The sequence below is a fragment of the Podarcis bocagei genome, assembly GCF_964188305.1.
Source record: "Podarcis bocagei genome assembly, chromosome: W".
Taxonomy (NCBI): Eukaryota; Metazoa; Chordata; class Lepidosauria; order Squamata; family Lacertidae; genus Podarcis; species Podarcis bocagei.
The window spans coordinates 87,486,628-87,558,716 of NC_138131.1; the positions used below are offsets into that span (position 1 = coordinate 87,486,628).

At 45.0% G+C, this 72,089-nt stretch overlaps 1 pseudogene across 1 annotated transcript; it reads left to right on the plus strand.

Annotated features, from left to right (window-relative positions):
• Positions 1–6,855: 6,855 nt before the first annotated feature.
• LOC308578222 (protein CIMAP1C-like) lies at positions 6,856–32,496 on the plus strand (annotated as a pseudogene). The gene is made up of 5 exons: positions 6,856–6,967; positions 7,884–8,053; positions 9,392–9,502; positions 10,123–10,226; positions 32,020–32,496. The product of its transcript is annotated as a protein CIMAP1C-like (transcript).
• Positions 32,497–72,089: the final 39,593 nt, after the last annotated feature.

Consider the following 72,089-nt stretch of genomic DNA (forward strand, 5'->3'; position numbering starts at 1 on the left):
CATGTGACTAGGCTCCACAGAAAAGTGTTAATTAACAAAAGATTAGGCCAAGAATTTATTTCATCAGACCGAGTCAAAAAGAGAGGAGTGGTGATTTATGCAAAGGAGAGCCTATCACCAAAATTCCTTTTTAAAGATGAACAAGGAAGAATTTTGGCAATCGAAATTCAAACCCAGGGTGAAAAGTTCTTGATACTGGGAATCTATGCACCGAACGAAGGGAAATCAGAATTTTATAAGAAGCTGCATGAGACAATGCTGGACTATCTGGACTATAATAACATCATTATGATGGGAGATATGAATGGGGTGGTGTCTACAAATATGGATAAGTCACATGGCCAAAGCTTGACAAAAGATGGCAGACTACCTAAAACTTTTTTTGAACTGACTGACAATATGGACTTGATTGATATCTGGAGGACAAAAAAACCCCTAGGAAGAGAACGAACATTCTTTTCTGAAGCCCAACTGACATGGACAAGAATCGACCAAATCTGGATAACTAGAGGTCTGGCACCCAAGATCAGAAAAGTGGAAATCTGCCCAAAGACTTGCTCCGACCATAACGCAGTAAAGATGGATATGAGACTAACTACAACCGGCTCCTTTAGATGGAAGATGAATGACACCCTGCTCAGAGATCAGGAGATTATCAAAAAGGCCCAAAAAGCTTTGAAGGACTATTTTGAAATAAATTTGAACACCACGGTGGAAAAAAGAGTAATCTGGGACGCAAGTAAAGCTGTAATGAGGGGGTTTCTGATACAACAGAACACCATAAAGAAAAGAGCACAGAACGAGAAAAAGGAAAAGATTTTGGAGAAAATTAGGGAATGCGAGAAAAAGTTAAGATCGAAACCGAAGTCAAAGGAGATTCTGAGAGAAACTAAACTCTACCAAGTACAATACTCTAAATTGATAAATCAGGAAGTGGAGTGGAAAATCAAGTTAATGAAACAAAGATCATTTGAATCGGCAAATAAATGTGGAAAGCTGTTAGCATGGCAGCTGAAAAAGAGACAAAAACTAAATACGGTTACCAACTTAGAGATTGAAGGGAAAAACATTCAGAATCCTGTGGAGATTAGAAAGTGCTTCCAGAGATACTTTAAGCAACTTTACACTCAAGCTTTTTGTTCAGAATATATCGCACCCATACCATTCTCAAATCCTTGGCCTACCCCCATCCCATGAAGATTCTTTTTCATAAAACTCCAAGAGATATTGTCAAAGGCTTTCTCCGCGTCCACAAAAATCAGAACTGCTTTAGTGTTTATATTCACCTCTAGTAGTTCCAAAATGTCTATTATGTTCCTCACATTGTCTGATAAATGCCTTTTAGGGAGAAAGCCTGCTTGGTCCTTATGAATTTTCTCCATCAACACTCTTTTCAATCTTTTTGCCAAAATGTCTGCAAAAATTTTGTAATCCACATTAAGTAATGATATTGGGCGGTAGTTCTTAAGTTGAGTCTTTTCAGTCTCTGTCTTTGGTATGAGTGTAATATACGCTTCTTTCCACGATTCTGGCGCCCTTTTCCCCTCTAAAATCTCATTACAGACTTCCTTTAGTGGTTGCACCAACCACTCCTTCAAAGCTTTGTAGTATCTGGAAGTCAGTCCATCTGGTCCTGGAGATTTGCCCAATTGCATGTTCTGAATGGCACCCTCTATCTCTTGTTCTGTTATTCTCTGATTTAGATCCACCTTACTTTGATGAGAGATTTTTTGTAATCCATATTTTTTAAGGAATTCATCTATGTCCTCTTCATTCTGTGATCCTTGTGAATATAACTTTTTAAAATAACTCAGGAAACAATTTCTAATCTCGTTGGGTTTGGATATATTCTTTCCATCCACTTCTAGATTTGTAACTGTATTTAGTTTCTGTCTCTTCTTCAATTGCCAGGCGAGAAGTTTACCACATTTATCTGCCGATTCAAATGTCTTTTGTCTCATTTGCTTTATCTTCCACTCAATCTCTTGATTCATCAATTCCATATATTGTGTTTGATATAGCTTGATCTCTCTCAAAATCTCCTGGGACTTTGGTTTTGATCTTAATCTTTTCTCTCCTTCTTTTATCTTTTCCAAAATCTTTTCCTTCTTCTCATTTTGCTTTCTCTTTTTTATTGAATTTTGTTGAATCAAAAATCCTCGCATCACAGCTTTGCTTGCGTCCCAGATCACTCTTTTTTCTACATCGGCCTTTAAATTTATTTCAAAATAGTCCTTTAAGGTTTTTTGGGCCTTTCTGTGGATCTCCTCGTCTCGAAACAGGGTGTCATTCATCCTCCATCTGAATTGACCAGTTGTTGTAAGTTTCATCTCCATCTTCACGGCGTTATGGTCGGAGCAAGTCTTTGGGCAGATTTCTATTTTTTTAATCTTTGGAGCCATCCCACTAGTAATCCAAATTTGGTCGATTCTGGTCCAGGTCATCATTGCTTGAGAGAAAAAAGTTCCCTCTCTCTCTCGAGAGGGTTCCTTGTTCTCCAAATATCTATTAACTCCATATTTTCAGTCATTTCAAAGAAGGTCTTCGGAAGTCTCCCTTCCTTGGAGATTGTCAGTCTTTGTGCCTTGTCCATATTTGTAGAAACCACACCATTCATATCTCCCATAATTACTACGTTATAGTCCAAATAATCCATCAGAGTTTCATGCAACTTCTTGAAGAATTCCGCCTTCCCTTCATTTGGTGCATAGATTCCAACTATTAACAATTTTTCTCCTTGTACTTGTATTTCCACTGCCAGGTATCTTCCTTGTTCATCTTTAAACATCATTTTTGGGGCCAATTTCTCTTTTGCATAAATCACCACTCCTCTTTTCTTAACTTTGTCCGATGAGATGAATTCTTGTCCTAATCTTTTATTTATAAGTAGTTTTCTGTGTACCCTGGTCACATGGGTTTCTTGTAAACAGATCAAATCCAATTGTTCTCTTTTCAAAATATGAAAAACTTGGCGTCTTTTCGTGGGCATGTTCAGCCCATTACAATTCCAACTAAGGAATTGCAGGGCCATCTTGTTATTTGTCACTTACTCCTCCTACCGCTCCAAGTTGTTGCTCTTCCTCTGATGGTGGTGGTTTAAGCCCAAATGATAGATTCAGAATGTCCACTACTCTTTTTTGCTCTGAGATTGGGTCTACCGTTCCCTTCTGCAGATCCTCGTGGTTTCTCTCCAAGAATTTCTCTTTGTCTTGAATTGTTTTTATTTTCACCTTCTTTCCCTTGTAGTTAAAGGACAGTCCTTGTGGAAACTCCCACCTGAAGAGTATGTTGTTCTTTTTCAGCAGGTAGACCAGATCTTTATAGAAGGTTCTCACCTCCAAAATATATTTAGGGATGTCCTTAAAAATCTGTATATGAGAATTTCCAATTTCCAAGGCCTTTTGGTAATGTAGTTTCAGTATTTTGTCTCTTTCTTCCTTGGATCTGAAAGTAATCAGGCAATCCCTCGGAGTCTTTCTGTTTTGTCTCCTGCCCAGTCTAAATGCTGTTATTATCTTAAATTCTTCTTCCTCCAATTCTTCCTGCCAAAAGTCAGAAAACTCTTGTGTAAGGAACTCCACAAGGCTGTCTCCTTCACTTTCAGGAATTAGTCTTAATTTCAAATTTCTCTCCTTTCTCTGTAATTCCATCAAAGACAAGGCCGCATCATGTTCATACACTTTTTTAGAAAACGGTTCTAATTTTTCCTGTGTCTCCTCAGCAATCTTTCTGGCATCCTCTGCGATTTTACGTGTTGCCGAGTTTTCTTCAATCAGTTTATTTATAGATTCTGTGTTGGATATCACACTTTTCGTATTCAAATCCAGCCTTGCTGTTAATTCTGTTAGTTTTTGTGAATTTTCTGTACTCTGCTGTGTCAAAGCTTCCAGGGATTGATTTATCTTGAGTAACGCCTGTGTCATTGACTCCATGGAGACAGCCGTCACTTTTTCCTGCCCAGCTGCACCTGTCGGTGTTAAACTTGATATTGAGCCTCTTTTCTTCTGTTGCTGTTGCTGCTGTTTTGCTTTAGCTCTCGTAGTTATCTCCTCTGCTGGGCCACTCATGTCCCAAGGACGTTCTCACAGGAACAATTTCCAAATGGAAAATCCCACTGTCTTAATCTGTTATTCTGCAACTGTTACTTCTCAGCCCTCTAGAGGGGGCAAAACATAATGTCCAAGTGAAGGAAACAAAGAATATAGAACAAAGAAACCAGGAAACTTCAATATAAATGCTGCAACACTTTTTCTATGTAGTTTCTCTGTCAACACAGTCCAGTCTGGTATATTGTAGCAGCAAAACCCCAAAACTTTGTATCAGTTAAGTCCTCAACTATGTAGCCTTGTAACAAGTTTCTAAAATCTTTTCACTGTCCTGGTATCTTATTTTGACAGTCCGTCTCAGGGGATTGAGGCAGCGGAAAGTTTTTCTCTTTCAAAAATCATGCAGGTTAATGAGGTTACTTTCCCTCCCCTCTGCCCCTGCCTGCTAGAGAGGAGATTTATATCCAAATGCCAGACTTAAATAGTCCTATTGTTATTTCCCTTCAGATGCAGCTCTTTGTTTTTCGTTGCTTCATCTGTCATGCAGTCGGGGGAAGGCAGACTTCCTTGATTTTAACCTCCCCCGTTTCCGGCCAAATTTCCAATTTAAATTTAAAAGTTCCCGATAGTCATTCAATCCGAATTCAATTTGCAGGAAGGAATCGGCGCTCTCCGTCAATGGCGACGCGGCTTCACTCTGCGGGCTGGGTAGCGACTCTCAGCACCGCGCTCTCCCGATGCCGTTCCGGAGCCTTTAAAAAGGCAGTAAAGGGGGGCGCTTCTGGTGCCCACCGAGTCTCCTTGTTCACAGGCATCCGCGCCTGTGATTTTAGGGGTCCCCCACTTGCCGTAGCGGGTCAGACCCGAACTCGTGGAGCAGTCCTCCTCCGGAGCTCGGAAAGAGGACCGCCATTAACGCTGGCGCCGACCGGAAGTAAAGGCTTTCTGGGAAATGATCTATAATGAGTTAAAAAAGGTATTTAAGTATACCTTCCTTAAGAAACCAGAGGCCTTCCTTTTGGGCATTGTCGGCCAAGGGGTGTTAAAGAAAGATAGAACCTTTTTTATGTATGCAACAACAGCAGCAAGAATACTCATTGCAAAGCACCGGAAGACCCAAGATTTACCCACACTGGAAGAATGGCAGACGCAACTGATAGACTACATGGAACTGGCTGAAATGACTGGCAGAATCCGAGACCTGGGAGAAGAGACGGTGGAAGAGGATTGGAAAAAATTTAAAGACTATTTACAAAAACACTACAAACTGTATGAATGTTAGGAGAATGCACGATTGAAAGTAACACGGCAGTAGAAACTTTGTTGTAAAATATATGAGAATAAGTGAGGTTTAAGGAAATGATGAAATTTGAAGCAATATTATGTTTAAATCAAGCAGTTTAATTTACGATAAAGTTATTTAAAAGTTGGGACATAATATCCGAGATTTACAAAATAAGAATTGAAATAAGGTAATAAATTGCTGTCTATAACTATGTGACTGAGAACGCAGGGAAGGGTGATGCGAGGAAGTCCAAAGATTATGAAAATATGACTTATGAACAACTGTGTTTTATATGTATTCTTCTTTTATTCTTTGTTTATTTCTTAACTTTGCTTTGACTTTTTCTGTCTGTATGGTGATGGTATTTTATATGTTTGGTGGTTTGTTCGTTATTTTAAAAATTGCAATAAATATTTTATTTTTTTTTTAAAAAAAGAATTCCTTAACAGACAACCTTCGCCTCGCCTCTCTGCGCGGAAGCCTTCTGCGCAGAGTGGGCGTGCCGAGTGGTGGTCCTCCACCCTCCTCACTGACTTCACTGGAAGAGTCTCGGAGCCTCACGTCCGAGCTGCTCTCTGCCTCTCCCTTCTTCCTGGTGTCACCTGGACTTCCTTCCCCAGATGACGTTCTCTCTCTTCCCTTACTTGTCCCCTCTCCTGCAGAGTCCGGGAGCCTCGCCTCTCCCCTCTGCTCCGATGTCAGTTCCCTGACAGTATGTCCACATTGTTTTTTGTTGGAGAACCATGTGGCAAAATTCCAAGAAGTGCAAATTTCAAAAGAAAGCTGCGTTTCAGTGTGCCTCTTGTTTAAGGAAGGGTGAATTGGGTCAGTTTCATGTTAAGGGAACTGAATTTCCTCTCCATCCCTCTGTTCATATTGAGAAACATTCTCTTTTGCTTTGAGGTTCATTTTTTTATGCTTTCTGGACTTTTTGTTTCATTTTAACTGGGATGTGGTCATTGTTGCCCAGGCAGCCTGTGCAAACACCCCTCTCTGAGCTCCTGGGAATGGGGAAAGGTTAGAATACAAATGCTGCAAATAAAACGAAAAAATGGAACCAAAAAAATCAATGAATACTATATCATATGAAGGCAAAGGAATGGGGAACATGGTCTTAGCATGGGCATAGCGAGGACTTTTGTTAGCGGGGCAGAAATGACATGATTGGTCAGTTAAGTATTTCTATTGTTTTATTTGATAGGGAGCAGCTGCCCTCTGTCCCCCCCCCCCTTAGCTATGCCCATGGGTCTTATGAAACAAAATGTGGTATTTTGGGCTTGTGGCTCTCCCCCCCCCCCCCGGGCTGGTAACTTGCAAGGAAGGAGGACTTGTATTAGCAGCACACAAAGAGAGAGAGAGAGAGAGAGAGAGAGAGAGAGAGAGAGAGAGAGAGGGAGGGAGGGAGGGAGAGGGAGAGTATTCTGCCAGAACCATGGTAATATGGAAATAAACAAGTCTGGTTCCACACTTGCATCAGCATCGCCTGGGCAACCTGGGAGCGAATTGCGACATGAGGCATTGTTTATGTTCCAAAAAGGAGGGGGTAGAGGAGGAATTGGAAAGCTGAGTAACATCCCCACTCCTTATTGAAATCTACATCCAGATTTCCATTCCATCCAGAGAAGCAGCATCAGCGGTATGGGTGACTGACACAACCAATTGCTACTTTGATTGGTAACTGAAATCCTAAGACCTTTGTTTACTGTGTATTAGCATGATTAGGGTTAGGGAGCATAGCAATGCAAAGGCCAGTTGCCACCTCTCTTAGAAACTCCAGAGAATTAGAAAGACACAGAAGAAATTGTTTGTATTCTCCAAATGCTGCCCCACAGACCATGCCACTACAAGGAGATGACAAAAGGCATTGTTTTTGTGCCCTGTATTTAAGTTTTATTCCCCACCCCCTCCAAAGTGCTCAGGGTGAGGGATCAGGCCTGGTCTCATGCTCTGGAGGTGGTGCTCCCTTCATTCTGCTCCCATTCCTGGTTTAAATAAACAAAGGCACACAGACCTCTGGATTCACCCTCATTCCCTTAGCCCTTACAGTGCAGGGGCTGCAAAGGGGCTCTTCTCTGTCTGTTGTTGGACTAAAACTCCCATCATCCCATGGTGACTGGGGCTGATGGGAGTTGGAGTCCAACAAGCTCTTGGGATGTTGGCTACCCTGGCCTAGGTACACGCCGTTAAATCACATAAACAAGCAGCAATCTCCATTCTTTTAGCACTTATGGTCCTTATGTGGCCAAAACAGCACCATCTGTGCAAGACGGAGGGCTCAGCAAGCCTGGAGAAAACGGCAAGGTTTGAAGATAGGATAGGATAGGATAGGATAGGATAGGATAGGATAGGATAGGATAGGATAAGATCCCTCAGAGGAGAACACTCCCCCCTCCCCAAATAGCCCAATGTGAACTTAGCATACTTAGTGGAAATTGAATACTGTTTGGGGTGGGGTAGAACGGAGTAGCTGGAACCCTGAGCTGCAACACTCCATGGTGCAACATTTTATTGCAGGTTGGACTTGCATTCATTCATTTACTTTCATTCCCCAGAGCACTGGTGACACATACGACTCCCCACTGCAGTGGGCACACTCCAATGCCGACTTCCAGAGCCAAAGGTGCAGCTCAGCCTGTTAGTTGTCTTTCTGGTATCTCTAAGCATCCAGCCAGAGTGCCGGCCATCAAGAAGCAGTATGCGTCCATCAGTGCCAAGTATAAAGGTGAGCTGTGGGAATAGATGGGGCAAGAGAGAGAAGGAGATCAGGAATACAGAGGTACCCATATCTTTGCCAGTCTGGATGTGTTCAACAGCATTGTTGAAAGACCCTCTGGCATCTGGTTAGCCCCTGTGAGAACAGGATGCTGGACTCGGTGGCTGGCTGGCTTGATCCATCAGGGTTCCTTTTTTGTTCTTGTGGAAACCAAAGAAGGAAACTGATCTACATTTCTCAGTCACCATCAGAACTTTCTTCCAAGAGTACTGCTAGCATGCGAGACAGTGCATATTTCCTTGTTAATAAATAATAATAAATAATAAATTTTATTTATATCCCGCCCTCCCCAGCCGAAGCTGGGCTCAGGGCAGCTAACAACAATAAAATAATACAACATTCTAAAATCATTTCATTATAAAATTTATTCAAATCAAATTGATGGCAACCATTGGGCTAGAGTTCTGTGAAGATTGCCAAAGGAGGGAGTCAGGCTAATAATATTTTTTTTTCTTTTGTTTTCCTTTTCCTGTGGCTGGTATGTCACCACTGCTGTTGTCCTACCAGGGTAACGCTTGTTTAAAGGGGATGAAGGAACGGGGTTGGGAAAGTACAGGCAGAGCATAGGTGGTTGAGTAAAATGGGAAATCTTCTCTGGCTTGAATTATAGTCCGAGCCACAGAAGAATTCAGGTGCCTTGTAATGCTCACTTCCTATTGCAATGCAAATATCCTGGCCCAAGGCTAGCGAGATTTTACCAGAGGGAGAAGAAAAGTATGTTGTGGGACTTCCATCAGCCCCAGCCAGTCTGGTTCAATGGTCAGAGATGATGGGAGTTGCAGTGCAGCAACACCTGGAGATCAAACACATCCATTCTTAAGGAAATTAGCCCTGAGTGCTCACTGGAAGGACAGATTGTGAAGCTGAGGCTCCAATACTTTGGCCACCTCATGAGAAGACTCCCTGGAAAAGACCCTGATGTTGGGAAAGATGGAGGGCACAAGGAGAAGGGGACGACGGAGGATGAGATGGTTGGACAGTGTTCTCGAAGCTACAAACATGAGTCTGATCAAACTGCGGGAGGCAGTGGAAGACAGGAGTGCCCAGCATGCTCTGGTCCATGGGGTCACGAAGAGTCGGACACGACTAAACTACTAAACAACAACAACAACACCTAGAGAGCTGTAGCTCCAAAACCCAATATATTATTCAATATATTATTCAACACAATATATTATTCCATTTTGCCCTTTTACCCAGTGTGGCAGCTCATAATCTGCAAATGCTAATGGTTCCGGGTTGTCTTCCCATTATTTTATTCCTCCCCCCCTTGTGGTTCTCTTGCAGGGCCAGGACCTGGGAAGTATGGTAGGTAGCCTCTCACTGGCATTAAGGACCATGACTTCACCAAGTATGCTGAGCCAGCCTACACAATGCGTGTGAAATCCAGTGAAAGATGTAAGATGCTGACAAGTTAGGTTCTGTGTTATTTGGGTTTTCCCAACAGCATTAACTGACCCACAGGGTGAAGCTGGCTAAACAACTGTTAAATTTGCTGGCAAAACATTTGAACAGAGATTGACAACCTGTGTTTTTGGGACTCTCTAATTATCGGGGCCACAGTTGATGGGACCTGGGTGATCCATGATCAAGAGCTGGGTGGCTTTCCAAAGTTTCCATTCCAACTGGATCAATGGCACTGCATGTAGGGGGCTAATGTAGTTGTTTCTTGACTACAACTCCCATCAGCCCCAGTCAGCATGGTCAAGAATGATAGGAGTTGTAGTCCAGCAAGGGCTGGAGGGTCTTATACTGCTGATTATTATGGTTGCACAAAAATCAGGGTTCTCAGTTGTACAGCTGTGGACCTTAGTGGGAAGAGGATGATCTACACTTAAGCCATGTTGAAGGATAACAGGAATGGAGGTGCAGGGGGGCGGAGCTTAACATATTCACTGCTATCTAGCTAGTGGGTGCCTTTAATTGATATCGGATAGGAAGTCAGTCATTGCAACCAAGCTAAATAGCTCAGAATCCACACCATGCCTCATGCAGACAATTCTTCTTTCCTTTGCAAGTGATCTCGATCACGGAGAGTCCTGGGCCCTGCTACTATGTGGACCCAAGCATTTCCCGTCTAGGGATATGGAGACCAGTTTCATTCCGCATGGTGCAAGACAGAAAGCGGGCATGTAAGTTGAAAGATGAGAGATACTATGATGGTCAAGATGGGGCTGGAGTGGCATCTGTGCAATTTTGTGATGAAAATGTTTCTTTCTCACCTTGTGCAAAGAAGGCTTGTTGGTCAATCCCTGAACATGAAAGAGAGGGAATGAAAAAGAATGAGTGTGAGTGAATGAGCAGGTGTGTTATGCATGAAAATGGATGTGTGGGAGCATTATGTGTGGAGCTGTGGTCTTAAACCACTGAGTCTCTTGGGCTTGCTGAGCAGAAGGTTGGTGGTTCGAATCCCTGAGACAGGGTGAGCTCCTGTTGCTCTGTTCCAGCTTCTGCCAATCTCGCAGCTTGAAAGCATACCTGTGCAAGTGGATAAATAGGTACTGCTCCAGGGGGAAGGTAAACGGCGTTTCCATGCACTCTGGCTTCTATCACAGTGTCCCGGTGCACCAGAATGCTGGCCACATGACCCAGAAAGCTGTCTGCTCCTTCAGCCTGAAGTGAGATGAGCGCCACACCGCATAGACGCCTTTGACTATGTATGTAAGGTCCTTTACCTTACATTTACCTTTTACCTGCATGCATGTGGATTTGTGTATGAATGACAGAGAGCAGGGGTAGACTTTGGTAATACGGTTTTCTAAGTGAGGACAAAATTTGGCACTTCCCCCAATATATTTTATTTCCACAGTAATTCCTTTTGGTACAGTTGCTTTTTAATGGGGTTTCTCAGTAGGTACCCACATGAATATAAGTATTAATTATTATTATTATTATTATTATTATTATTATTATTATTATTATTATTACTACTATTATTATTGCTACTACCAATATTATTATTACTATTATTATTATTTTATGCCCCCTTGGCTCAGCACCCTGAGCAGGGGAACAGCCTGCACTGCCCTAGATCTGGCACTACAGAGAGAAGCATATGAAAAAGAGACAGGTGGCCTCACCCTCTTTTTTTATCAGCCACACTCACTGTTTGTCCCAGCCCCACTGGTTTGCAGGCCCTGGAAGGTTGACTGCATGGGAGTGTTGTCCATAGGCTGTAAAAGTTTATTCACTCTTTGATAAAAAAAATATTTCTGAGTAGGGGGTGTCAAGAACCAGACAGGAAAACCAGCTATGTACAGAGACCTTACCTAAGTGGGCTGTTTGATGTGGGAGATTGTCTGGGGTGATATCAAAGTGTAGTTTAAAAGTGTCTGTGACGCCCATCCATCCCTCCATTCATTCCATGTGAGTGTGTGATCCCTATTGCTTTCCAGCTATTGGCCTTGACCGAGTGGGGCTGCTCTGGATAAAGGGGCATTCAAGGAACTGGGGGAAATATAGTTTTCCTGATTGGTGTTCCACCAAGTCAACTGGGTTGAAAAACACTTTTTACCATTAGGGTGTCTAAGTGTCCTACTTTACAGAGGGCAATCCTCTAGGCAAAGGGTTCTTCCATGTGCTATATATATCAATAGTAACACCTTGAACCTGGCCTGGTAGCAAATCAGCAGCCAGTGCAGATCTTTGAGCACAGGTGTTATATGCTGACAAGGTCTCACTCCTGCCAGCAATCATGTTGCAGCATTCTGGTCAATCACGCTGGAAGTCTCATCTTCCTGATGCCAAGGGACCATAAGATGTTGAGCATGTGGCTGATGAACGGACAGAAAGGAGAGCCACCAAAAACAGCATAAGGGAAAACAAGAGGGTCATGTTGCTTTAGAGTCATAATCTAGGAAGTAGTCTGGAGGGTACCTATGGAATTAACAGTAAATGACAGTGAATTGCAAGGGAAGATGTCATGGAAGAGATTAATAGCACTGCACTCTTAACTCCACAGGTGATGAACTTAGTTGGAAAGGCTGCTAGAAGAGGAGATTGGAGGACAATGCCATGATTTTTAAAAGTGGGGGGGATTTTCAGTCAAAGCAAGGAGGATAGTGCCTCTTCCTCCAACATCCTCAAAATCACAACAGTTTACAAATGATTCAGCTTAAGAACAAATAGAATTCTCAAATTTAGAGAGAGAAAGAGAGAGAGAATATGCAAGGCTTGTCATCTACAAGGAGGAGCAGAGTATTGTAGCAAATACATGGGGAATGCTTTTCCCTTTCGTTTGAGAAACATCAATGGAAGCTTGGGATCTACTAATAGATCAATAAGTGGGTTTTTTTTACTCCTAACATTAGCAAGTAAAACAGCAACTTAAAAAACAAACAAACCCTGCATGGCAGATTGCTCCTTCTCTTTAAGCCTCAATGTTTCTCACCTGTCAGATTTTACATCCATCATTCCTGCCTCCTCCTGTGCTCCTGTAGGATATGATGTATCTGTTACAATATAGAAGCAATGCGGCCGCGAGCTGGTAGCTTGAAAGCAAAACATAATGGGAATGTTGGGACTGTTCCTTTTTTTTTTATAATAATTTTTATTACTTTTTTTACAACAGAAAAAAGAAAGAACATAGAAAATAGAAAGAAAAAAGAACAGAAAATTCAAACCATTTCAACAACTTATTTCAAATTTCCAACGGACTTCCCCGCATCTCCCGCCCGGTGCATTCTTAACAATAAAAATTATCAGCAAGTTATACCCTTGTTTCTTGTGTTTCTTTGTACTTTCAATTGCAATTTTAAGTTTAAATCCCTTATTTTCCATTTACTCTAAAAATATAGCATATTGTCGTTTTTACCCATTTAAACTTTGATTCTTTCATGAATATTATCCAATTTCTTATATAATCCACTCTCATTGCTGGGGCTGACCTTCCAAATCATACGGCACCTCACAGTTCATATAACTTATAATACTTTTGCAAATAGTCCTTAAATTTTTTCCAGTCCTCTTCCATCGCTTCTTCTCCCAAATCTCGGATCCTGGCAGTCATCTCAGCTAGTTCCATGTAGTTCATCAATTGCGTCTGCCAGTCCTCCAGTGTGGGCAAATGTTGAGTCTTCCAATATTTGGCGATAAGGATCCTTGCTGCTGTAGTGGCATACATGAAAAAAGTTCTATCCTTCTTTAACACCTTCTGGCCGACAATGCCCAGGAGGAATGCCTCTGGTTTCTTAGGAAAGGTGTATTTAAACACCTTTTTTAACTCGTTGTAAATCATTTCCCAGAAGGCCTTCACTCTTGGGCAAGTCCACCAGAGATGAAAGAACGTCCCTTCAGCCTCCTTACATTTCCAACATTTATTATCGGACAGATGGTAAATCTTAGCAAGCTTGACTGGGGTCATGTACCACCTGTATACCATTTTCATAATGTTTTCTTTCAAGGCATTACATGCCGTAAACTTCATACCGGTGGTCCATAACCTTTCCCAGTCCTCAGACATGATGTTGTAACCAATGTCCTGAGCCCATTTTATCATGGCTGATTTAACTGTCTCATCCTGAGTGTTCCATTTAAGTAGCAAGTTATACATTCTCGATAATAGCTTGGTCTTTGGTTCTAACAATTCTGTCTCAAGTTTCGATTTTTCCACCTGGAATCCTGTTTTTTTATCTAGCTTAAAAACCTCATTAATTTGGGCATAATGAAGCCAGTCTTGCACTTTACCCTTTAATTTTTCAAAGCTCTGCAACCTCCAGTTGTCTCCAATGTTTTCTATTATTTCCCAATATTTCGGCCAACCGGCCTCCATATTAGGTTTTTTCCGAGCCTTGGCCTCTATTGGTGATACCCACCTCGGAGTTTTGCTTTCTAACAAGTCTTTGTATTTTTTCCAGACCATAAATATTGCTTTTCTGACAATATGGTTTTTAAACATTCCATATGTTTTTGCCTTGTCATACCACAAATACGCATGCCAACCTAGCGAATTATTAAAGCCTTCCAGATCTAGGACATCAGTGTTTTCTAACAAAATCCAATCTTTCAACCAGCAGAAGGCCGCAGCTTCATAATATAACCTTAAGTCTGGCAGGGCAAACCCCCCCTCTCTCCTTTGCATCAGTTAATATTTTAAACTTTATTCGGGGCTTTTTGCCCTGCCAAACAAATTTAGAAATATCCCTCTGCCACTTTCCAAAACATTCCACTCTGTCCACAATCTGCAAGGCTTGAAACAAAAACAACATTTTTGGCAAAACGTTCATTTTTATAGCTGCAATTCGGCCTAACAAGGATAATTTCAATCTTGACCAAATTTCTAGATCTTTTTTAACTTCTGACCAACATTTCTCATAATTATCTTTGAATAAATTCAAGTTCTTGGAAGAGAGATTGACCCCCAGGTATTTCACTTTTTTAACAATATTTAGTTCTGTTTCCTTCTGAAACCCCTCTGTTTCAATGGTTGTCAAGTTTTTCCCTAACACCTTAGTTTTTTGTTTGTTCAACTTAAAGCCCGCCACCCGACCAAATTTCTGGATCAATTCCAAAACTCTTTTTGTACTAGATTCTGGCTCCTGTAATGTTAAAACCAAGTCATCTGCAAATGCTTTCAGTTTATATTGTTTCACTCCGACCCGTATTCCTTGTACCTGCCGATCCTTCCTTATCATATTCAGCAAGACCTCCAGGACTGAAATAAACAATAAAGGGGAAAGGGGGCACCCCTGACGTGTTCCTTTTTCAATCTGAAGTTCTTCTGTCACCACATTGTTCACTATCAACTTAGCTTTTTGTTCAGAATAGATTGCTTCTATTCCGTTCTCAAACCCCCTTCCCACTCCCATCCCTTCCAAGTTTTTCTTCATAAATTTCCAAGAAATATTGTCAAAGGCCTTCTCCGCATCAATAAAAATTAACACTGCTTTAGTGTTAATATTTGTTTGTAAAAGTTCCAGAATATCGATAATATTCCTAGTGTTATCAAACAAATGTCTACCTGGGAGAAAACCTGCTTGGTCCTTATGAATTACTTCATTTAATACTTTTTAAAATCTGTTTGCCAGAATATCTGCAAATATTTTGTAATCCACGTTTAGGAGTGAGATGGGACGGTAGTTCTTAAGTTGAGTCTTTTCAGTTTCCACTTTGGGTATCAATGTGATGAATGCTTCTTTCCACGTTTCTGGTGCCCTCCCTCCCCCCATAATCTGGTTACAAACCTCCAGTAATGGTTGTATCAAGTAGTCCTTTAACATCCTGTAGTACTTGGAGGTAAGTCCATCAGGGCCTGGAGATTTGCCTAGCTGCATATTCTGGATGGCAACCTCAATTTCCTGTTGTGTTATTTTACAATTCAAGATTGATCTCTTCTCTTGAGATAGTTCTGGTAGGCCATTGTCTTTCAAGAATTGTTCTATCTCAGTCAGTTCCTCGGGCCCTTGGGTGTACAGTTTTTTAAAATATTTCTGGAAGCACTTTCTAATTTCTCCCGGTTTCTGAATACTTTTTCCTTCAACTTCTAAATTGGTGACATAATTTAGTTTTTGTCTCTTTTTCAACTGCCAAGCTAGCAGTTTCCCACATTTATTCGCAGATTCGAAAGATCTTTGTTTCATTTGTTTGATTTTCCATTCCACTTCTTGGTTAATCAATTTCGTATATTGTGACTGATGGAATTTAATTTCTCTTAGAGTCTCTTTTGATTTTGGATTCAATCTTAATTTTTTCTCTCCATCTCTTATCTTCTCTAATATCTTGTCCTTTTTCCCATTCCAGAATTTTTTCTTGATCGTGTTTTGTTGTATCAGAAACCCTCTCATAACAGCTTTACTTGCGTCCCAGATTATTCTTTTTTCCACCGAGGTGTTGAGGTTAATTTCAAAGTAGTCCTTTAAAGCTTTTTGGGCCTTCTTTACAATCTCTTGGTCTCTTAGCAGGTTGTCATTCATTTTCCATCTGAAGGAGTCGGCAGTGGTAAATCTCATTTCCATTTTCAGAGTGTTGTGGTCGGAGCAGGTCTTTGGGCAGATTTCTACTCTTGTGGTCTGGTGCCAGCCCTCTAGTTGTCCAAATTTGGTCAATTCTTGTCCATGACAGGTGAGCCTCAGAGAAGAAAGTTCCTTCTTTACCTAGGGGGTTTCTCGTCCTCCATAGGTCAATCAAATCCATATTGTCAGTTAGTTCGAAAAAAGTTTTTGGTAGTCTTCCATCTTTAGTCAGATTCTGGTTCTGTGACTTGTCCATATAGGTAGAGACCACCCCATTCATGTCTCCCATCATGATGATGTTAGAATAGTCCAGATAGTCCAGTAATGTCTCATGAAGCTTCTTGTAGAATTCTGATTTCCCCTCATTTGGTGCGTAGATTCCTAAGATCAAAACTTTTTCTCCTTGGATTTGTATTTCAATTGCCAGGATTCTTCCTTGTTCATCTTTAAACAGAAATTTTGGTGATAAATTCTCTTTTGCATAGATCACCACTCCTCTCTTTTTAACTCTGTCTGATGAGATAAATTCTTGGCCTAATCTTTTGTTTATTAACACTTTCCTGTGAAGCCTAGTCACATGAGTTTCTTGCAGACAGATTATATCCAAATGTTCCTTCTTCAAAATATGAAAAATCCTTTTGCGTTTTTCCGGGGAATTTGCACCATTAATGTTCCAACTATACAGCTGCAGAGACATCCTGTAACAATCTGTTGTTGCTCTTTATGGGGCGTCTTCTTTCTTGTCCAAATCCGAGGGTGCTGGCTCTTTTCCAGAGTCAGGTGGTGGCCAAGGAGCAGCTACTCCTTTCTGCAGGTCTTCTCCGTGGTCGTGTAGAAACTTCTGGCTGTCCTCTTTCGTCCTGATTTTAATCTTCTTTCCTGTGTAGTTGAATGATAGGCCTTGTGGAAACTCCCACCTGTAAGGTATTCCGTTGCTTCTCAGAAGTCCAGCTAGATCAGTATAGTTAGATCTGAGATCTAGTAGTTGTTTAGGAATATCCTTGTAGATTTGTGCTCTTCTGTCCTGGATCTCAAGTGCTTTATTAAAATGTAGGTCAAGTAGTTTGTCTCTCTCCTGCTTGGTCCTTAAGATGATCAAGCAATCTCTAGGCCTGTCTTTCTTGACAACTCTTCCCAATCTGAATGCAGTTGTTATTTTAAAGTCTGTATCTTCCTCTATACCCCAGAATTTAGAGAATTCTGCTGTCAAAAAGCCGGTCAAATCCTCTTTCTCAATCTCTGGGATAGAGCGTAATCTTAAATTATTTTCCCTGTTTCTCAGTTCCACCATAGACAGGTAGGCCTGCTGGTCGGTGATGTGTTTATGTAGCGGCCTTACCTCTCCTTTCAATTCATCCACTTTCTGAATTGCTTGACTTGCTTTTTCGTTTGCAGCCTCGGCCAATTTCCGGTCAGATGTTGCGTCTTTTAAATTCCCAATTTCTTGTGAATGCTTAGCCACTTGTTCAGATAGTTTAGTAATTGAGGATGTGGCTAAGTCGATTTTTGCTGTTTGGTCATCAACCTTCTTATTCAAAATTGCAAATTGTTGTAGCATTTGATCTAGAAGAGTGTCAGATCCCCCTGCTGCCATATCCTTGCTTGAAAGCAAAACATAATGGGAATGTTGGGACTGTTCCGTGGGAAACAGAGGGACAGTCAATTAACAGTGCAGAGAGCACCGGAATTAGCTGAGAGCGTAATATGAGCTGTACAGGAAGTACAGGTGGAGTTTGTCTCTCGGCTGTTGGAGTTTGAAGAGAGCAGTCGTGTTTTTCTGTAACGCTGCAAAGACAGAAATAAAGGCATGTAAATACGTTTCTGTCTATCTCTTTCCCCTGCCTGGGGGGGGGGCAGGAAAGAGGGGGGGTGTTCTTCTCACGCTGAGAAGGATCGCCTATCACGACCTAGCCTGTATCCTGCTGGGGAATGCAGACAGGGAGGTCATCAGGAGATCAAGCCGGGTGCCTAGAGAGTTGCCAGTTTCTCCTAATAAAGGCTTGATTCCCAACATCTGGTAGCAGAGGATGGTTTTGATCCATGAAAGCAACAAGAGAGGTTGATGGAGCGTACTTCATCCTCTGCAAGGAGATAAGGAAGATATGGTAGCGTGCGGATGGAAGCACCGGAGGAGGTGTTTTTGCTGAGCAACGGAACCCCTAAGGTATGCTAATTTTATGGCTGTGAGAGTGAACGCGAATTGAGACATTCTTCGGTTCACTGAGTGTCTGCTTTTGGATGAAACCAGCACTGAAAGAGAGCCACATATTTCGCATACCTGAGTCTTGATAAGCCTGGAATGTCCAGTTGCTAAGCAACGAAACGTCAGTAAAGTGGAAAGTTACCGGCCAACAACGGAAGAGGGGCTGGGACTGTGAGAGGCTGGTAAACAGCGTTTGTTTTGTCTAATATCTCACTGCTCTTGAAAGGACTTTCAAAACAGCCTGTGTTTAACTGCCAAGTGAGGCAGTAAACAGCCAATAGACTCTTGGAATTTTACAGGCTCGAGAGTGAGAGCTGAGGCTTGGATTCAAAATGGATGCCAAGAAGGGAGGAGGCTTACCTTACCCACCTCCACTGACTAATGACAATTATTCCTCATGGTCTGTAAAGATGAAAGCCCTGCTTCAGAATCAGAGGATTTTTGGGGTGATTGAAAACCCCATCCCTGCTGCACCAACGCCAGGTTGGAATTCACAGAATGTGAGAGCCAGGATGGCCATAATTCTCTGTATCTCAGATGATCAACTCGTGCATATTCAGAATTTGCAATGCGCGCGTGAGATTTGGCAAACGCTGCTGTCAGGGGTTCAGGAGCAGAGGCACAGGAAAGGGAGGAAACAGAGAGCGAGGGGGAGGAATCCGGAGGTAATATGAGCGATGACAGCGGCCCGAGATCTCCGAGTCTTTCCAGTGAGTCGGAAGATTCACAGAAAGGGGCGCCAGTGGTCAGAGCAAGGGGGGCGCCTAGGGGGACACCCCAGGTAGAAGGGACCAGAGGGGACTCAGGGAGCAGAAGTTGGAAATCGGGACCAGCTTCCCCACCAGAGCGCAGTAGGGGGGAGGGGTCCCAGGTATCGGGATCTGGCGGCTCGCCGCAAGCGGGAGGGCAGGAGTTAGGATTGGCCACACCTCCATCGGGGAGCGAGGAAACGGTCAAGAGGAAGGTTGAAGGCTGCGCGCGCGCGCCAAGTTCAAATGCACAGGAAGGCGGCACAGTAAGCAGCCCGGATAGGGAGCCAGGTCCTAAAGCCCGCCGCAAGGAGGGAGAAGAGTCGGGGGGGTCAGCGTCAGAAGAGTCCAGGAAGGAAGAGACCACGGGGGGTAGAGGGACCCAGAGGAGAAAGGAAAGACGGAAGAGGTGGAGTAAGGCTAGAGTATTAAGTTGGTGTACAGGAGGCGGAGACTCAGACGGAGCTTCGCCGGTCTAGCTTCTAAGACGTAGAGCTGCGCGCTGCGGCTTGAAAATGGAAACTGTAGCTCAATAAAGAAGTTTGTACAATACTGCCGGCTAGCGTGGTCCTCTGTGAGCTGGGACCTGGAAGCGGCTCTGACAGCTGCGTAGAATACATCAAAGAGATGCTGGTTCTTCAGCGTTGCTGCATTTTGAAAAGCTGACCAATCTAAGGCTAGTGCCAGATGGAGATGTACAAGCGCATCTGACAGAGATGAAATTCTTACGCCAGCAGATGGCGGAATGCAATTTCCCTCTACAGGAAGAGATATTCTGCTTCATGATTATTAACAGCCTTAATGGGACTTATGCTGCTGCATCGTGAGTGTCGGAGAAGGCCTCTCCCTCCTCAGGCTCACTCCATCCGGCCTAGGGGGCGGGGCCCAGGCTCACCTTCGCCACAGCTTTAAGAGGCCTCATTGGGGTCTGGGACATCGCTGCTGCTGCATCGGAGTGTCGGAGAAGGCCTCTCCCTCCTCAGGCTCACTCCATCCGGCCTAGGGGGCGGGGCCCAGGCTCACCTTCGCCACAGCTTTAAGAGGCCTCATTGGGGTCTGGGACATCGCTGCTGCTGCATCGGAGTGTCGGAGAAGGCCTCTCCCTCCTCAGGCTCACTCCATCCGGCCTAGGGGGCGGGGCCCAGGCTCACCCCCGTAATAGCTTTAAGGACACTGGTGCTGCTGCAGCAAATGTTGAAGATGTTTATATATATTTTAAGGTGTTTTTATTGTTTACTTTGTTGTACCACCGTGAATGGTGGTTTTTATCTATGTATTTTTGTTTGTTCCGTCTTGTTTTGTTTTTGGGGTTGGACATCAAGTGGGGTGGGGATTGGTTTTGTTTGGGCATAATTGTTTTGGTTGTTTTGTTTTCTAATTTGTAAATGGAGGTTAGTATGAGGCTTGGGATTGCTACCGTGGAGGGGCGAGGGAGGTATGGAGGTGGGGGCAGATGTTATAGGCGAAGGGGATTGAGATACGGATATGCTCGTACCCCTTCCAATCTGCGCCCCATCCCGAGGGACGAGGGTAGGGTGAGCAAGGATTACTCACCTCCTTCACTGGTGTTGTGCAATGCCAGGTCTATAGGCAACAAAAGCGCTACCCTGCGAGATTTCTTTACCTCGCAGGGGGTTGACCTGGCTTGTGTGATGGAGACCTGGGTGCACGAAGGGGTAACTGTTACCTTACGAGAGATGCCGCCCCCGGGTTTCTCCGTCCTCCACCAGTCACGGACTGTGGGCCGGGGGGGAGGGGTGGCAGTATTAATCCGGGAAGATTGTTCTTTCAGGGCTCTACCATCGCCATTGATCCCCGGCATTGAATGTGTTGGCCTAGTGTGGGGCTCCGAGGAGAGCTTGGCTGTCTGGCTGGTGTACCAACCACCTAGCGTACCAGCAGCCACCCTGTCAGGCCTGTTGGAGGCGGTGGCCGGCTGGGCCTTGGAGTTCCCTAACCTATTGGTATTGGGAGACTTCAACTTCCACGCTGATGCCACTCCCTCCTCACAGGCTCTGGACCTGGTGTCTTCCATGGCGACACTAGGGCTCTCCCAGTTTGTTTCGGGCCCCACACATCAAGCAGGCCACACGCTGGATTTGATCTTTGGCGCCGGTATAGATGTGATCATGTCTCCTTCGATGAAGGTGCCATGGTCTGATCACTATGCTCTGAAAGCCAGGATTGATGTTCCACCCCCACCCTGCTTAGGTGGCGAGCCGATTTGGGCTCGCCCGCAGAGGCTGATGGACCCTGATAGATTCCGTCAAGCCTTGCGGGACCTTTCTCCCCCTGGCGACTCATTGACTGAGCTTGTTGAGGGCTGGAATACCCAGCTCCTGGCAGCCATCGATGAGATTGCACCTAAGCGCCCTCTACGACCCCGCAGAAACCGGGCTCCCTGGTTTACCGAGGAGCTTCGGAAAATGAAGCGGGACCTCAGACGGCTAGAGCGAGTATGGCGGGGTGCCCGTGACGGAGCCTCAAGAACATCTTATAGGGTTTTTATGAAAACCTATGAGATGGCAGTGAAGGCCGCTAAGAAGTCTTACTTCTCGGCTTGCATTGCATCCGCTAGCTCTCGCCCGGCGCAATTATTTAGTATAATTCGGTCTTTAACATCCCTTGAAGGACAGCCAAATTTAAATAACAATCTGACACACAGCTGTGAGGCATTTGCGAGCTTTTTTGCGGAGAAGGTCCTGTTGCTCCGCCATGACCTCCCTGCCAATTTGGATACAATAAAGGAACTGGAGGCCCCTCGACTGTCCTCGGGTCCAGTATTGGACCACTTTGACCGGATATCTCCAGCCGATGTGGACAGATTCCTCCAAGCTGGAAAGCCCACCACCTGTCCTCTTGACCCGTGCCCGTCATGGCTGATTAGAGCGTGTCCAGACGAGGTGCGGGCCCCCCTGGGGGATATCATCAATTTGTCCCTTGGCACCGGGATATTCCCAGGGGAACTGAAGGAGGCGGTGGTGCGTCCGCTCTTAAAGAAAACATCATTAGATCCCTCAAATCTATCCAATTACCGCCCGGTCTCGAATCTTCCATTCCTGGGTAAGGTGATTGAGAGAGCGGTTGCTGAACAGCTTGGTAGGTTTCTGGATGAAACATCTGCTTTGGATCCATTCCAGTCCGGCTTCCGCGCTGGTCATGGGACCAAGACGGCTCTGGTCGCCCTAACAGATGATCTCCGCAGGCAGCTGGATCGAGGCGGGTCGGGGCTGCTGATTCTTCTAGATCTGTCAGCAGCCTTTGACATGGTCGATCACGAACTCCTGGACCACCGCCTTGCCGACGTGGGGATCCAGGGCACAGTCCTTCAATGGCTGCGCTCGTTTCTCTCTGGTCGGGGACAGAGGGTGGCGCTTGGGGGGGAATTGTCATCGCGCCACTCCTTGGTGTGTGGAGTGCCTCAGGGTGCGATTCTCTCCCCGATGCTTTTTAACATCTTTATGCGCCCCCTCGCCCAGCTTGTCCGGAGTTTTGGGCTGGGTTGCCATCAGTATGCTGATGACACCCAACTCTATCTGTTGATGGATGGCCATCCTGACTCGGCCCCAGACACACTGACCAGATGTCTGGAAGCTGTCGCTGGATGGTTACGTGGGAGCCGGTTGAAGTTAAATCCTTCGAAGACAGAGATCCTCTGGCTGGGGCGGGACGATATGGGATTGAGGGGGCAACTCCCATCTCTTGCGGGGGTGCAATTAGTGCCAGCACCGTCCGTTAAGAGTTTGGGTGTAATCTTCGATACCTCCCTCTCCATGGAGGCGCAGATTACAGCTATAACAAAGGCGGCATTTTTTCATCTCCGCCAAGCTAAGCAGTTGGCCCCTTATCTCTCTCGCCCTGACCTAGCCACTGTGATCCATGCGACGGTCACCTCCAGACTGGATTATTGTAACTCGCTCTACGTGGGGCTGCCCTTGAGACTGACCCAGAAACTCCAGCGGGTGCAGAATGCCGTGGCGAGACTCCTTATGGGGTCTTCGCTGCGAGATCACATTCACCCGGTACTATACCAGCTGCACTGGCTCCCGGTGGAGTACAGGAGAAAGATACAGTGTTTATAGAGTGCTGGTTTTAACCTTTAAAGCCCTATACGGCCTAGGACCCTCGTACCTACGGGACCGCCTCTCCTGGTATGCCCCACAGAGAAACCTACAGTCTGCCAATAATAACATCCTCAAGGTCCCAGGCCTCAGAGAGGTTAGGCTGGCCTCAACTAGAGCCAGGGCCTTCTCGGCTGTGGCCCCAATCTGGTGGAATGCTCTGTCACAAGAGACTAGGGCCCTGCGGGACCTGACATCTTTCCGCAGGGCCTGCAAGACAGAGTTGTTCCACCAGGCCTTTGGTCAGGGCGCAGCCTGACTCCCTCCTCTGGCAACCTGCACATAATTTTGCTTAATTGGTTGCCTTCAATTTGATTTAATTAATTTTTATAATGAAATATTTTTAGATTGTGTAACTATTTTACTGTTTGATTATTTGATTGTTGTTAGCCGCCCTGAGCCCGGCTTCGGCTGGGGAGGGCGGGATATAAATAAAAATTATTATTATTATTATTATTATTATTATTATTATTATTATTATTATTATTATTATTATTATTATTATTATTATAAAACGGTTGCAAGTCAGCTTGGTTCTCTACTTGCCGCAGAACTCACGACGGAGAGAATCTGCGCCGTGATTCTCAATGAGAAAGATCGCCTTGCTGCAATAGATGTCAAAGACAGGGGGAGAGAAGCTCGGAGTTCTGACACCCCCACTGCTATTGCTAGTGAAGAACAGGCTGTTGCTTTGAATGTTGTCCATTGTTTCAATTGTGGACAGACCAGGCATCTTCAGCGGAATTGTAAGAAGCCATGTCAACACAAAGGAGCTAAGGGGAACTCTGCAAAGCCTGAAGCGTCAGGCAAAAGTCGTACCAAGTCCCAGGTGAAACCTGCAAAAGACTTCCGGTCAGCACCAGCGACAAATGGCGGATTCCCTCTGAGCTCCGGAGGGAATCGGCTCCACGGGGACAGGGTCTGACCGCTGCGGCGAAGCGGGACCCGAAGAAATCTCAGGCGGGGAAGCCTGAGAACTTGGAGACTCGGCGGGCTCCGTTTGCGCCCCCCTTTTTAAAGGCTCCGGAACGGAAAGGGGGTGTGTGGCGCGGAGAGCACTGATTTCTTTCTGGACAATTGGAAGCTAAAGCAACTACCCGTGAGTAGGAGTAAGCAAGTAATTGGAAGAAAAATTTAGTTAATTTGGCACCGAAACGGGAAAGGCACAAACAGGAAGGCTGCCTCTTCCGACTTGTAAATAGATTAAAGTAAAGAGACTGTAAAGCTGTAACCCTGAAAGACGACTTTTAAAGGTCAAATCCAGCACCAAAAAAGACGACTCCCCTCCGGTTTGCAGGAGTGGAGGGGGGAGAACCAAGCATTATTTTACCTGCAAGAAAAGAGGGTGTAAACATATTTCTGCTGTCTCGGAAATCTGGGAACGGACTGCCTATGACAGGGAAGGTCGACCAGTGGGAAGAATTGTCTGCATGTTAAGGGTAAAGAATATTGACACTTTGAGAAAGATACAGTGTTTATAGATCTGCCTTTGACTATAAAGTAACTTTTTAGAGACACTGAAACTTTTCTAAAAGCATTGAAACTCTGGCTTTTGAGGGATATTGGAACTTTTAAGAACTATACTTGTTTTTAACAGTTGCATAGTGAAGTTGGAAGGGTGTCCCCCTAGAGGAGACTACGTTGTAACAACTATTTTGTCATCAAGTTACCAAGCTCTGGAAAATTACTTTGCAAAACAAACTCACCAAGCGTGTGACTGACCTTGGGCTTGTTATGGCAGATGGGAAAGGGAAGATAGAGCTGGTGAGTGGCATACAGGATAAAACTACCAGATCCGGCAGACAATACAAGACTGATATTACTTTTCAGAGAAGGGCCTCAACATCTGGAGCGGCAGGCACAGTAGGAGCTGCTGCTTCGCAAGTAAAATCAAAAGCTATGTCATCTGAAGAGCTATTGGCTCAGGCACTTGGCAAAATTGATGCATCTTTGGAAAAATTAGCCAAACAGGTTGCAGAGACAAATAAACAAGTAGCTGGGGCCTCAGCAAAAATAGATTTGAACACTCCAAGTATTAATGAACTGGGGAACAAGGTGAACTCCAATACACAGTCCATTGAAAAACTATTAGAGGAATCAGCCTCGACTCGACAGATTGCAGAGGAAGCTAAGGATATTGCAACTGCTGTTCAAGAGAAGATACCACCGGTATATAAGAAATTAGAGGATCACGACCTGACACTCTCTATGATTGAATTACAAAGAAAGGAGAGAAACCTAAGAATTAGAGCAGTACCTGAAAGTGAGAAAGACAACTTGATAGACTTCCTTACAAAGGAATTCACAGACTTTTGACTACAAGACCTGGGGAAAGATGAATTCAAGATAGTGAGTGCATTTAGACTCAGCAAAAGACAAGGAAAGAACAGAGCAAGAGATTGTTTGATCACCTTAAGAACAAAAGAAGAAAGAGATAAAATCTTGAATCTGCACTACCAAAGAACCTTGGAAATTGAAGACTCATTTGTTGAGTCCTTCAAGGATATACCTAAACACATTTTGGATATAAGGGCTTATTATAAAGATCTTGTCGGCCTACTTAGAAGAAATAAAATACTCTTCAGGTGGGAATTTCCCCAAGGTTTATCTTTTAAATACAAAGGAAGGAAAATAAGAATAAGGACAGTGAATGATAAAGACAAGTTTCTGAAAGATCACGAGGAGGACTTACAGAAAGAAGTGGAATCAGGAGAGGAGCTGACTGCATCAGGAAAAGGAATTCTAGACATAGCAAACTTGTCATTTGGATTCCCGGGCCCAGGGAAAGACAACAACAACTCGGTGCAGTTGGAGGGAAAGCTAAGTAACTTACCATGGCTCTGCAACTTTTAACCTGGAATTGTAATGGACTGAATTCCCCTCGGAAGAGGAAATCTGTTTTTCATGTATTAAGGAAAGAACAATTGGACTTGATTTGTTTAAAAGAAACACATGTAATGAGGCTACACAGGAAAATGCTTATTAATAAGAGATTGGGACAAGAATTTATTTCGTATGACAAAGTTAAAAAGAGAGGCTTGGTGATATATGCAAAGGAGAAATTGCTACCAAAATTTCATAGAATCATAGAATCATAGAGTTGAAAGAGACCACAAGGGCCATTGAGTCCAACCCCCTGCCAAGCAGGAAACACCATCAGAGCACTCCTGACATATGGTTGTCAAGCCTCTGCTTAAAGACCTCCAAAGAAGGAGACTCCACCACACTCCTTGGCAGCAAATTCCACTGTCGAACAGCTCTTACTGTCAGGAAGTTCTTCCTAATGTTTAGGTGGAATCTTCTTTCTTGTAGTTTGGATCCATTGCTCCGTGTCCGCTTCTCTGGAGCAGCAGAAAACAACCTTTCTCCCTCCTCTATGTGACATCCTTTTATATATTTGAACATGGCTATCATATCACCCCTTAACCTCCTCTTCTCCAGGCTAAACATGCCCAGCTCCCTTAGCCGTTCCTCATAAGGCATCGTTTCCAGGCCTTTGACCATTTTGGTTGCCCTCCTCTGGACACGTTCCAGTTTGTCAGTGTCCTTCTTGAACTGTGGTGCCCAGAACTGGACACAGTACTCCAGGTGAGGTCTGACCAGAGCAGAATACAGTGGCGCTATTACTTCCCTTGATCTAGATGCTATACTCCTATTGATGCAGCCCAGAATTGCATTGGCTTTTTTAGCTGTCGCGTCACACTGTTGGCTCATGTCAAGTTTGTGGTCAACCAAGACTCCTAGATCCTTTTCACATGTACTGCTCTCAAGCCAGGTGTCCCCCATCTTGTATTTGTGCCTCTCATTTTTTTTTGCCCAAGTGCAATACTTTACATTTCTCCCTGTTAAAGTTCATCTTGTTTGTTTTGGCCCAGTTCTCTAATCTGTCAAGGTCGTTTTGAAGTGTGATCCTGTCCTCTGGGGTGTTAGCCACCCCTCCCAGTTTGGTGTCATCTGCAAATTTGATCAGGATGCCCTTGAGTCCATCATCCAAGTCGTTGATAAAGATGTTGAATAAGACCGGGCCCAAGACAGAACCCTGTGGCACCCCACTAGTCACTCTTCTCCAGGATGAAGAGGAACCACTTATACCGAAAACAGAGACTGAAAAGACTCAACTTAAGAACTACCGTCCCATATCCTTATTAAATGTGGATTACAAAATTTTTGCTGATATTTTGGCTAAGAGGCTGAAAAAAGTACTGATTGAAGAGATTCATAAGGACCAAGCGGGTTTTCTGCCGGGAAGACATTTATCTGATAATCTGAGGAACGTAATTGACATTTTGGAAAAGTTAGAAGTGAATATAAACACTAAAGCAGTTTTGATATTCGTGGATGCAGAGAAAGCCTTTGATAATATATCTTGGAGTTTTATGAAAAAGAACTTGCAGGGTATGGGGGTAGGCCAAGGTTTTGAAAATGGTATAGGTGCAATATATTCTGAACAAAAGGCTAAATTAATTGTAAATAATGTGGTTACGGAACAATTTAAGATAGAAAAAGGAACACGACAGGGGTGCCCAATTTCCCCATTGCTTTTTATATCGGTCCTGGAGGTTCTGCTCAATATGATCGGAAGAGACCGGCAGGTTAAAGGTATACAGGTCGGAGCTAAACAATATAAATTGAGAGCATTTGCAGGTAACCTAGTTTTGACGTTACAGGAGCCAGAGTCTAGTACCAAAAGAGTATTAGAATTAATTCAAGAGTTTGGTCAGGTGGCAGGATTTAAATTGAACAAATTAAAAACTAAGGTTTTGGAGAAAAACTTAACATCATTGGAAAGAGAGAAGTTCCAGAATGAAACAGGTTTGACTGTGGTTAAGAAAGTGAAATACTTGGGGATTAATATGACAGCTAAAAATGGAAATTTGTTTAAAGATAACTATGAAAAATGCTGGACGGAAGTTAAAAAAGATTTAGAAATTTGGTCAAACTTGAAGCTTTCCTTGTTAGGTCGAATTGCTGTTATAAAGATGAATGTATTGCCAAGAATGTTATTTTTGTTTCAATCATTGCAAATTTTGGACAAAATGGACTGTTTCAAGAAGTGGCAGAGAGACATTTCTAGATTTGTCTGGCAGGGCAAGAAGCCCAGAATAAAATTTAAAATATTAACTGATGCAAAGGATAGAGGTGGATTTGCCCTGCCAGACTTTAAACTCTACTATGAATCAGCGGCATTTTGCTGGCTGAAAGAATGGCTGCTTCTTGAGAACACAGACATTTTGGATTTAGAAGGTTTTAATAACGTTTTTGGGTGGCATGCATACTTGTGGTATGACAAGGTTAAAGCACATAAAGCATTTAAAAATCATATTGTCAGAAGAGCATTGTTTAATGTCTGGATAAGATATAAAGATTTACTTGAAAATAAAACCCCAAGGTGGTTGTCACCGATGGAAGCAAAGGCCCAGAAAAAGCTCAATATGGAGGCCAAATGGCCGAAATATTGGGAAATTTCGGAACAAGAAGGAGATAAACTGAAATTACAGAGTTTCGAGAAATTAAAAAGTAAAGTGAGAGATTGGCTCCATTATTATCAGATAATGGAGGCCTACAATTTGGATAAAAAAGTTGGCTTCCAGGTGGAAAATACTAAACTGGAAACAGAACTGTTAGAACCCAAAACCAAGATTTTTGTCAAAAATGTATAACTTGCTGTTGAAATGGAATACTCAGGATGAAACGGTTAAATCTGTCATGATTAAATGGGCACAAGATGTTGGACATAATATTAATTTTGCTGACTGGGAACAGTTGTGGACCACCAGAATGAAATTTACGGCATGTAATGTCTTAAGAGAAAATATTATGAAAATGATTTACAGGTGGTACATGACCCCAGTCAAGCTCGCAAAAATCTATCTATCATTTGCCCGATAACAAATGTTGGAAATGTAAAGAAATGGAAGGTACATTCTTTCACCTTTGGTGGACGTGCCCAGAGATTAAGGCTTTCTGGGAGATGATATATAATGAACTGAAAAAGGTATTTAAGTATACCTTCCTGAAAAAAACAGAGGCCTTTCTCCTGGCCAATTGGTGCCAAAGAAGGACAGAACTTTTTTTATGTATGCAACGACAGCAGCAAGAATACTTATTGCAAAGTATTAGAAGACGCAAGATTTGCCCACTTTGGGAGAATGGCAGATGAAGCTGATTGACTGTATGGGACTGGCAGAAATGGCTGGCAGAATCCGTGACCAGGGAGAAGAGTCGGCAGAGGAAGATTGGGAAAAATTTAAGGACTATTTACAAAAATATTGCAAAATTAAGGAATGTTGAATGATGTTGGATTGAAATTAAGCGGTTTTCAGCTGTAATGGTAAAAGGAATTTGATAAAATGGTTTTCTTTTATTCAAAGTTATAATAATCTAAGAAAATAAAGTGTTTTTTTCTTCTTTTTCTTTTTAAGCTGTAATGCTTTGAGATAAGGATTTGCTGTATGAATAATCTGAATTGGATATACAAGAAGGGGAGGTATGAGGAGGTCGGGGAAAGATGTTATGAGAAAATAAGCTGTGAAATTTATGTGTTTTTGGGTTTTTTGTTCTTTTTTCTTTTTGTTTGTAAAAATTGGAAACTCTAATAATTTTTTTTTTAAAAAGGAAAGAAACCTGCAAAAGCATTGCTGTCAACAAAAGCCGCATTTTCAACGGAGAACGCTTTTGTTCTTGACACGGGATGCACACAGCACATGACATCGCACAGAGATCTGTTTTCAACATTTAAGAAGCAAAGCTTCACTGTGAAACAGGCCAATGGCCAGGAGCTGAAAGCGACCGGGTTTGGAACTGTGCATCTTGAAAGTCTGAACTTGACTATAAACAATGTGTATTTGGTTCCTGATGTAAAGTTCAATCTGCTGAGTGTTTCGCAGATCACAAAGAAAGGACTGACTTTGTCCTATGATAGAGAAAGCTGCAAAATCTTCAAAGATGGAGAGCTGTATCTTTCTGCCAGAGAGAAAGATGGGCTGTATTTGTTGACTTTTATTCAAAATGATTGCATAAATTGTAATGCATCTGAATCTAACATGATTTCTTTCGCAGGTGTGTAGAAAAACGTCCAGAAGACGACGCAAGTAATCAAAGCTTTTCAGCGAGTGTATGCTGATGTGATTGGTCCTCTAGCACCATCTAGAGGCAATGCAAGATATTATCTTGTGTGTGTGGATTATTTCTCTCATTATGTGTGGGTATATATATTGCAGAAACCACAAGAAGCCTTAGAAAGGTTTAAAGAATTTTGTGACAAGGTTAAGAATGTTCATAATGCTAACATTGATTGTCTTTTCACAGATGAAAAGCCAGTTTTTCTTTTACAGGATTTTCAGGATTTCCTGGATAAGAAAGGGATAAGGCACAAGACTGCTGTTTCTGCAGAAGCATGGAACAGAAGTGTCTGTGTGCAAGTGAACAAAGAATTGTAAAATGGCATGAAGGCACAATTGCTGAGTTCACATTTGCCACATGAGTATTGGGCGGAGTCGATATTGTGTTATTGTTAGTCTTGATTGAGAAAGGTTTCAAAAGATTTGGGAAGTTCTCCTTTTGAGAAGCTGTTCCGTAGAAAACCTTTTGTTGCCCATTTTAAGGTTTTTGGGTCTCATGTGAAGACAGAAGCTCCAGGTGGAGTAAAGAATGCTAGAGGCATTTTTGTGGGTTATGAAAAGGGTCTCTACAGAGTAATTTTGTCTGAATCTGGTCAGGTGATTCTCAGAAAATTTCTAGAGAGTGCTCCTGAACAGGAGAGAGTAATTGTTCACACATTTCCCACTGAGGACAATTCAGATGTTGATGATGATTTTACTGATTACAGTGGTACTCAGAGTGACAGTGATAGCTCAAAGAGCTCAGTTGACACAGTCATTGAGAGGAAATCTCACACAATGGCTAGACCTTCACAAATGAAGGATGAACCACTGTTTACTATTGGAACTGGTTCTCCAAAGAGTCCTGAGACTGAACCAGTGAGCAAAGAGGATCAGCACCTCATACGTAGGTCTGAGAGAGTTACAAAGGGTGTACCACCCAAGAGGTATTCAAAAGAGTTTGCTAACTTAGCTGTTGCATGTGTTACTATTGTTGACAAGTCAAGACAGGTTGAAGCTGTGTCTAAGTCAGAGACAAAGACACAACAGGGAGTTGCTAAGTGTAACACTACATTCCCTAGCCAAGGTAATGCAGATGCACTCATTCCTTGGAAGTCAGACTACCAGAGAGGTACACTGGGGAAACCAGTGGCGGGTAGTTCCAAGGGTGGAACTGAAACAACAGGGGAGTGTTATATGTATAACAACTGTTTGTTTTCTTCTCTGGATCACGCTTTGCTCGCAGCGCACATTGATTCATATGGGGGAGTATGTTACGATATAGAAGCAATGCGGCCGCGAGCTGGTAGCTTGAAAGCAAAACATAATGGGAATGTTGGGACTGTTCCATGGGAAACAGAGGGACAGTCAATTCACAGTGCAGAGGGCGCCGGAATTAGCTGAGAGTGTAATATGAGCTGTACAGGAAGTACAGGTGGAGTTTGTCTCTCGGCTGTTGGAGTTTGAAGAGAGCAGTCGTGTTTTTCTGTAACGCTGCAAAGACAGAAATAAAGGCATGTAAATAAGTTTCTGTCTATCTCTTTCCCCTGCCGGGGGGGGGCAGGAAAGAGGGGTGTGTTCTTCTCACGCTGAGAAGGATCGCCTATCGCGACCTAGCAATGCAGACAGGGAGGTCATCAGGAGATCAAGCCAGGTGCCTGGAGAGTTGCCAGTTTCTCCTGATAAAGGCTTGATTCCCAACAGTATCCACAGGTTTATCCACATGCTCGACAGTGGGGAGCACCAAGTGAGGGGTGTCACCTCCTATCTGCTCTTGGCTTGCCGTTATATCTTGTACGCCTGCCCCAAATGAGTACTACGTGGAGAAGATACACCCACTTGAAGAGTCGAATGCACCAGCGTACACTATGGGCCTTCGAACGCACTACTGGGTGAGCAGCCCAAACCCAGCACCCAACCAATACACCCTTCCACAGACACTGGGTCCAAAGCTGCCTGTCAAACCTGCAGCTCCCTGCCTCTCAATGGCATCCAGTGCCTCTGTGTGGGGCTATGCTAAAGACCTGGTGAGAGGGCCTGGCCCGGCAATGAATACCATACCTGAACCAGATGTTTACCTGTGCCACCAGCCATCCTACAGCATCTCCCAAAGGTTTGCTTCCTCCAGCAAGAACTATACACCAGGACCCCCTGACTACAATGCGGAGCTGGTCACCACCGACAAACCCAGAGCCCCACAGTTCAGTCTTGGGATTCGTCACTCTGAGTATTCTCATGGCACACCTCCAGTTTGTTTACTCAAAGAGTGAGGGTGGACTCACAGGCCACAGAGGTGACTTGCCCCTTTGGGTAGACCCACCTCCAAATAATTCCATTGTGACACAGTGTCAGGAAGCAGGTGTAAATAGCTTGTTTCAGAGGGAGAGATTCTGATGAACTTTGAACACGTTTGGGCTATGCCAGGGTCAGGTAATTGGGGAGGGGGACTAGATAGCCCTCCTTGGTGAGACAGGGGGTCTGCCTTGGTTCTTGGCAAAATCCTTTCTCTATCCTTCCTCCTTCCAGTGTGCATTACTAGTGAAGTGTTTCTCACCCCACCACTTAATTCGCTTTCTGTTACAGAAGATTATTGGGAAGAAGGCTAAAATGCTCTTTTTGCTCATATAAGAAATAGTTTTATAATTTTATAAGTATTACCTTTTTTTTTTTACAAAGCTCCATAAATATTTATTTTCCTTGCTACTATTCTATTTACACTGAGAATGAAATGCAAAATGAGAGAGCTGTTTTTAATATTGTGTTTTACCAGTGTGTATTGAAGAGCCTTCCAAAGAGTGAATTTATAGGGCAGTCTATGTAACTTGTTTACATGTTACTTGCTTTGCGTAAGTAAGTAAATAAATAAATCCAATTTAGATCGCAGTTTTGGATTTTGTCAGCTTGGGATGACTAATGTACCTTCTAACATGCCTATCATCAAACCACATTCATTATGCTCTCAATTGATAAATGTAGGCTACATTGATTATGTTTATGAGCTCTGTGCATCCCTTCCCCCTCCATACCCAGGTGATTCAATGTATGAAAGGGAGAGTGAGACTGGGCTGCTTAGGTATCGTTTTCTATCCTAACCTCTTATTTGTTGCATGCAGCACCATTTCTGTTCTGCTACAGTTTGTCTCCTGCCAGCAAATATGTTATTTGTCTTGTCTGCTGGTGGTGAAATTATGGCACTTCACATCAGTCTCAAGGTTGAGGGTGCCTCTTGCCCACAACACATACACAGAATTTCCTCTAAGAGAAATGCTGGTTCTTAGCTCTCTCCTCCTAATCTAGATGAGCACCACAAGCCAAAAACCACTTTCTTGGGAAGAAGACTCACTGAACTCACTCACTTCACAATAAGAATGCGTAAGAACCAGGCTCTAAACTGCCTTTTTTCAATGTATTATTTATCCTGTAACAGGAATGTTTTCCCACTATTCTATTCTTCTATAAACCAGATGGGAACTAAGCTGACCCCCTTTCTCTCATTTGTTTGCTGCTCTTGCTCCGTGTATCATTTTTACAGCACTTCCAGCCAACTTTATCCAACCTCTTTGCAAGTGCATGAGTGAAATATTATTATTAATATTAATAATTCAATTTTTTTAATAATCTTTTAGCAAAAGATTTCAGGGTGGTGTACAACATTAGGAACACATTGTTGTTGTTGTTGTTGTTTAGTCGTTTAGTCGTGTCCGACTCTTCGTGACCCCATGGACCAGAGCACGCCAGGCACTTCTGTCCTCCACTGCCTCCCGCAGTTTGATCAAACTCATGCTGGTAGCTTCAAGAACACCATCCAACCATCTCATTCTCTGTCGTCCCCTTCTCCTTGTGCCCTCCATCTTTCCCAACATCAGGGTCTTTTCCAGGGAGTCTTCTCTTCTCATGAGGTGGCCAAAGTATTGGAGCCTCAGCTTCACGATCTGTCCTTCCAGTGAGCGCTCAGGGCTGATTTCCTTCAGAATGGAGAGGTTTGATCTTCTTGCAGTCCATGGGACTCTCAAGAGTCTCCTCCAGCACCATAATTCAAAAGCATCAATTCTTCGGCGATCAGCCTTCTTTATGGTCCAGCTCTCACTTCCATACATCACTACTGGGAAAACCATGGCTTTTACTATACGGACCTTTGTTGGCAAGGTGATGTCTCTGCTTTTTAAGATGTTGTCTAGGTTTGCCATCGCCTTTCTCCCAAGGAGCAGGCGTCTTTTAATTTCGTGACTGCTGTCACCATCTGCACTGATCATGGAGCCCAAGAAAGTAAAATCTCTCACTGCCTCCATTTCTTCCCCTTCTATTTGCAAGGAGGTGATGGGCCCAGTGGCCATGATCTTCGTTTTTTTGATGTTGAGCTTCAGACCATATTTTGCGCTCTCCTCTTTCACCCTCATTAAAAGGTTCTTTAATTCCTCTTCACTTTCTGCCATCAAGGTTGTGTCATCTGCATATCTGAGGTTGTTGATATTTCTTCCGGCAATCTTAATTCCGGCTTGGGATTCATCCAGCCCAGCCTTTCGCATGATGAGTTCTGCATATAAGTTAAATAAGCAGGGAGACAATATACAGCCTTGCCGTACTCCTTTCCCAATTTGGAACCAATCAGTTGTTCCATATCCAGTTCTAACTGTAGCTTCTTGTCCCACATAGAGATTTCTCAGGAGACAGATGAGGTGATCAGGCACTCCCATTTCTTTAAGAACTTGCCATAGTTTGCTGTGGTCAACACAGTCAAAGGCTTTTGCATAGTCAATGAAGCAGAAGTAGATGTCTTTCTGGAACTCTCTAGCTTTCTCCATAATCCAGCGCATGTTTGCAATTTGGTCTCTGGTTCCTCTGCCTCTTCTAAATCCAGCTTGCACTTCTGGGAGTTCTCGGTCCACATACTGCTTGAGCCTTCCTTGTAGAATTTTAAGCATAACCTTGCTAGCGTGTGAAATGAGTGCAATTGTGCGGTAGTTGGAGCATTCTTTGGCACTGCCTTTCTTTGGGATTGGGATGTAGACTGATCTTCTCCAATCCTCTGGCCACTGCTGAGTTTTCCAAACTTGCTGGCATATTGAGTGTAGCACCTTAACAGCATCATCTTTTAAAATTTTAAACAGTTCAGCTGGAATACCATCACTTCCACTGGCCTTGTTATTTGCAGTGCTTTCTAAGGCCCATTTGACTTCACTCTCCAGGATGTCTGGCTCAAGGTCAGCAACCACACTACCTGGGGTGTACGAGACATCCATATCTTTCTGGTATAATTCCTCTGTGTATTCTTGCCACCTCTTCTTGATGTCTTCTGCTTCAGTTAGGTCTTTACCACTTTTGTCCTTTATTATGGTAATCTTTGTACGAAATGTTCCTTTCATATTTCCGATTTTCTTGAACAGATCTCTGGTTCTTCCCATTCTGTTGCTTTCCTCTATTTCTTTGCATTGCTCGTTTAAGAAGGCCTTCTTGTCTCTCCTTGCTATTCTTTGGAAATCGGCTTCCAGTGTCATAACTTTTATATGCCTGTTGTCTTTGTCCATGGAGTTTTCTTGGCAGGGATACTGGAGTGGCTTGCCGGTTCCTACTCCAGGTGGATCACGTTTGGTCAAAACTCTCCACTATGACCTGTTCATCTTGGGTGCCCTGCTCGGCATCGTTCATAGCTTCTCTGAGTTCTTCAAGCCCCTTCGCCACGGCAAGGCAGTGATCCATGAAGGGGTAGGAACACATTACAAAACATCAATGAGCAGGGCAGCAGTTGAAAAAGGAGCAAAAAGGGTTTTCTTGTGTTTGTGTGTGTGTGTGTTTCTTTGTGGCTGATTAGCTGTTCTCCCTTTGCAAAGGTCAGAGGGGGCAGGGTTTCTGTTGAGGCAGGGGATTAGCTGTGGGAGGAGCTTATCAGACCTAGCAGGGCAGCAGTTGAAGAAGGAGAAAAAAAGGTTTTCTTGTGTGTTTCTTTGTGGTTGATTAGCTGTTCTCCCTGTGCAAAGGTCAGAGGGGGCAGGGTTTCTGTTGAGGAAGGTGATTAGCTGTGGGAGGAGCTTATCAGACCTAGCAGGGCAGCAGTTGAAGAAGGAGCAAAAAGGGTTTTCTTGTGTGTGTGTGTTTCTTTGTGGCTGATTAGCTGTTCTCCCTATGCAAAGGTCAGAGGGGGCAGGGTTTCTGTTGAGGCAGGTGATTAGCTGTGGGAAGAGCTTATCAGAGCTTGCAGGGCAGCAGCGTGCGCAGTTTGATCCATCGTGTAGATTTAGGGAAACTAGTCTCAAACGTTTGTTGGGGGAGACCTAGGGTTTTTTTATGGGAGGAGTTATTTGTCCTGTCTTCACGCTTTTTATGATGGAGGACCGCTGTAGCCACCCCCAATGACACATTCTCAAGATGGAGGGTGAGGGAACAGCTGCAGTCGCCTGCGGTTCCTGCGCAATGTTTGCCATCTTGCCAAAGGTTGCAGGCAGCTTTACCTGTAGCAATTGCATGTTGATTGCCCTCTTAAAAGACAAAGTCCAGCAACTGGAGGAACGTGTAGCTACGCTCCAAAGAATTAGAGAGCTGGAGCTCTTCTTGGAAGCAACAGAGCACACCGTCTCCACCAAGGAGGAGACAGGGGACTCCCCTGAGAAGGAGGCTAGTTCACCAACACAGGAGCCAGATATATGGAGAAACGTGACTCAAAGAAGTAGGAGGCCCAGGGTTCGCTCTGATTGTTTAGAAATACACAATCACTTTGAGGTCCTCTCCCCTAGCATGGAAGACGAAGAGCAGACTCCATTTGAGGATCTCTCCCTCATTACAGTCGATCAGGTATATGAAGACGAGCAGCAAAGTCAGTCCTCAGGGAATGTGCAGGCGACCTTGGAATGGACAGCTCACGGAAGAACCCCGACCAAACCTAAGAGGAGGCGTGTAGTGGTGATAGGGGATTCCCTACTGAGGGGAACAGAAGCAGTGATCTGTGGGCCTGACAAGATGTCTCGGGAAGTGTGCTGACTCCCCGGGGCTAAGATCCAAGATGTAACTGAACGACTGCAAGGAATCATAAAACCCACTGACAAATACCCCTTCCTCTTGGTTCATGTGGGAACCAATGACACTGCAAGCAATAGCCTCCAGAAGATCAAAAGAGACTACGAGGCCCTCGGCAGGAAATTGAAGCAACTAAATGCACAAATTGTCATCTCATCTGTCCTCCCAGTTGAACGACGTGGCCCAGGGAGAGAGGGGAAAATAGTGGAAGTGAACAGCTGGCTTCGCAAATGGTGTAGACAGGAACGGTTTGGATTCTTAGATCACGGACTGCAGTTTCTTGAAGATGGACTTCTGGCAAGTGATGGGCTGCACCTCACAACGGTTGGGAGAAATGTTTTTGCCAAGAATCTCAGAAACCTCATCAGGAGGGCTTTAAACTGACTAATGTGGGGGAGGGAGACAGTGCTCCTGAAGGTAGGAGTCCATCAATTGATGAAGATGATCATCCAAATGTCATAGACCAAATGGAGCAAACAGCACGCAGACCTAGTGGTGGGAGGAAAAAATCCTTAAATAAGAGACACGGTGGAATGATTAATGGACTTCAATGTCTGTACACTAATGTGCAAAGCATGGGAAATAAACAAGATGAGCTTGAGCTCTTGGTACAACAAACTACATATGACATAATAGGCATCACTGAAACCTGGTGGGATAAGTCCCACGATTGGAATGTAATAATGGGGGGATACAATCTATTTCAGAGAAACAGACCAGACAAGAAAGGAGGAGGAGTGGCGTTATATGTCAGGGATGTGTATACCTGTGAAGAGATCCAAGATTTAGAACCTCAATGCCAAAGTGAGAGCATTTGGGTCAAAATTAAGGGAGAGAAGAATAACAGTGACCTCATTGTGGGAGTTTACTATAGATCCCCAAGCCAAACGGAGGACATAGATGATGCCTTCCTGGAACAGATGGCCAAGCATGCAAAAGGAAGGGAGATAGTAGTAATGGGGGACTTCAATTACCCACATATTTGTTGGATGTCAAACTCAGCCAAGAGCATACGGTCAAACAGATTCCTCACTGGCCTTGCAGACAACTTCATTGTCCAGAAAGTGGGAGAAGCAACAAGAGGAACAGCCATTTTAGATCTGGTCAATACCAGGGAAGATTCTGGAGTAGATCAACAGCCATTTTAGATCTGGTCAATACCAGGGAAGATTCTGGAGCAGATCATTAAGCAAACAGTCTGTGAGCACCTAGAAAGGAATGCTGTGATCACCAATAGTCAGCATGGATTTCTGAAAAATAAGTCTGAAAAATAAGTTTGAAAAATAAGTCTGAAAAATAAGTTCCCTTCATCTACCAGGCTTGTAATTCTGTCAAAAAACGAGATCAGGTTAGTCTGACACGACTTATTTTTCAGAAATCCATGCTGATCTGCTCCAGAATCTTCCCTGGTATTGATGTCAGACTGACTGGGCGGTAATTATTTGGGTCCTCTCTTTCCCCCTTTTTGAAAATAGGGACAACATTTGCCCTCCTCCAGTCTGCCGGGACTTCGCCTGTTCTCCAGGAATTCTCAAAGATGACTGCCAGTGGTTCTGAGATCACATCTGCCAGTTCTTTTAATACTCTTGAATGCAGTTCATCTGGCCCTGGAGACTTGAATACATCTAAACTAGCCAAGTATTCTTGTACTATCTCCTTAGTTATTCTGGGCTGTGTTTCCTTTGCTGAATCATTTGCTCCAAATTCTTCAGGTCGGGCATTGTTTTCTTTATCAGAGAAGACTGAGGCAAAGAAGGCATTGAGGAGTTCAGCCCTTTCTGTGTCCCCTGTTTGCATTTCACCAACTTCTCCTCTGAGTGACCCCACTGTTTCTTTGTTCTTCCTTTTGCTACGAACATACCCATAAAAGCCTTTTTTGTTGCTTTTAACCTCTCTAGCAAGCCTGAGTTCATTCTGTGCTTTAGCTTTTCTGACTTTGTGTCTACACGTGCTGGCTATTTGTTTGAATTCCTCTTTGGTGGTTTCCCCCCTTTTCCATTTTTTGTACACATCCTTTTTTAATCTTAACTCAGTTAAAAGTTCTTTAGATAGCCACCCTGGCTTCTTTAGGCACCTTCCATGTTTCCGTCTCATTGGTATTGCCTGACGTTGTGCTTTTAGTATCTCCCTCTTAACAAACTCCCAGCCATCATGAACTCCCTTTCCTTTTAGTATTACTGTCCATGGGATCTCACCCAGCACTTCCCTAAGTTTTATGAAGTCGGCTTTCTTAAAGTCAAGAAATTGAGTCCTAGTATGCTTGGCTGCTCCTTTCCGCTGTATAGTAAACTTCAGAAGAGCATGAACACTCGCGCCGAATGATCCTTCCACTTCTACCCCACTAACCAGGTCATCAATATTGGTTAGGACCAGATCTAAAATGGCTGTTCCTCTTGTTGCTTCTCCCACTTTCTGGACAATGAAGTTGTCTGCAAGGCCAGTGAGGAATCTGTTTGACCGTATGCTCTTGGCTGAGTTTGACATCCAACAAATATGTGGGTAATTGAAGTCCCCCATTACTACTATCTCCCTTCCTTTTGCATGCTTGGCCATCTGTTCCAGGAAGGCATCATCTATGTCCTCCATTTGGCTTGGGGATCTATAGTAAACTCCCACAATGAGGTCACTGTTATTCTTCTCTCCCTTAATTTTGACCCAAATGCTCTCACTTTGGCTTTGAGGTTCTAAATCTTGGATCTCTTCACAGGTATACACATCCCTGACATATAACGCCACTCCTCCTCCTTTCTTGTCTGGTCTGTTTCTCTGAAATAGATTGTATCCCCCCATTATTACATTCCAATCGTGGGACTTATCCCACCAGGTTTCAGTGATGCCTATTATGTCATATTTAGTTTGCTGTACCAAGAGCTCAAGCTCATCTTGTTTATTTCCCATGCTTTGCGCATTAGTGTACAGACATTGAAGTCCATTAATCATTCCCCCGTGTCTCTTATTTAAGGATTTTTTCCTCCCACCACTAGGTCCGCGTGCTTTTTGCTCCATTTGGTCTATGACATTTGGATGATCATCTTCATCAATTGATAGGCTCCTGCCTTCAGGAGCACTGTCTCCCTCCCCCACATTAGTCAGTTTAAAGCCCTCCTGATGAGGTTTCTGAGATTTTTGGCAAAAACATTTCTCCCAACCGTTGTGAGGTGCAGCCCATCGCTTGCCAGAAGTCCATCTTCAAGAAACTGCAGTCCGTGATCTAAGAATCCAAACCGTTCCTGTTTACACCATCTGCGAAGCCAGCTGTTCACATTCAACATGAAGGACTGTCAGACTTTGATCTTTGGGGTTGGCTACTCAAATTAGCCAACCCCAAAGATTGTCGAAGGCTGGCTTCGACAACTACTCAAAGGGATCGTTTTGACCCTAGGCACCTAGGGTTTTAGACCCCCCCAACTGTCAATCACTGTGCTCTGCAGGAAAAGGCCTCCTGCAGATACCCTCTTATTAAGAGGTGTGTTCTGCAAAATACAGGAGTCGCACCTTTAGTTTTGTGGCACCTGGCCTTTGGAATGCCCTTCCCTTGAATATTACATTTAGCAGGAGCTTGGACTAGACGACTCTACAATTTTGTGATTCTATGACTGGAGAGGTGCCACCTCTTTTTGGTACCAGTTGAAGACCTTCCTCTTCCAACAAGCCTTTTAAGATTAAATATTTCCCAGTCTGCATCTCTACTGGAATGGTATGTTTTTAAGAGGTTTTTATCATTTTATCACGTTTGCTGCCTTGGGCAACTTTGGGATAGAAGTTTAATAAACAAAAAAAAAAAAAAAACCAAACAAACAAACAAATACATTAATAAAAAAAGTCCCTGACAAGAATACCACTGAATGCAGGAAGAGCAGAGGACTGGAGTTACAGGAACTAATTCATCTTTTTCTCTCTTAGTCCACTTCTATTTTACTTTGATCCATTTTTAAATCTGTGAGTCCTTTGATTCCCTTTGTCAACAGAATCGATTTTTGGAGCAAAGGGTGAGCTGCTGAAAGGAGAGCTATTTATTTTTCCACTATTTATTTTTCAGGTTTCTGAGATTCTTGGCAAAAACATTTCTCCCAACCGTTGTGAGGTGCAGCCCATCACTTGCCAGAAGTCCATCTTCAAGAAACTGCAGTCCGTGATCTAAGAATCCAAACCGTTCCTGTTTACACCATTTGCGAAGCCAGCTGTTCACTTCCACTATTTTTCCCTCTCTCCCTGGGCCACGTCGTTCAACTGGGAGGACAGATGAGATGACAATTTGTGCATTTAGTTGCTTCAATTTCCTGCCGAGGGCCTCGTAGTCTCTTTTGATCTTCTGGAGGCTATTGCTTGCAGTGTCATTGGTTCCCACATGAACCAAGAGGAAGGGGTATTTGTCAGTGGGTTTTATGATTCCTTGCAGTCGTTCAGTTACATCTTGGATCTTAGCCCCGGGGAGTCAGCACACTTCCCGAGACATCTTGTCAGGCCCACAGTTCACTGCTTCTGTTCCCCTCAGTAGGGAATCCCCTATCACCACTACACGCCTCCTCTTAGGTTTGGTCGGGGTTCTTCCGTGAGCTGTCCGTTCCAAGGTCGCCTGCACATTCCCTGAGGACTGACTTTGCTGCTCGTCTTCATATACCTGATCGACTGTAATGAGGGAGAGATCCTCAAATGGAGTCTGCTCTTCGTCTTCCATGCTAGGGGAGAGGACCTCAAAGCGATTGTGTATTTCTAAACAATCAGAGCGAACCCTGGGCCTCCTACTTCTTTGAGTCACGTTTCTCCATATATCTGGCTCCTGTGTTGGTGAACTAGCCTCCTTCTCAGGGGAGTCCCCTGTCTCCTCCTTGGTGGAGACGGTGTGCTCTGTTGCTTCCAAGAAGAGCTCCAGCTCTCTAATTCTTTGGAGCGTAGCTACACGTTCCTCCAGTTGCTGGACTTTGTCTTTTAAGAGGGCAATCAACATGCAATTGCTACAGGTAAAGCTGCCTGCAACCTTTGGCAAGATGGCAAACATTGCGCAGGAACCGCAGGCGACTGCAGCTGTTCCCTCCCCCTCCATCTTGAGAATGTGTCATTGGGGGTGGCTACAGCGGTCCTCCATCATAAAAAGCGTGAAGACAGGACAAATAACTCCTCCCACAAAAAAACCCTAGGTCTCCCCCAACGAACGTTTGAGACTAGCTCCCCTAAATCTACACGATGGATCAAACTGCGCGCGCTGCTGCCCTGCAAGCTCTGATAAGCTCTTCCCACAGCTAATCACCTGCCTCAACAGAAACCCTGCCCCCTCTGACCTTTGCACAGGGAGAACAGCTAATCAGCCACAAAGAAACACACACACACAAGAAAACCCTTTTTGCTCTTCCTTCAACTGCTGCCCTGCGAACGGCGATCTGGCACTTCTCCCTCTTTACCTTGAGCGCGGCCTCCTGGAACCTGGTCAGTACGGTGTGGAGGCGCTCGAACAGCTGCTGGTGTGAGTCTGCGGACACCAAGACATCATCAAAATATGGTACCATGCCCGGAAGCCCTTGCAGGAGACGCTCCATAAGGCTTTGGAAGATCCCAGGAGCCACATTTACTCCGAACTACAAACGGCGGCAACAGAATGCCCCTCGGTGGGTGACGATTGTCGGGGCTTCAGCGGTGGCATCATCGACGGGCAGTTGTTGATGGGCTTGGGCAAGGTTCAGCTTAGCAAAGACCTTACCCTCATCCAAGGAACGCAGCAGGTGTTGAACAATAGGAACCGGGTAAGCGTGCTGCTGAAGTGCCTTGTTGATTGTGCACTTGTAGTCGGCGCAGATTCTCACCAACCCATCCGGCTTGACAGGCGTGATGATGGGGGTTTCCCACTTGGCGTGGTCAACTGGCTCCAAAACTCCTTGGGCGATCAGCTTGTCCAATTGTTCATCCACCTTAGCCTTGAGAGCAAAGGGAACCCGGCGTGGCTTTAGCTTGATGGGGGCGACTTGTGGATCAAGGCTAAAGGAGATGGGCGTACCTGTATATTGCCCCAAGTGCCGTCAAAAACCTCAGCAAAGTCTTTGACCAGATCCTCAGTCTCTGCGTTAGAGATGCAGTTGATGCTGGTGACTTCCATCAAACCAGTCTAGCCCTAGGAGGCTTGGCCGCTGACCTTCGACCACCACCAGTCAGAGCAGGCCTGAAAAATCCTTGAAGGTGATCTGGAACCGGCCAACGCCTACCACGGGAATGTTGTTTCCCTGGTAGTCTCTCAGGTGTACACGGTGAGAGTCGAGTTGCCTTTTAGACACTCTGGGTACCAGTCTTTTGATGGTGCTCCAAGACACGATGGACAGGGCAGACCCAGTGTCAATCTCCATGTCACATGGAGCTCCTTCAATGAGCACCGTGACGTTTAGCTTGCGTCGCGTAGGCGAGTCGGTTTGGCCAATAGTGGTTCCAGACGGGCAGTGGCAGTTGGTGAGAGCGAAACAGCTTTCCTTGGCGGACTGGAGTGAAGACTTGGACTTGTGAGGCAGTGAAGGGGGGGTGCCGGACGGAGCCAATCGGCAGACCTTAGCAATGTGGCCCCTTCTGGAACACTTCTGACAGATGGCATCTCTGAATCGACACTTGGCACGGGAATGGTTGCCTCCGCAGCCGGCATATTCCGATTGACCTTTGGACTTCTGTTGGAACTTCCTGCGCTCCCGCTTTATCTGGTGCACATCATCGTCTTCACTGGAGGATGCCTCATCACTGCTGGCCTCTTCATGATGCACTGGAACTGGCTTCCTAGCAAGACGTGGGCTGCTGGCTTGAGGATCAGCAGCTTCCGAGGCCACGGCCTCCTCAATGGCTTTCTGCAGCGTGAGGTCTGGTTTGGCGAGGAGACACCGTTGCAGACAGATGTCCCGGACCCCGCAGGCGAATCGATCCATCAGGGCATCGTCTAAGTCTCAGAACTTGCAGTGCATTGCAGCCTGTCGCAGGGTGGTGGTGTAGTTGTTGATTGACTCCCCTGCTGCCTGGTTCCGGTGATAAAACGCATGGCGGGCAGCAATCTTGGATGGCTTTGGCGCGTAGTGGTTGCGGAGCTTCTCTTGAATCGTGTCCCACGGAGCTGCCTGGACTGCTTCAGGTGCAAGCTGCTTCAGGTGCAAGCAATGCTCAGGCCATCTCAAACACCTCAGGCCCACAGAGGATTCTTCTTTCTATGTAGATGGAACCCAAAACAACCTGTTTTGCTTTGTTTAGCCTTATTACACTTCGCTTTGCTATTTGTGGGTGAATGAACAATTTGTTCAGGACCTGAGACAGTGGTGGGCAACCCAAATTCCCTTCTAAATTCCCTTCCTGGCAGGAACTACATGGTACAGCGCTGCAGATCTATGCTCTGCATTCTTCAGTCTCCCTCTAGCCCCTGAGAGTCAATTCCTCTTTGCCTTCACCTGGGGACCTAGTTAACTAACCTGGACCAGACTACCCCAGGGTTATGCGGAATCACCCGCTATATTTTCTGCAATATTACACCAGGATTTACAGGATGTACATCTGTCTGGTCTACCTATCTGCTCTATGTAGACAACATTTTAATATGTTCTACCAGCGAGGAGGCGTGTAAATTATTATATTTTTTTAATAATATTTTTTATTGCATTTTTTCCCAGATAAAGACACAGTCAGATATACAAAGAAACAAGAACAAAGAGAAAAGAAAAAAGAAAAATTCGTCATTTCAGAACTTTTTTCAATCTTCTACCGGACTTCCCCACATCTCCCTCACCATGCATTCTTAACAATAAAAATATCAGCAAATTATAACCTTGTTTCATGCGTTCCTTTTGTACTTTCAGATAGTTGCTTTTTGTGTTTAAATTCCTTATTATCAATTTACTCTAAAAACAAATGTTATTTTAAACATTAGTCCTTTCATTAATATAATTTAGTTTCATAAACCGTCCAATCTCGTTGCTGGAGCTAGCCTTTCAAAATCATGCGAAATCTTATAATTCATATAACTTATAAAGTTTTTGCAGATAGTCCTTAAATTTTTGCCAATCCTCCTCCATTGCTTCTTCTCCCAAATCTCGGATCCTGGCAGTCATCTCAGCCAGCTCCATATAGTCCATCAATTGCGTTTGCCACTCTTCCAGTGTGGGCAAATCTTGAGTCTTCCAATATTTGGCGATAAGAATTCTTGCTGCTGTGGTTGCATACATAAAAAACGTTCTATCCTTCTTTAACACCTTTTGGCCGACAATGCCCAGGAGGAAGGCCTCTGGTTTCTTAGGGAAGGTGTACTTAAACACCTTTTTTAACTCATTGTAGATCATTTCCCAGAAGGCCTTCACTTTTGGACAAGTCCATCAAAGGTGAAAAAATGTCCCTTCAGCCTCCTTGCATTTCCAGCATTTATTATCAGACAAATGGTATATCTTAGCAAGCTTGACTGGGGTCATGTACCACCTGTATATCATTTTCATAATGTTTTCTTTCAAGGCATTACATGCCGTAAACTTCATACCGGTGGTCCATAACCTTTCCCAGTCTTCAACATAATGTTGTACCCAATGTCTTGAGCCCATTTTATCATGGCTGATTTAACTGTCTCATCCTGAGTGTTCCATTTAAGCAGCAAGTTATACATTCTCGATAATACCTTGGTCCTTGGTTCTAACAGTTCTGTCTCTAGTGTCAGGGAACTGCCATCAGAGCATCAGGTGGTGGAGGGACTCAGGCAGGATGAAAGAGACTCAACTGCTGAAGCAGGGACCAGCAGGGGGAGGAGTGGGTCTCTGAGGGAATGCGAGCAGGAGGGAGGGCTCAGGGAGGCTTCCAGCGAGAACAGTGGTGAGGTATCGGAGTCTCCCATAGGGAGACCCATACCTCGCAGGAAACTGTCACGCCGTGAGTCCAGGAGACGCGTTTCCGTTAAGGAACTTCTTTGCTGGAAACGCTTCCGCAGACAGCCACTGTCGGACTCTACTAGTGACTAGAGCAGACATGTCTGAGGAGCTCCGTCACACACGGAGGTTTGTGGGGGCGCACAAACTCTGAGGGAGCACGTTTTCACGCACAAGCAGCTAATCAAACCCTCACAGCAGTCCGACAGTCTTTGTACGCTGCCTGTGCAAGAGAAGGCATCATGAGCGAACCAACCGGAACCGGAGGAGCAGGGGCTGGAGCTGGTCCAAGCTTGGAAGATAGATACCGAGCGTTGGAGGTTCAACTGGCCCTGCAGACGGCGAGGCTGGAGGAGAGAAGGGCTCAGGATGCAGACAAGAAGGGGAGAGCCACTCAATTCCCCAGAAAGGTACCAGGATTGGTGCAGAAATTTGGGGGGGACCCCAAGGACTACCATGCTTTTAGGACAGAGATGCAATATGCCCTTAATGTGCAGTTCGATGAGTTCCCTGATGAGGAATCGCGAGTTGCTTTTGTAATTGGGCATCTTGAGAAAGGGGCTAGAGACTGGGTTCGACCCCTAATGGCAACGCACAATGACATACTAAAGGACACAATGAAGTTCTTTCGTGCAATGGATATCATGTTTTCCAGCGATATTGAGGAAGGGGTGGTGCGCAGACAGCTAATGGCTTGTAAGCAGGGGAGTCGATCTGTCCGTGAATATTGGACTGAGTTTACCATGCTGATTCACAGACTGAGTTGGGATTTATCGGCGGCACCCGTTCAAATGCTATTTGAAGAAGGTCTTTCTTCGGGGGTGAAAGACGAGCTGGCACGGAGCCCCAGGGCGGAGTCTATGGATCAGCTGACCAAATCTGCGCTGACCATAGGAGCGCGGCAGGAGGCAAGAGCCTTGGAGAGGCGGGAAGGGAGAGGGGAACGTTGGAAGGAGTTCCGCATTCCAGACATTCCTGAGCCAGCTTTCCCGCCGGCAGAGCCGATGGAAATCGGAACAGCGCGCGCGCGCGCATTTTCAAAAACCAGCGAGGGAGCTAAGAAGGAGGGAAAGGGCCCCCGGAAATGCTATCTCTGCCAACAGCCAGGCCACTTTGCCAGAGTCTGCCCCCAGAGGAAGGAATGGCAAGGGATGGTGGGAGCTGTTGAGGGGGGAGAAGAAGGGGGAGCGGAGCAGGTAAAAGCCAACGCCTGGTTGCCACAATTGGGGCACTGCAGCCAGGCCAAAGAGCAGTGAAAGTGCCCGTGCCAGAAGCTCCTCGACCTGCTCTAGTGATTGAAGTGTCGCTAGAGCTGCAGAATGGGCATCCCCTAAAAATAAAGGCGCTATTGGACTCAGGCAGCTCCTGCAATTTTATGAGCAAGGAGTTTGCTGCTGAACACCAGATACAGACCATCCCTTTAAGCAACCCCCTGCAGGTGACCACGATTGATGGCAGGGAGTTGTTGGGAGGAGGAGTCCGCTTGCAGACTGTCCCAATGATAATGAGGGTGGCAAGGCACACAGAACTGATAGCGTTTAATGTGGCCACCCTGGGAGGCGCTCCCATTATTTTGGGAATGAGCTGGCTAGCTCTACATGATCCGCTGGTTGGTTGGCATCAAAGAGTGGTGTCCTTTGGTTCAGCACATTGCCTAGAACACTGCAAAGGGGAGAAGGGTTCAGTAGGGGCCCAAGCCACCCTAGCAGGGACTGAAGTAATGGGGAAGGTGAAGGTACCACCACAGTATGCAGATCTCAGCGACGTGTTCAGCGAGAAGGAAGCTGACCAACTACCACCTCATAGACCCTTTGATTGTCAGATCAATTTACTCCCTGGAGCACAGCTTCCCGTGGGCAAGTTGTATGCCATGTCAGACAGGGAAATGCAGGAGTTGCGAGGGTTCATTGACAAGAACCTGAAGAGAGGCTTCATCAGAGAGTCCAAAGCAGCAGGGGGGAGCCCAGTGTTCTTTGTGGACAAAAAAAATGCGGACAAGCCGAGACTTGTATGTGATTTTAGGCGGCTGAATGCAGTGACTGAACCGGTGGCGTTCCCTATGCCCAGAATTGATGATATTTTGACCATGGTGAGGAAGGGAAAGATTTTCACAAAGCTGGATCTAAGGGGGGCGTACAACCTGATACGCATAAGGAAAGGGGATGAATGGAAAACCACCATGTTTACCCCTTTGGGGGCGTTTGAATACCTCGTTATGCCATTTGGATTACAAGCAGGCTCCGCGTGTTTTCAATCTTTTATGAACCACGTGCTGGGCCCTTTGCTCTACAAGAATTGCGTTGCCTTTCTAGATGATGTGTTGGTGTATTCTGAGAATGAGGAGCAACATGTGAGAGACGTCAGGGAAGTGTTGAGCAGACTGCAAGCCAACAGGCTGTGGGTCAAACTGGAGAAGTGTCGGTTCCATACCAAGGAGGTGGAATTCCTGGGGTACCGCCTGTCAGACAAGGGATTGGCCATGGATCCCGGCAAGGTACAGGCAGTGCTGGAATGGAAAACACCCAAAACCAAGAAGGATGTGCAGAGGTTCCTAGGGTTTGGAAACTTTTATCGTAAGTTCATCCGCAACTTCGCCCATCTGACGGCGCCCATCACTGACTGTCTCAGCAGTAAGAAGAAGTTTGTATGGACGGCGGAGGCGGAGCGAGCGTTTGAGGAACTGAAAAGGGCCTTCGCCTCTGAAGAACAACTTCTGCATGTGGATTTACGAAAGAAGCTAAGGGTTGAAACAGACGCATCTGACAGAGCCATAGGGGCGGTGCTTCTTCTGCAGCCGGGGAAGGAGGAGTCGGAGTGGCGTCCGTGTGCCTTCTTCTCGCGGAAGCTGAACAAATCCGAGAGGAACTACACGGTGTACGACCGAGAACTGCTTGCTATTCATGAGGCGTTCCGGAGATGGAGGCATCTGCTAGTTGGTGCACAACATAAAGTGCAAGTGTGCACGGACCATAAAAATCTAGAGTACTGGAGAACGGCGCGAGTGCTCAACCAAAGGCAGTTGAGATGGGCCCAAGAGTTCTCCAAATTTAACTTTGAGATTTGTTATGTGCCAGGCCCAGAGAATGTTAGGGCGGACGCTCTCTCACGCAAACCTGAATATTTGGAGGGGGAGGGAGCACCCGAAGAAACCCATATCATTCCAGAGGACCGCTGGGTGTGTGGGGCGACTTTGGTGGGGCAAAGGGAATTGGTAGAGGGTACGGTGCAGGATGCATACGCCCAGGGGAAACTCAGGGATCTCAGAGGGGAGGAAGACAAACCCGGTGGTTTTGAGGAGAGAAATGGGGCATTGTATTATAAGGGAGCGTTATATATACCTGAAGGGGAATTGAGGGAGAAAGTACTCAAGCAGCTGCACGATAGCCCCACAGCAGGGCACTTTGGGCAACACAAAACCATGTGGCTGGTTACCAGGGAATTTTGGTGGCCCAAGGTCAGGGAAGATGTGCGGGAGTATGTGAGAGGGTGTGAACAATGCCAAAGAGCCAAGGGGGAGAGGCAGGCGCCGGCTGGTTTATTAGAACCACTGCCCACACCTGAGAGACCGTGGGAAGCAGTGGCAATAGATTTCATGACTGATCTGCCAAGGTCTAGAGGGAAAACAGCCATCATGGTTGTAGTAGACCTGTTAACTAAAATGGCCCACTTCATAGCCTGCTCACATGCGGTTACAGCAGAAGAAACCGCCAAATTGTTTGTAGAGAATGTGTTTAGGTTGCATGGCGCCCCCTTGAGGGTGGTTTCAGACCGAGGGAAACAATTTACTTCCAGGTTCTGGAGGAAGCTCATGAGCTTACTGCATGTAGAGGTTAATTTCTCGACGGCCCGTCATCCTGAAACTAACGGGCAGGCGGAAAGAGCAAATGGGGTTCTCCAACAATATTTGAGGTGTTATGTTAATGACAGAGAGAATGATTGGGTGGAGAAGCTGGCGTTGGCAGAATTTGCCTACAACAATGCAGAGAACGTGTCCACGGGGATGAGCCCCTTTTTGGCTAATCACGGGTGCCATCCCAGAGCCTTCCCAGGGGGGGAGGGGGAGAACTGGAGCGTTCCAGCTGCGGAACAGTTCGTGGAAGAAATGGAAGCGATCCATCGCCAGCTCCAACTCAACTTAAACAGGGCTAAGGAGGAATATAAGAGGCAAGCAGACAAAAACAGAAGGGAAGGTGAAAGCATCAGGGTGGGGGACCAGGTGTGGCTGTCAACCCAAGGGTTGCCATTCAAAGGAGGTTGTAAGAAATTAAGACCCAAAAGGCTGGGTCCGTTTGAAGTCATACAGCAGGTCAATCCAGTGGCTTTCAGGCTCCGGTTACCGAACCACATGAAGCTGCACCCAGTTTTTCACAGGTCGTTGCTGTCACCGTATAGAGGAGACAGTGAGGGGAGGGTCACTAGGGGACCAGCAATGGAGGAGAAGGAACACAGCTACCATGTAGCGGAGATCCTCGATTCCAGGTGGAAGGGAGATCAAGTAGAGTATTTGGTAATGTGGGAAGGGGAACCGGAGTCGGAAAACACCTGGGTTAGGGCAGAGGATGTCAATGACGAGGTTTTAATAGAGACTTTTCATCAGAGGTTCCCACGTAAACCTCAGCCTGTAGCGAGGTTCCGAAGGGAATACTTTGCCACCACCGACGAGGAAGAGGAGTTGGAGGGGTTCCCAGATTCTGAAGAGGAGGAGGATTCAGCTGGCCAGGACGACGATCGATGGAGAGAATTGTTCGAGACGTCAGAAGATGAGGAAGATTCGTTTCGGGGTTTTAGCCCTTCACCTCCCAGGGGGGAGGAATTGGGAGGGGGTGAGGGGGGCCCTGGAGGGGAGGTGGATGTCAGGGAACTGCCATCAGAGCATCAGGTGGTGGAGGGACTCAGGCAGGATGAAAGAGACTCAACTGCTGAAGCAGGGACCAGCAGGGGGAGGAGTGGGTCTCTGAGGGAATGCGAGCAGGAGGGAGGGCTCAGGGAGGCTTCCAGCGAGAACAGTGGTGAGGTATCGGAGTCTCCCATAGGGAGACCCATACCTCGCAGGAAACTGTCACGCCGTGAGTCCAGGAGACGCGTTTCCGTTAAGGAACTTCTTTGCTGGAAACGCTTCCGCAGACAGCCACTGTCGGACTCTACTAGTGACTAGAGCAGACATGTCTGAGGAGCTCCGTCACACACGGAGGTTTGTGGGGGCGCACAAACTCTGAGGGAGCACGTTTTCACGCACAAGCAGCTAATCAAACCCTCACATCTAGTTTCGATTTTTCCACCTGGAATCCTATTTTTTTATCCAACTTAAAAACCTCTTGAATTTGAGCATAATGGAACCAATCTTGCACCTTATTCTTTAGTTTTTCATAGCTCTGCAACCTCCAATTATCTCCAATTTTTTCTACTATTTCCCAATATTTCAGCCAACCGGCCTCCATATTGGGTTTTTTCGGGCCTTAGCCTCCACTGGTGATAGCCACCTCGGGGTCTTACTTTCTAGTAAGTCTTTATATTTTGTCCAGACCATAAATATTGCTTTTCTGACAATATGGTTTTTGAACATTTTATGGGTTTTTACCTTGTCATACCACAAATACGCATGCCATCCTAACGAGTTATTAAAACCTTCCAGATCTAGGACATCAGTGTTCTCTAAAAGCAACCAATCTTTCATCCAGCAGAAGGCTGCAGCTTCATAATATAACCTTAAGTCTGGCAGGGCAAACCCCCCTCTTTCTTTTGCATCAGTTAGTATTTTAAATTTTATTCGGAGCTTTTTGCCCTGCCAAACAAACTTTGAGATATCCTTCTGCCACTTTCCAAAACATTCCACTCTGTCCAAGATCTGTAGAGTTTGAAACAAAAACAACATCTTTGGCAATACGTTCATCTTTATAGCTGCGATTCGGCCCAACAAGGAAAGTTTCAGTCTTGACCAAGTTTCTAGGTCTTTTTTAACTTCTGACCAACATTTTTCATAGTTATCTTTAAATAAATTCAAATTTTTGGAAGTCAAGTTAACCCCCAGGTATTTCACTTTTTTAACCACATTTAACTCTGTTTCCCTCTGAAACCCATCTGTTTCTGAAGATGTCAAGTTTTCCCCCAAAACTTTGGTTTTTTGTTTATTCAACTTAAATCCCGCCACCCGACCAAACTCCTGAATCAGTTCTAAAACTCTTTTTGTACTAGATTCTGGCTCCTGTAATGTTAAAACCAAATCATCTGCAAAAGCTTTCAGTTTATATTGTTTCGCTCCGACCCGTACTCCTTGTACCAGCCGGTCCTCCCTAATCATATTCAAGAGCACCTCCAGGACTGAGATAAATAATAGGGGGGAGAGAGGGCACCCCTGCCGTGTTCCTTTTTCAATTTGGAACTCTTCTGTCACCACATTGTTCACTATTAACTTAGCTTTTTGTTCTGAATAAATTGCTTCTAAACCATTTTCAAACCCCCGTCCCACTCCCATCCCTTCCAAGTTTTTCTTCATAAACTTCCAGGAAATGTTGTCAAAGGCCTTCTCCGCATCAATAAAAATTAACACTGCTTTAGTGTTGATGTTAGTTTGTAAAAGTTCCAAAATGTCAATAATATTCCTAGTGTTGTCAAACAAATGTCTGCCTGGGAGAAAGCCTGCCTGGTCCTTGTGAATTACTTCATTTAATACCTTTTTAAATCTACTCGCCAAAATGTCTGCAAATATTTTGTAATCCACATTTAGGAGTGAGATGGGACAGTAGTTCTTAAGCTGATTCTTTTCAGTTTCCACTTTAGGTATCAATGTAATGACAGCTTCTTTCCACGTTTCCGGTGCCCTCCCTCCCTCCATGATCTGATTACAAACCTCCATTAGTGGTTGTGTCAAATAATTTTTTAATATCTTATAATACTTGGAGGTAAGTCCATCTGGGCCTGGAGATTTGCCCAGCTGCATATTCTGAATGGCATCCTCAATTTCCTGTTGTGTTATTCTATAGTTCAAGATTGATCTCTTCTCCTGAGATAGTTTTGGTAGGCCATTTGCTTTTAAAAATTGATCCATCTCAAACACTTCCTCGGGTCCTTGCGTGTACAGTTTTTTAAAATATTTCTGGAAACACTTTCTAATTTCATCTGGTTTCTGAATGTTTTTCCCTTCAACCTCTAGATTGGTAACATAGTTCGATTTTTGTCTCTTTTTCAACTGCCATGCTAGCAGTTTCCCACATTTATTTGCCGATTCAAAAGATCTTTGTTTCATTTGTTTAATTTTCCATTCCAATTCTTGATTTGTCAATTTCTGGTGGTGGTGGAATTTAATTTCTCTTAGAATCTCTTTTGATTTTGGTTTTAATCTCAATTTTTTCTCTCCGTCTCTTATCTTCTCTAATATCTTATCCTTTTTTCCATTCCAGAGTTTTTTCTTGATCGTATTCTGTTGTATCAGAAACCCTCTCATTACAGCTTTACTTGCGTCCCCGATTGTTCTCTTTTCCACCGAGGTGTTCAAATTGATTTCAAAATAGTCCTTTAAAGTTTTTTGGGCCTTCTTTACAATCTCTTGATCTCTTAGTAGGTTGTCATTCATTTTCCATCTGAAGGAACCGGCTGGAGTAAGTCTCAATTCCATTTTCAAAGCGTTATGGTTGGAGCAAGTCTTTGGGCAGATTTCCACTCTTCTAGTCTTAGGAGCCAGCCCTCTAGTTGTCCAAATTTGGTCGATTCTTGTCCATGACAGGTGGGCCTCAGAAAAGAAGGTTCCTTCTTTACCTAAGGGGTTTCTTGTCCTCCAGATATCAATCAAATCCATATTGTCGGTTAGTTCAAAAAAAGTTTTTGGTAGTCTGCCTTCCTTGGTTAAGTTTTGGTTTTGTGACTTATCCATATAGGTAGAAACCACCCCGTTCATATCTCCCATCACAATGATGTTGGAATAATCCAGATAGTCCAGCAATGTCTCATGTAGCTTCTTGTAAAATTCCGATTTCCCCTCATTTGGTGCATAAATTCCTAATATCAAAACTTTTTCTCCTTGAGTTTGTATCTCAATTGCCAAAATTCTTCCTTGTTCATCTTTAAACAAAAATTTCGGTGACAAGTTCTCCTTAGCATAGATCACCACGCCTCTCTTTTTAACTCTATCTGATGAAATAAATTCTTGGCCTAGTCTTTTGTTGATTAACACTTTCCTGTGGAGTCTAGTCACATGTGTTTCCTGCAGACAAATAATATCCAAGTGTTCTTTTTTCAAGATATGAAAGATCCTTCTTCTTTTTTCCGGGGAATTTGCTCCATGAATATTCCAACTATACAGCTGCAGAGACATCCTGAATCAATCTGTTGTTTCTCTTTATGGGGTGTCCTTCTTTTCGTCCGAACCCGGGGGTGTGGGAGTTGGTACTATACCAGGCTGTGACGGTGGCCAAGGAATTGCTGCTCCCTTCTGCAAGTCCTCTCCGTAGTCGTGCAGGAACTTCTTGTTGTCTTCTATTGTTTTAATTTTAACTTTCTTTCCTTTATAGTTAAAGGATAGGCCTTGGGGAAACTCCCACCTGTAAGGGATCGCGTTGCCTCTCAGGAGTCTTTACCGGTGGTAAAACGCATGGCGGGCAGCAATCTTGGATGGCTTTGGCGCGTAGTGGTTGCGGAGCTTCTCTTGAATCGTGTCCCACGGAGCTGCCTGGACTGCTTCAGGTGCAAGCTGCTTCAGGTGCAAGCAATGCTCAGGCCATCTCAAACACCTCAGGCCCACAGAGGATTCTTCTTTCTATGTAGATGGAACCCAAAACAACCTGTTTTGCTTTGTTTAGCCTTATTACACTTCGCTTTGCTATTTGTGGGTGAATGAACAATTTGTTCAGGACCTGAGACAGTGGTGGGCAACCCAAATTCCCTTCTAAATTCCCTTCCTGGCAGGAACTACATGGTACAGCGCTGCAGATCTATGCTCTGCATTCTTCAGTCTCCCTCTAGCCCCTGAGAGTCAATTCCTCTTTGCCTTCACCTGGGGACCTAGTTAACTAACCTGGACCAGACTACCCCAGGGTTATGCGGAATCACCCGCTATATTTTCTGCAATATTACACCAGGATTTACAGGATGTACATCTGTCTGGTCTACCTATCTGCTCTATGTAGACAACATTTTAATATGTTCTACCAGCGAGGAGGCGTGTAAATTAGACACAAAACACCTCCTTCTCGAGCTAGCATATAAAGGACACAAGGTGTCCCCTAAGAAGCTGCAATACTGCAAGCAGGAAGTAAAATACCTCGGACATATCCTGGGGATAGGCACCCAAAGCCTAGCAACTGACAGAATAGAGGCAGTCACCAAAATCCCCCTCCCCAAAACAAAGAGACAATTGCCAGGCTTCCTTGGTATGGCAGGCTTCTGCCAAGCTTGGATTGCCTGCTACAGCGAAATAACTAAACCCCAGTCCACTATGACCCGCCAAGATCATCCTGATGAACTGGTTTGGGGAGAGGAAGCCTATAACACCTTTGAAAGCCTTAAGAGGGAATTACGATCTGCCCCCGCCTTGGGCCTCCTGGACTATCGCATCCCTTTCAACCTATTCATTCATGAACAAATGGGGGTAGCCTCAGGAGTTCTTACCCAGCCCTTCCGAGATCAAGAAAGGCCAGTGGCATATTACAGTCTATAACTCAATACTGCAAAGGGAGCAGTGAGTTGCTTGAGAGCCATTGCTGCCACTGCACTCCTCCTTCAAAAGGCTCAAGAGACAGTGTTGGGACATAAGATCACAATACACGTTCCCCACGCAGTCTCAACCCTTCTAGCTCTAAGGGGCTGCCACCACTTCTCAAACCCACGTCTAAACCGTTATGAAGCCCTCCTGTTAACTCCATACAATGTCACTATTAAACGGGTCAACTCCCTAAACCCAGCAACCCTACTACCCCTCCTGTTGCGTTCGCAAAGTAAAGGAAGGATTGAACTCTGATTAATAAGAATACACACAGAGGCTTGAACCAGCAAGACTCTGGGAAGGGTGCATATAAATTGTCTCTCTCTCTCTCTGTGCCTGTCCATGTGCAGCCCCTGGCCCAGGCCGTTTTATTCACAAAAGAACTTTTTACAGAGTGTTCGTAAGAACCAATCAGATTTCTTCTGAGCATTTCCACAAACCCACGTGGGGACAAGTTAAACTACTAAAACTAATTAAGCACAAATATTTCTGGGGTAAACAAAGAACAGAACTACAAAGAGCATATGGCAACCCCGGAGGTAATAAACAATCAGTACATATGATAAGAAGGATGACCAGGAGGACAGCGGATCATTATCACCTTCATGTGAGATCTGTTTCCTGGCCCTAAGATTAACATCCTAAGATTAATATATAAGAAACTGCTTCAAAGAAACTTGCCCACTATCTTTATGGCCCATGATGCCTGCCTGGTGAAGCAACTGCTGTGTACGTGACATGTGAGGAAGAGAGGAATGGAACAGGGATGCAGGGGTGTAGATTGATCAAGAATCATATCAAAATATGATATGTCAGGAAAAAAGCAGCAATGTGAGAGCGAGCTGCAGGTGGCTGCAAAGCAAAACAGGATGTTGATGTTTGGGACTGTACCATGGGAACGAAGGGGCAGTCTATTCACTGTTCTGAGCACCGGATGTTAGCTCAGAGTGTCATCTGACCTGTACTGGAAGTACAGGGGTGGAGTTTTTTCTCTCTACTGTTGGAGTCTGATGAGTGCAGACGCGTTTCTCTGTACTGCTGCAAAGACAGAAATAAAGCGATGTAAATAGAATTCTGTCTGTCTCTTTCCCCCTCCCTGAGGGAGGCAGGGAGGAGGGAGGAGTGGTGTGTCCCTCTCACGCTGAGTGGGATCGCCGATAGTGACCTAGCCTGTATCCTGCCGGGAGACGCAGACGGGGAGGTCAACAAGGATCTTAAGCCGAGTGCCTGGAGAGTGGCCAGTTTTCCCTCTGATAAGGCTTAAGAATCCAACATAAACCCAGTCAACGCAATGCTTTCATTGCTGACACAGATGGCTTACCCTATATCTGTTATAATTCCTCATAGCAATCCCACCTGATCACTACATCTCTGGATATTTGCACTCCTACACCCACCCAGATGATGGCACCCTGCACCATGATTGTACAAAGATAGTCCAACAAGCTGAGAAACCCCAAGAAGATTTAGACCACCTCCCTCTAGAAAACCCGGATCTAATACTCTACACAGACGGCAGTTCCAAAGTCATAAACGGGGAAAGGAAGACTGGATATGCCGTAGTCTCTGACTTCAAAGTCTTAGAAGCCAACCCTATAAACCCTCAATATAGTGCCCAGGCGGCAGAGTTAATTGCCCTCATAAGGGCTTGTGAGATTAGCGAAGGAAGAAGGACAACACTGACAGCAAATATTGCTTCGGACTAGTACACACAACTGGCCAGATATGGCTCCAAAGAGGCTTCCTGACCGCAGCTGGTTCTCAGCTCTCCCACGCCGCCCTAGTGGAAAGGTTACTAACAGCCATCCACATGCCCAAAGCAATAGCCATCGTCCATTGCAAAGCACATACAAAGGGGAGGGACTCAGTCTCCAAAGGTAACAGGCAAGCCGACAGGGCAGCCCAAATGGCCTCACTACATCCCCCAGAGGACGAGACTGAGTTCCAAGGTATACAACTCCCTGCCAACATTGACTTCAAACAAATGTACCAATCGGCCACTGAAGAGGAAAAAACAATGTGGGAATCCATGGGCGCCAACAAAACGGGTGGCGTCTGGCTCCTCCCAGACGGCAGAACCGTCATGCCAAAAGCCTGGACTCCAAAATTTGTGAGGGTCCTCCACCAACAGACACATTGGGGAAAGGGAAGACTAATAGACCATGTCCAAAGGTGCTGGTATGCTCCAGGGATAGCGGCTGCAGCCACAGCAGCCTCAAAGAATTGCATAACATGCATAACATGAGAGTTTACAGCTGGATTTCATCGACTTACCCCAGTGTCAGGGGTTCAAACATGCCCTAATCATAGTGGACAAATTCTCCTCCTGTGTGGAGGAATTCCCTTGCAAGAAGGCAACTGCTTCAGTACTCGCCAGGGCCCTTTTACAAGATATCATTCCCCGGTATGGAGTACCCCATCGACTGGACAGTGACTGCAGAGGCAGTCCAACAGGAGGCCCAAGCTCTTCGAATAAAGTGGGAATTCCATACACCCTACCACCCAGCCTCATCAGGACAAGTAGAGAGCATGAATCAAGAGGTAAAGGTACAGCTAGGGAAACTTTGTAGTACCACCGGACTAAAATGGGTAAATGCACTCCCACTAGTTCTCCATAATATTCGGAGTGCCCCCACTGGACCGTTAAAACTGTCCCCCTTTGAACTTCTGTTTGGGAGACCCCCTCCCTCTGTTTATAACACTTTATTTCCCCTCTTGGAACTTGAGGTGGGGGAAGCAGAACTTACTAATTATGTCATTCAGCTCCAAAAACAGCTACAACATCTCCACAAGTATGCTGCCATAGAGGGACAGAATCTACCAATCAACGTCCCAGCACACTCCTTCCACCTGGGGGACTGGATCCTGGTTAAAGTGTACCAGAAGCTGCCCCTTCAACCTGCCTGGGAGGGCCCGTACCAAGTACTTCTAACCTCGCCTACTGCTGTGAAGGTGGGAGAAAAGAACGCCTGACTACATCACACTAGGTGCAAGGCAGCACCACTGCCCCAGGAGGCGCAGGAGAGCCAGGGAGAGGACTACACCTTTGATGCCCCGCCTCCTGCCGCAACCTCCTACATCAACGAGGACGAGGCCCAACAGACCGGACCAGATCGGGGTCAGGATCGGGCCCAACAGACCGGACCAGATCAGAGTCAGGATTGGGCCCAACAGACTGGACCAGATACCACCTCTGAGCCCATCTGGACCTCCGAAGTTGTCCTGGACACAACCGCCATCAAACTACACCTCAAACATGTTTGACAGCTCAACTGACAGCTCCACTGACAGCTCATTGCTTCGTCGCTTTCCTTCAGCGCTCCGTTTGACAGCTCAACCGACAGCTCCACTGACAGCTCACCACTTCATAGCCCAACTCCTCTTTTCCGAGCGCCAACCCAGCCCTCCGTTCATCCTGTTTACCACCCCGCTGCTGAACATGGAATATTGCCCACCCTTTTTATCCTCTCCTCCCTGACCAGGATCTCCGCTTTCGCGTCGAGCCACTGCACTGGATTACAAACAAACTACCATTTCTTGGACTTTCACAGTATCGAATCTGGGGGGAAATCCAACCCTGACTGAATGGGGGACTTGGACTTCTGTCTCTCTGTGTCACTGACTCTGTTGCACCATTCATTAGTACCCAGACTTACCAATAACCAGTACTGGGAACTCTTTATACGAGACCAAAATCTCCAACGTATAGGGTCAGCCGTCCTCACTCTCAACCATCAGTATTGGTACTGATATGTACCATGGGGACATATTCACCCAGTGCTTTTCAAGCTGCACTGGCTCCCGGTGGAATACAGGGTCAGATTTAAGGTGCTGCTTTTGACCTTTAAAGCCCTTCACGGCCTAGGACCCTCGTACCTATGGGACCGCCTCTCCCGGTATGCCCCACGGTCCATAAATAGTAACACTCTAGTGGTCCTGGGCCCTAAGGAAGTTAGATTGGCTTCAACCAGTGCCAGGGCCTTTTCAACTCTGGCTGGTGGAACGCTCTGCCTCATGAGACCAGGGCCCTGCAGGATCTGATTTCTTTCCGCAGGGCCTGTAAGACAGAGTTGTTCCACCTGGCCATTGGCTTGGAGCCAATTTGATTCCCTCCCTCTCTTTCTTTTTTCTTTTCCTTCTCCTCCTGCGAGGAGACTACATTTTAATATTTTAATGTTTCAATATTTTATTGTTGTATTTTTAATTTTGTTTTTAAGTTGTAATAATTCAACTTGTTTTTATTATTGCTTGTAAGCCGCCCTGAGCCTGGCCTTGGCTGGGGAGGGTGGGGTATAAATAAAAAATATTATTATTATTATTATTATTATTATTATTATTATTATTATTATTATTATTATTACTGCCTGAGATGCAACAATGGGACTTACCTACTTTATGGCCAGGGAGAGATCTCTAGAAATCTGAACTGGACCGAAATCGAAGCCGGAGGGGCTACACACGTGTACACAGACTCACACCACCCTTCCGAAAATTTGATCTTTGGTTTCCAATGCCTTTTTATGACCCCTGAGCCATGAAAACCCTAACTGCAAGGACTCCGCCTAAGACAATTCTGTTGCCTATGGAGCCTTGGACTCACTCATGACTGGAGAGGGGCAGAGTACCTGGAGGGTTGGCACCATCCTATACACCCCTCCCACACCCCTGTGTGGGACAACGCCGGTCCTTTGAGATGTGGCGGGATTGCTAAGGACAGGCGGCTCCTGAATACCACTGACCCACTATACCCAGTTGGCATCGCGCCCCGGCAGCTTGGCACAGACCTCTCCTTCCCGGGAGAAGATCTCCTTTTGTCCTGGGAGCAGAACTCTTACATCAAACTTCTTAGCCAGGTGGCTAAAGAAAGTCCCTACTTCAACTGTTGGATCTGTGCCCACGCACCCAGCCACCTCCAGCAAAGTCTTCCACTAGTTCCAGTAGTCATAACACTGGAACAATACCGTTCCGGAGATGTTGCCTCCTTATAGGAAAGCATTATATAATGTCTGGACTAGATATAAAGATTTGTTGGAAAATAAAACTCCAAGATGGCTGTCGCCAATGGAGGCTAAAGCTGTGAAAAAACTCAAGATGGAGGCTAAATGGCCAAAATATTGGGAAATTTTGGAACAACAGGGTGACAAACTGAAACTTCAGAGCCATGAGAAATTGAAGACCAAAGTACGAGATTGGCTCCATTATTACCAAATAATGGAAGTGTATAAACAGGACAGGAAAATTGGCTTCCAGGTGGAGAAATCAAAATTAGAAACAGAATTGCTAGAACCCAATGCTAAGAATTTGTCAAGAATGTATAACTTGTTGCTGAAATGGAATACACAAGATGAAACAGTTAAATCAGCTATGATTAAGTGGGCACAGGACATTGGTCATAACATCATGTTTGCTGACTGGGAACAGTTGTGGACCACCGGTTTGAAATTTACGGCATGTAATGCCTTAAAGGAAAATATTATGAAAATGATCTATAGGTGGTACATGACCCCAGTCAAGCTAGCAAAAATCTACCATTTGCCTGATAATAAGTGTTGGAAATGTAAAGAAACTGAAGGTACTTTTTATCACCTTTGGTGGATGTGCCCGAAGATTAAGGCTTTCTGGGAAATGATATATAATCAATTGAAAAAGGTACTTAAATGTACTTTCCCTAAGAAACCAGAGGCCTTTCTCTTGGGCATTGTCGGCCAATTGGTGCCAAAGAAAGACAGAACTTTCTTTATGTATGCGACCACAGCAGCAAGAGTACTACTCATCGCAAAGCATTGGAAGACTCAAGATCTACCCACTCTGGAAGAATGGCAGATGAAGGTGATAGACTATATGGGACTGGCTGAAATGACCGGCAGAATCCGTGATCAGGGGAAAGAGACGGCGGATGAAGATTGGAAGAAATTTAAAATTTATCTTAAGAAATATTATAAAATTAATGAATGCTAAAATGTCGAGGTTCTAGAAAAAAAGGCGATTACAGCTGTAAAAGATTAAGTAAAAGAAAAGAATAAGGGAAAAATTTGACAAAACTAAAAGTTAGGATTTGCTGAAATAAGTTTGGGAATTGGGATGCAGAAAGGGGAGGTATGAGGAAGTCGGCGAAGTAAGGTTTAAGAAAAAGGGATATGAAATTATGCATGTTTGTTTGTGTACTTGTTTGTTTGTAGTGTGTATTGTTTGTGTTTATAAAAACTGTGAAAAACCAATAAAAATGTTATAAAAAAAGAGATGTTGCCTCCTTACCCACAAATATCTGTACCTCACAGGTCCCACCAAGGGACCCCTCTGTCGCCGCTTCACCGGAGAAGGGACCTCTATCGGAACTAGCACCTGCAATGTCAACCTCAAGACACTGAGATCCAGCGCCGAGGGTCTTCTGGCGGTTCCCTCATTGCGAGAAGTGAGGCTACAGGGAACCAGACAGAGGGCCTTCTCGGCAGTGGCGCCCGCCCTGTGGAACACCCTCCCATCAGATGTCAAAGAGATAAATAATTACCTGAGATTCAGAAGACATCTTAAGGCAGCCTTGTTCAGGGAAGTTTTTAATATGTAACGCTGTACTGTTTTTAACACTGATTGTGAGCCGCCCAGAGTGGCTGGGGAAACTCAGCCAGATGGGCGGGGTATAAATAATAAATTATTATTATTATTATTATTATTATTATTATTATTATTATTATTATTATTATTATTATTATTAAAGATTCTAGCCACAGGACAAGTGACTGTCACCAACCCGACGCGTTCCCAGACCTTTCCAAACCTCACCCTCGCCTGGGCCAACGCAATCGGCCACCCACCCACTTGGAAGCCACAACACTCAGACCTTATGCTATTGCAGACCTTTGCATCTGGCAGAATGGAATCGTTCCTCAGTGGCTTGTTCTGGGTGTGCAGACACCGGGCATACACCTGGATAAGCCCACACATGTCTGGGTCCTGCTTTGTCGGATACATTGTCCCTGGGATTAGGGTCACCCCGCATCTACCACCCGGGAGACAGGGGAATAAAAGGGAACAAAAGGACCTGTCAGATCTCTCTGACATCGCTGTCAATGGAGAGACTGTGAGTCGGGCACTGTTCCCTGCTTACGGAGCTGGATCTAACCACGTCAACATTCTCAGACTCACCGACATCCTCCTGAAGTTCATGCAAGAAGCCACTCAGATAACAGACTCTTTGGTATCTGACTTCTCTGAGGTAGGTTACAAACGAGGATTGCTACAGACTTTTTTTTGTCAAGTCAAGGGGGGACCTGTGCTTTGATAGGCGCCGAATGTTGCACATATGTGACTGACCAATCCTTGAACATCACCGGACACTTAAATAACATACACGAATTGGCAGGGAGGCTCAGTGACATTAGAATCATAGAATCATAGAATCATAGAATCATAGAGTTGGAAGAGACCACAAGGGCCATCGAGTCCAACCCCCTGCCAAGCAGGAAACACCATCAGAGCACTCCTGACATATGGTTGTCAAGCCTCTGCTTAAAGACCTCCAAAGAAGGAGACTCCACCACACTCCCTGGCAGCAAATTCCACTGTCAAACAGCTCTTACTGTCAGGAAGTTCTTCCTAATGTTTAAGTGGAATCTTCTTTCTTGTAGTTTGGATCCATTGCTCCGTGTCCGCTTCTCTGGAGCAGCAGAAAACAACCTTTCTCCCTCCTCTATGTGACATCCTTTTATATATTTGAACATGGCTATCATATCACCCCTTAACCTCCTCTTCTCCAGGCTAAACATGCCCAGCTCCCTTAACCGTTCCTCATAAGGCATCGTTTCCAGGCCTTTGACCATTTTGGTTGCCCTCCTCTGGACACGTTCCAGTTTGTCAGTGTCCTTCTTGAATTATGGTGCCCAGAACTGGACACAGTACTCCAGGTGAGGTCTGACCAGAGCAGAATACAGTGGCATTATTACTTCCCTTGATCTAGATGCTATACTCCTATTGATGCAGCCCAGAATTGCATTGGCTTTTTTAGCTGCCGCGCCACACTGTTGGCTCATGTCAAGTTTGTGGTCAACCAAGACTCCTAGATCCTTTTCACATGTACTGCTCTCAAGCCAGGTGTCCCCCATCTTGTATTTGTGCCTCTCATTTTTTTTGCCCAAGTGCAATACTTTACATTTCTCCCTGTTAAAATTCATCTTGTTTGTTTTGGCCCAGTTCTCTAATCTGTCAAGGTCGTTTTGAAGTGTGATCCTGTCCTCTGGGGTGTTAGCCACCCCTCCCAGTTTGGTGTCATCCGCAAATTTGATCAGGATGCCCTTGAGTCCATCATCCAAGTCATTAATAAAGATGTTGAATAAGACCGGGCCCAAGACAGAACCCTGTGGCACCCCACTAGTCACTCTTCTCCAGGATGAAGAGGAACCATTGATGAGCACTCTTTGGGTTCGGTCAGTCAGCCAGTTACAAATCCACTGAGTGGTAGCATAGTCCACACCGCATTTTACCAGTTTCTTTACAAGAATATCATGGGGCACCTTGTCAAATGCCTTGCTGAAATCAAGGTAGGCTACATCCTTTTGTGTTGCTTTTAACCTCTCTAGCAAGCCTGAGTTCATTCTGTGCTTTAGCTTTTCTGACTTTGTGTCTACACGTGCTGGCTATTTGTTTGAATTCCTCTTTGGTGGTTTCCCCCCTTTTCCATTTTTTGTACACATCCTTTTTTAATCTTAACTCAGTTAAAAGTTCTTTAGATAGCCACCCTGGCTTCTTTAGGCACCTTCCATGTTTCCGTCTCATTGGTATTGACTGACGTTGTGCTTTTAGTATCTCCCTCTTAACAAACTCCCAGCCATCATGAACTCCCTTTCCTTTTAGTATTACTGTCCATGGGATCTCACCCAGCACTTCCCTAAGTTTTATGAAGTCGGCTTTCTTAAAGTCAAGAAATTGAGTCCTAGTATGCTTGGCTGCTCCTTTCCGCTGTATAGTAAACTTCAGAAGAGCATGATCACTCGCGCCTAATGATCCTTCCACTTCTACCCCACTAACCAGATCATCAACATTGGTTAGGACCAGATCTAAAATGGCTGTTCCTCTTGTTGCTTCTCCCACTTTCTGGACAATGAAGTTGTCTGCAAGGCCAGTGAGGAATCTGTTTGACCTTATGCTCTTGGCTGAGTTTGACATCCCACAAATATCTGGGTAATTGAAGTCCCCCATTACTACTATCTCCCTTCCTTTTGCATGCTTGGCCATCTGTTCCAGGAAGGCATCATCTATGTCCTCAGTTTGGCTTGGGGATCTATAGTAAACTCCCACAATGAGGTCCCTGTTATTCTTCTCTCCCTTAATTTTGACCCAAATGCTCTCACTTTGGCATTGAGGTTCTAAATCTTGGATCTCTTCACAGGTATACACATCCCTGACATATAACGCCACTCCTCCTCCTTTCTTGTCTGGTCTGTTTCTCTGAAATAGATTGTATCCCCCCATTATTACATTCCAATCGTGGGACTTATCCCACCAGGTTTCAGTAATGCCTATTATGTCATATTTAGTTTGCTGTACCAAGAGCTCAAGCTCATCTTGTTTATTTCCCATGCTTTGCGCATTAGTGTACAGACATTGAAGTCCATTAATCATTCCCCCGTGTCTCTTATTTAAGGATTTTTTCCTCCCACCACTAGGTCCGCGTGCTGTTTGCTCCATTTGGTCTATGACATTTGGATGATCATCTTCATCAATTGATAGGCTCCTGCCTTCAGGAGCACTGTCTCCCTCCCCCACATTAGTCAGTTTAAAGCCCTCCTGATGAGGTTTCTGAGATTTTTGGCAAAAACATTTCTCCCAACCGTTGTGAGGTGCAGCCCATCGCTTGCCAGAAGTCCATCTTCAAGAAACTGCAGTCCGTGATCTAAGAATCCAAACCGTTCCTGTTTACACCATCTGCGAAGCCAGCTGTTCACATTCAACATGAAGGACTGTCAGACTTTGATCTTTGGGGTTGGCTACTCAAATTAGCCAACCCCAAAGATTGTCGAAGGCTGGCTTCGACAACTACTCAAAGGGATCGTTTTGACCCTAGGCACCTAGGGTTTTAGACCCCCCCCCCAACTGTCAATCACTGTGCTCTGCAGGAAAAGGCCTCCTGCAGATACCCTCTTATTAAGAGGTGTGTTCTGCAAAATACAGGAGTCGCACCTTTAGTTTTGTGGCACCTGGCCTTTGGAATGCCCTTCCCTTGAATATTACATTTAGCAGGAGCTTGGACTAGACGACTCTACAATTTTGTGATTCTATGACTGGAGAGGTGCCACCTCTTTTTGGTACCAGTTGAAGACCTTCCTCTTCCAACAAGCCTTTTAAGATTAAATATTTCCCAGTCTGCATCTCTACTGGAATGGTATGTTTTTAAGAGGTTTTTATCATTTTATCACGTTTGCTGCCTTGGGCAACTTTGGGATAGAAGTTTAATAAACAAAAAAAACCAACCAAACAAACAAATACATTCATAAAAAAAAGTCCCTGACAAGAATACCACTGAATGCAGGAAGAGCAGAGGACTGGAGTTATAGGAACTAATTCATCTTTTTCCCTCTTAGTCCACTTCTATTTTACTTTGATCCATTTTTAAATCTGTGAGTCCTTTGATTCCCTTTGGCAACAGAATCGAGTTTTGGAGCAAAGGGTGAGCTGCTGAAAGGAGAGCTATTTATTTTTCCACTCCCAAACCCCTGAAAAATGTCAGATTTTGTGCAGACATGTGGATGCCCTGTAAAGTGATTGAATGAAGCAGGATGTGCCTCACTAAATAGCTGGTCTTGAAGCAGCCTGGTATTCAGTTCTTCCAAACAGGCCAAGATTCTGCCTAGCCCAGATCTCATGGAGACCTCCTATATGAAAGAGGCAAGAAACCCCACAGAGAACAAATGAGGACCTGGAAGAACCTTCAGAAGCCCCACAAGGCAACCTGAACCGCCTTGGCTGTTCTTACCACCACCGAAAACCACCCTGACCACATTCTGAGCCCTCTTTTGATCCCTGATGCTCCCTCTCCGGACCTCAGGAGATGGCAGTGGACCCTGATGGGAAGCTCAGAGCTGCAACACAGGTACTTGCTTGGCTGCCAGAAGGCACAATCACAAGGAATCTTTTGGGGAGCAAAGGTCTACTCAGCTCCTGTGCCCACGGCATACACTTATAAAGCACTATGACACCACTCCAGACAGTCATGGCTTCCTGGGAGCTGTAGTTTGTTGAGGATGCTGAGAGCTGTCAGGAGATTCGTAGCCCCCTCACAGAACTTCATTAGTTTGCAGAGACAACACCCTTCCGTTGCCCGCAATATGGTGAAGATATAAACTAGGAAGTATCTGGCCTAGTCAAGCGACTTTCGTGAGAACCAAACTTTTCCTGATGTGACCTTGCTGGAAAAGATTATAACAGAGATGAACTCACCTACGTATGTCTGAAACTTCCTCCCCTACCCTCCCAGAGCTACAGTTCCCAGAGTAGCTATACAATCAATCCCTCTTCCCAGGAAACTCTGAGAACTGTAGTTCTGGGAGGGGTATAGGGGGCTCCTAACAATGCTCAGCACCCTTAACAGACTACAGCTCCCATAATCCTTTGGGGAAAACATGACTGTTTAAAGAGGTATCATAGTGCTTTAAAGGTATGACTTGAATGTGGCCTAAGCATTGGCCATGGACAGAATGGGCAGGTTGCCACTGATAAGACTTTTGTTGTAAAGAGCTGTGTGCAATGAGCTGGAGAAGAAGCAGAAGCCGCAGTAGCAACCACCACCTTAGTAATAACCCATGAACTTTAGTGGTAATTTTACTATTGGAAACCAAGCTCCAACTATTCAAAATGCAAGGGAAATCTCCATGCAGTGTGTCACCCATAATCACCAAACTATCATGTGACAATTGCAGCAATAAAAAAGCAGGAACATGGGGATGCAATCACACTCTTTGCAATTCCCAAGTAATCTTCAAAAATCTGGAATGAAGCATTACAGGGCAATGAAGTGATCCTCTGTTTAGAAATCAACAAGCCACTGCTGTCAAAAGGGAGGGATGTTGCCTTAGACAGGGTATCAAAGGCTTGATTCCAGAACTGAACCCAGAGCCTCACTAAAATTCCTGGATATTTCATACTATCTACAGGAAACTCTGGTATTAAGCATTTGGCAGGTGAAGGACATCATCCTAAGCAGTGAACTTTCCAAATTTTAAAATAATTATAGTTGATTAATGGTGCTGTGACATGCTACAGAGATGAAGATTCTTCTTGCTATAATTCAGACACAGCAACACCAAATCATAATCAGAAGAAAATAAAATACAGTTGCAAAGCCAGGCAGTGTTGATGGCACCTGGGAGACTGATGGGTAGGAGCTGATAGAGGAGCCAGCAGTATCAGACTCAACTCTGTTCATTACCATAATAAAATGGTAATGAAGGCTGAGGGTGCAAATTCAAAATGGAGCCAGATGGATAAACAAGTGCATAGGCACAGTGGCAGAGCTTCATGCTCCGGCACTGAGGGCAGAGAGCAGGCGGGGGCAGGGCTGGCACGCGTCCTGGGGGCGCGGTATGCCGCCTGTGGGGCGCCCAGTGTGGGGGGGGGCAACCACGATGGAACCCCACTGGGATTGCTCTGCCGGGGGTGGTGCGCTCCGCCCGTCCCCTCTTCCTCCACCAGTGCATAGGCAGCACATGTCAGTTCAAGAAGGACACTGACAAACTGGAACGTGTCCAGAGGAGGGCAACCAAAATGGTCAAAGGCCTGGAAACGATGCCTTATGAGGAACGGTTAAGGGAGCTGGGCATGTTTAGCCTGGAGAAGAGGAGGTGAAGGGGTGATATGATAGCCATGTTCAAATATATAAAAGGATGTCACATAGAGGAGGGAGAAAGGTTGTTTTCTGCTGCTCCAGAGAAGTGGACACGGAGCAATGGATCCAAACTACAAGAAAGAAGATTCCACCTAAACATTAGGAAGAACTTCCTGACAGTAAGAGCTGTTTGACAGTGGAATTTGCTGCCAGGGAGTGTGGTGGAGTCTCCTACTTTGGAGGTCTTTAAGCAGAGGCTTGACAACCATATGTCAGGAGTGCTCTGATGGTGTTTCCTGCTTGGCAGGGGGTTGGACTCGATGGCCCTTGTGGTCTATAACAACTCTATGATTCTATGATTCTATGACTCTGGAACAGTAGCATTGCTTGTAGCCATCTCTGATAATACACTTTCATGATCCTTGTATGATTTTGCTATCCTCTTGGACTACTGTTGTGCTGAACATTTAGCCCACATTTTAATTTTAAGGGAGCCAAGGGGTGGCTGTGAGAGTCCCTTCTCTCATTCTAAAATTATCACCCCAGGGATTTGCATTCTGCAGCTTTCCTAGGCAACCACTCTTCAAAGCCCAGGGAACGCCACAATAAGGCAACTCCTACTAGGAGGCATATTCAGATCAGGACGTGTGAGCAGCCTGGGAGGCTGAGGGGTGTTGAGGAAATCATAGCATTGTAAAGTTGGAAGGGCCTCCCCAAGGGTCATCTAGTCCAACCCCCTGCAATGCAGGAATCTCAACTGAAGTATCCATGCCAGATGGCCATCCAACCTCTGCTTAAAAGCCTCCAAGGAGTCTGTTCCACCGTTAAATGGCTCTTATCTTCAGAACGTTCTTCCCAGTTTAATCAGAATCTCCTCTTTTGTTATTTGAATCTGTTGGTTTGGGTACCACTCTCTGGAGCAGCAAAAAACAGGCTTGTTTCCATGAGGCAGCCCTCTACAATTCTATGGTTCTATGTAAGATAGCAAGTGGCTTAACATTTTGCCAACTCTGCAGTGGGTGGCACACTCTGCTTGCTGGCTCAGACAGAACACATATTGGAGGGTCTTGCACTTTCTCTGGCTCTCCTCCCACTCCAGGGATCTCCAAGAGCAGGCCTTGTGCAAGACCAGCATTATATGAAAACAGCAGCCTCTCAAGCAGAGAGGCTGAACTGAGATCCATTGACTTTCTGTAATGCTCCTAGAAGGATAGGCTAAAAGGGGGCAGGGAATTCAGACAAATGAGCCCAAGCAGATGGCTTGATTTTCTGAAATGCTGCACCATGCAGCCTGCAAAGCAGGGACATCTCCATCATCTCCTTTCTCAGGCTGCAGCAGATGGATCCAGCACAGCAGTCTCCTTGTAGAACCACCCAGCCCAAAATGCCACCTTTGCCAGCCGTTAGTCTTACCTTTGCAAGCCCCTGCAGCACCCAGGTGGCAGATGGCGGCCAAAACTCGCCAGATGGCCTTCTGCTCCTCCACCACAATTCCCAGGATCTCCATGGCAGTGTGGAGCTGAGCAAATGCAGCTGAGGCCTTCTGCTTCTCTTCAGCCTGCAAGGAGAGAAAGGAACAGCCAGGTCTATGGCATGAGGGCATGGGCTGGGACCAGAGATACCAAGGTGCCTTCAGAAAGAATGGCAGCATACAAAGCACCCTTATAAAGAACCCGATAGGGCCAGAACCTCTCCAAAATACATCACCTACATTGATTATTCTTAAACCAGCATGTGAACATAGGAAACTAAGAAAAACCTGCTGGGTCAGGCCAATGGCCCATCTAATTCAGGATCCTGCTCCCACAGTGAATGCCCCAAAGGGAAACCCATGAGCAGGACCCAAGCTCAAGCTTCCAGCCCCAGGTTGGCGAAGGGTCCAGTAGAAGGAACCCCCAAGCTACAGAACTGAATGAGAGATAGTGCCTAGGTTACTTCCCTTGTAAGGACGGTAGAATCTTTCAGTTTCAGTTTCTTAAGTCACAGGCAAAAATACACCATAAATAAGACATTGTGGGGGCCAGGCTTCTGCTGAGGGGGAGCAGAACCTCAGATAATTGAGTACTTTCAATGCTTTTCAATAATATTTTTGGATCTGCCCCTCCTTGGCTATACCCATGTCTTAAGTTTAGCTCTCCTCATTTCCATGTCACCTTAAAAATATTTTGCCACATTCCCACATCAGTTTGCAATTAAAAGAAAAAATCACCAGCATTTTTAGTGCAAATTTCTCATAACATGCACATAGTTTGTATGTATAACTTGCCTAATGTATTTTTGTAAAACAATTTAAATTAATGTAATACATTTCTGTATGTTATTTCCCTAATACATGCATTTCTGGACACATGGCTTGACTGGAGGACAACCTTGCAAAATTCAGCAAGTGTGGATTTCAAACAATGGCTGCACTTCAGTACTCATTTTGTTTTGGGAAGTGCAAATTAAGTAGGTTTGCCTTTAAATGCAAATTGAATCACATTTCTCCTCCATCCCTAGTCCCTTGTTGTGTTTGAGTGTGATCAACAGACAGAATTCAGTATGGCTGGGCTAAGCAATTGGGAGGAGGTGCAGAATTGTGCGGGGGACGGCCCTTGCCTGCTGTGCCCTATACCACCCCCGAATTTATGGGGGTGGGGGCACTAGGCACAAAGCCCTCCTGTGGGATTTCCGGCTCTCCTGGACGCCGTTCCTGATTCGCGCCGCTAGTTGCAAATGATCTTTAAAAGAAACAATTTGGACAAGATTAATTGCACATGCTTCAAGGAAAAAGGGGAGTAAAGACTGCTGACAGAAGAGATCTCTGATAACAAGACAAGAATAAAATATGAGAAGATACGTCAAGATATGGTATGACAAATGGGGGAGGGGGGAGAAAACCTGCCTTCCTTTTTTTATGTGATTTAACAAGAATCCCCTCCCCTAATGAGTCAGAAACTAAGGACTTAAGCTGTGGATTTAAGGCTGTGTGGAGATAAACTTTCGATCCAAAGCAATGTTTCAAGATGAAGCTGGAAAGCTAAGAGTTCTGGAATGACGCAGTTAAAAATGCCGTCGCCATTTTGGGAGGCATTGTTGGAGCTCTTGGGTCTGGGAGGAGAAAGAGAGAAATAGAGTTGTTTACATATCGTGGATCAACTCCTCGGTGGGACTTAAGAGCGACAAATGCCAAAATTTATGATGGAAAGAACGAGGTTATCTACTAAGGAGATATATGGAAACCATCTGGACTTAGTGGAGGAACGGGAAATCCACACAGGATTATTATACTTGCTATCGGCTTAAGGAGACCAACAGAAGAGATCGTAAAGGAAAAAGAGAAATTATATGAATAAGATATGATGTGGAAACACCAAGATAAGACTGGATAGAATTATGAACTTTGTTTGGACTGATTGGGACTGATTTGGACATTAACGCAGTAAAGAAGATGATCTGAATCCCCCTTTGGATCTTGAAGTATGGGTTCCCCCAACAAAATTTAAAAAT